Source organism: Moschus berezovskii, chromosome 14 (assembly GCF_049115385.1).
Source record: "Moschus berezovskii isolate FMDL1 chromosome 14, NW_MosBer_1.0, whole genome shotgun sequence".
Classification (NCBI taxonomy): domain Eukaryota; kingdom Metazoa; phylum Chordata; class Mammalia; order Artiodactyla; family Moschidae; genus Moschus; species Moschus berezovskii.
The window spans coordinates 19138853-19210941 of NC_142473.1; the positions used below are offsets into that span (position 1 = coordinate 19138853).

Genomic DNA, 72089 nt, shown 5'->3' on the forward strand with positions numbered 1-72089 from the left:
GTCAAGAAGATCCTCTGCAGAAGGGATAGGCTACCCACTCCAGTATTCTTGCCTGGAGAATAACATGGACAGAGGTGCCTGGTGGGCTACAGTCTGTGGAGTCGCAAAGAATCAGACACAACTGAGTGACTAACACTTACTTACTTGCTTATTAAAATTTGCTAAGATAAAGCATTGTCAAAGGAGGTTGAAATCTATGTTCAGTGTACATTCACCTTAAAGGCAAAACAACATCAGAAACTCTATCACAATCAAAAGTTTCTTTGGTTGGAATGGGATAGAAAAAGAAGTGTTAGGTAGGTTGAAGTTTAACAGCATCGAGCCAAAAATAATGATGAGTTCATTCTACAGGGCAGGTGATGGAGCCTTTGGATTTGGAAATATTCAAAGTTCAAGTTGCAAGGCCTTCCTCTCTCCTGGTGAGTACTCCTCTGGGTATGGTCAGTGTCTGTCTCGGTGATTTTTCTTTTCCTGATATATGATGGCCTCCTTTTTGTGCTGGAAAACACTTTTTCTATATATGTTATAAGGCCCTCGATTAGATTCTGGAATTGTGGTGTGTGTGGCCAGCTTGCGTGAGTGCATGCTGGTCGCTCAGTCATGTCCAGCTTCTTGAAACCCCATGGGCTATAGCCCCACAAGGCTCCTCTGTCCATAGGATTCTCCAGGCCAGAATACTGGAGTGGGTAGCCATCCCCTTCTCCAGGGGGTCTTCCCAACCCAGGGATTGAACCCAGGTCTCCTGCATTGGCAGTCCGATTCTTTACTGTGTGAGCCACCAGGGAAGCCATGTGGCCAGCTAAGGAGAGCAGATTTTATTGTTCCCAACCGTGCTTTTCATGGTGGCGTTACACAGGCAGCTGGAACTCAGGCACTGTGGACGTGCTTATACTGGAGAAATTGGCAAACATTCCACATCAAGGTGGTCTCCGCCCCCAGCAAGCTGGTTGTTCGACAATTAACTAGCACACGGCAGGTGATGAGCCTTGTTGCTTCTTTCAGGTGTATATTTCCACTTTGATCTACTGTGGGCTGATCATCTACATGACAACTAGAGAGCGATTTGTTGTATTATTTCCCAGATCTCAGAGGGGCACCACACTCTGTCCCCAGACCTGGAAACACAGGGCTCGCCTGGGCCAGGCTCCAGCCCCGTGGGAAACCGGTCTAAGCAACCTCCTGATCCTCCAGCAGAGTTCCCACCACGCCTCCCACCTGGCAGAACAAGTCCTGTGTGTGGGACTCCATCCAGCTGGTAGGAAGGATTTCATAGGATCATCTATTCTAGGTTGCTAATAGTAACACAATGGGCTAAATCTCCTTGGGCTGTTTGTATTTTCATAAAAGCAGACAGCCGAAGGGAATGAGAGTCAAGGAGTGAGATTTCTGGCAATACTGCAGGCTGGGGGGAGGGAGGTGTTATTTGGGAACAATGAGTGCTATATTTCTTTTTTTTAATTAATTTATTTCTTTTAATTGGAGGCTAATTACTTAAGTGCTCTCAGGTTGGTTGCCACCTAATGGTTACCCCGCTGGTCAATTTTGCAAGTCTAGGAAGAACTGCTGACAAGATGTCCCAGGAGATTTCTCTGACTTTGGGGGAAGGCTCAAAGAGTAGAGAGAAATGGCTGGAACTTAATCTCTATGAGGCACTGATGTGAAAGTGCTTGTGGAAGAGCAAAGATGTATTACCCACGATTTGACAAGATCCTAAGGATGGACAGGGAGGCCTGGCGTGCTGTGACTCATGGGGTCGCAAAGAGTCGGACACGACTGAGCGACTGAACTGAACTGAACTGAAGGACGATCCTGTGACAGCATCCAGAAAAGGCGCAGTGACTCAGAGGAGGAGGACTCGTGTCTCCTGGGGACCACAAGCATCCTCTCCTTTGACCAGGCTGCTGACTCCTCACTCCTGAAACTTTCACCTCCCTGGAAGTTTCCTTCTGGATGTCGTGAACAGGATACACCTGGATATGCCTCGCCCACAACTAGGTTGGGGAATCAGAGACTGGAGACAACCTCCGGAATCATAAACCCAGGAGTGGCTGGCGGGTGTTCTCCGGGACAGTGACTCAGGGGCAGACCCAGACGGGCCTCCCGTTGGCAGGCTGTCAGGGCAGGTCTGGGTGACTCTGTCATTTCTCAGATGCTCCCCTGGGACTGTTCACTCTCTGGCACTCGTTTCTTGTTCAGCTCTTATTGTTTATGACTCATATGGCATTTTCTTTTAATGCCTAATACTTTAGGGACTTGGCTGATTCATACCAGGAGGAAAGGAAACTGGCTTGAGGTGAGTTCAGAGACCTGTACTGAAGATGGGATTTATTGAGTTTAAGAACACAGGCTATTCTAGAGGAGATCAGTCCTGGATGTTCATTGGAGGGACTGATGCTAAAGCTGAAACTGCAATACTTTGGCCACCTCATGCGACGAGTTGACTCACTGGAAAAGACTCTGATGCTGGGAAAGGTTGGGGGCGGGAGGAGAAGGGGACGACGGAGAATGAGATGGCTGGATGGCATCACCGACTCTGTGGACATGAGTCTGAGTGAACTCCGGGAGTTGGTGATGGACAGGGAGGCCTGGCGTGCTGTGATTCATGGGGTCGCGGAGAGTCGGACACGACTGAGCGACTGAACTGAACTGAACTGAACTGAAGAACACAGGACTTGGGACTTCCCTGGTGGTCCAGTGGCTAAGACTTCGACTTTCAATGCAAGGGGTGTGAGTTCAACCCTTGGTGGGGGTGGTCCACATTAAAAAAAAAAAAGAATATCAGACTTAACTGGAGTTGACATGCATACAACACTATGTATAAAATAGATAACCAGTAAGAACCTACTGTGGAGCACAGAACTCTACTCAGTGCTGTGTGGTGAGCTAAATGGGAAGGAAATCTGAAAAAGAGGGGACATATGTAAACATATAGTTGATTCACTTCGCTGTACAGTAGAGTAACACAACACTGTAAAGCAACTATATTCCAACAAAAAGTAATTTAAAAAATAAAAAGGACATCTGTATCTTGAAAAAAAAAAAAAAGAAGAAGAAAGAACACAGGACTTAAGGACAGACAAGAGGCAGAATTCTGAGGCCCTGGAGATAAGAGCCTTTTCAGGGCATGGTGTTCAATGCTTACTGTCAAACTCAAGCTTTGGCTAAGCCATTTACACTTCCTGGATAACTGCTTTATTTTTCATTAATGTTTATTCACCTTCTTACAAAAAAAGAACTATATACTGATTTTTAAGATAAAAGAATCAACTCTGGAGACTTCTATAATAATACATCTTTATATTTCTATAATATTTAATAGTTTACAAAGCATATTGTCTCATTTGATTTTTATTTGGGGGGGCAGGGGTGGGGCTTGCTATGCACAAGCAAGATAACTTGTGGTTATCTTAGTTCCCAGGGATTTAACCCAGGCCCTTGACAGTGAAATTGCCAAGTCCTAATCACTGGGCCAACAGAGAATTCCCCTCATTTGATTCTTATATAAATTTTTTGAGGTTGATATTTTTATTATCCACCTTTCACAGATAAGGAATTAAAGTTCACAGAGGTTTGGAGACTTTCTCTAAAGTGTCGTAGGTGGACTAAAAATCGAACCCAGGTATACAGAATCCAGAGTGCAGGTTTACAAACAAAGTAAACAAAACCCTCAAGCCCTATACCATAACTCTCGGAAGAAGCACTGTAGTGTAGAATTCAGGAAAATTTGATCTTGAACTCCTTTTTACTCTTTCAAAGATTGAAATCCTGGATGCTCTTGTAAGGACAAGGCCTTCCCTATAACACAGAGTCCTCAGGATGGTTCTAAATACTGATGTTCCAAATCATATTAGCACTGATCCATACAGTCCTGGATGGAGCTTCTCTTTGCACCCTCAAAGTTAAACAAACAAACAAACTCCACTTTTTTAAACTACTAATTGGTCCACCTTAGGAAGTATGACATTCCCTATCTGGAAGATAAAGAAATATTCCCCAAGGGACTCTAGACTCCTGCTGTCAAAGGCTAGATGACTGTGCAAATACCTGTCCATACTCTGGCGTGTACAGTGTTTAGGAAGATCAGATGAATACCTGCAGATGAAAGCACTCTGCAAACTCTAGGGTTCTATGTGAGTGAGTTTCCCACCTTCAGATGAAAAGAAAGCCAATAAACTTGTTCAGATGGGCAAAGAGTGTCCAAGCTTATACTTGTATTTAGGAAGAACTTATAGACATATATGAGAATCTTAATGAGAACTGGTTTGAAATACCTCTAGGTATCACCTTGCCTACAAATTATACCCCCACAACAAATTATTTTCTTTATTCTCAATAACCCTTTTTATTAAGCACCAGGGCTTCCCTGGTGGCTCAGCTGGTAAAGAATCTGCCTGCAGTGTGGAAGACCTGGGTTCAATCCCTGGGTTGGGAAGATCCCCTGGAGAAGGGAAAGGCTACCCATTCCACTATTCTGGCCTGGAAAATTTCATGAACTGTATAGTCTATGGGATCACCAAAGAGTCGGACACAACTGAGCGAATTAAGCACGAATTATATTTTCCATACTTTTTATTTCTCAAAGCTATGCTTTATTCTGTACATGTTTCCACTGTACATCACACATTCTCCTCTTGCTTTCACAGTAAACAAATGTACAGCAGCCCTTTGGCTCAGGTTTTATAGGTCTTCCCTGGAGAAGGGAAGTTAGACACATATAACTCTGGGCCAGCCTGTCCCACTGCCCAGGAGCCTTCAGGTCGTGTGTAAGTGCCCAGGAGGCTGGTGCCCTCCAGCTGGAGCTGCCTGCTTCAGGTCGTGTGTAAGTGCCCCGGAGGCTGGTGCCCTCCAGCTGGAGCTGCCTGAGCAACTTTCCAGAGGAAGGGGCTCTGGCTGGAAAAGTGATCTCTCTGGGGATGTAACTAGATCAAGATTAAAAGAGGCAGAACTTGTCCTGAAGGGTCAAATCTTAGAAACCTGGAAAGTACCTAATCAGTGCTTCAGTTACAGTGGGAGGCAAAGGGATGAACAGATGCTGGACAAAGTGGTCAAGAAGAGTGGGTGGGACTTGCCAATGAAAAGGGTCGTTCAAGAGCTAAGCCCACGAGCTCTGGGTATCCACCAGCATGACTAATTTTAATGTTTGAATCAGAGTGATCCATTAAGAGGGTCAAGTTAGGACACAGAGGATACATAGACCTCTTAACAATTTCTTAGTTATTCATCAAAATTGTCTCTTGGTTCATCTGATTAGTATGGATTCTTCTTTATAAAAATAATCTCTTATTTTTAAAAGGTACGCGATCCTCAGTGATAGCAGGCGGTTTTATATCCTACTCAAGCCTCCAAAGTCCAAATGTGTTGTCAGGATCCACTTTGGATGGGACTCAATCACCCAAGGATGGCACTGCAGCTGACAGGCAGGACCTCTTGGAGGTTGCTCCTGGTTCGTGTAGAGTTGGTGGGGGGAAGGGCTGGTCATTCTAGGGTAAGATCTAAGGATTAACTAAGGGGATCCAGTGATCCTACCTAATCAATGCTCCAGGATCAATTAATCTTTGGGGACAAATTCATAATGCTTTAACTCACAAGAGGCTGACTATAAAGAAGGTTGACTATTTACAGGGAAGGTCATCATCCTTTTCAGCCTTACTGTGTACATATTCTCTGGTTAACTCTCTTCAAAGTACTGGGGTTCCTGAGAAATTGAATCTGTTATAAAACAATGGACTTAGCAAGGAAGGGTCTGGAGGGGAAATCCTTCTCTACTCCAGAGACCAGAGATGCTCGTGCCTCCCTTCCTGAGCGCACACACTGTCGTGTCTGACTCTCTGCGACCCCGGGGACTGCAGCCCGCCAGGCTCCTTTGTCCATGGGATTCTCCAGGCAAGAATGCTGGAGTGGGTTGCCGTGCCCTCCTCCAGGGGATCTTCCCAACTCAGGGATCGAACCCACATCTCTTGTGTCTCCTGCATTGGCAGGCAGATTCTTTACCACTGAGCAACCTGGGGATCACTTTCTGAATAGGTGCTGAAAACAAGTAGGGCTCTTGTTCTCAGACGCCCCCTTTCTAGACTCTAGCTCCAGCCCTCACCTGTCTCTTCGGATACACTGACACCACCTACGAGGCTCTGGATTCCTTCCTTTTCATTCTGGACCTCAACTCCCAGACTGTACTTTAACCCTCGCCTTTCCAGTTCTGATCCAGAAACGTCCTGACTTCTAAGGCAACTTCATCATTTCACTCAAGATGCACGGATGTTATGACCAACAATAGCTCTACAACAACAATTAACATCTACTGGGCACTCACCATTCACCATGTGACAGGCATGGGAATAACAATTCATCTTCATTAACTCATCGAATTCTCATAACAATTCTCTGAGGTGGTTAGTGATAATTAGCCCCATTGTATAGAGGAGGAAGCTGAGGCTTTGGGTGGGAACTTCCCCAATGTCCCACGGCTGTTAAGCAGTGAAACCTGGACTGGAACCTAAGTCATTCTGACTCCAGGGTCTGGGCTCTTACGTTAGGCAACACGCCCTCCAGGAGTGACCTTGATCCTCTGCCGAGAGTGTCTCATTATGAACACCGACTGAATGGCACACAATCAACGAAGACAAGTGGTCTCTGTTTCTTTGTTGAAATTTAAGCTTAAATATAATATTTTATTTAAAATGGATTACCAGTGAGGACCTACTGATTAGCACAGTGAATGCTGGAGTGGGTTGCATGCCCTCCTCCAGGGAACTCTGCTCAACGTTATATGACAGCCTGGATGGGAGGGGAGTTTAGGGGAGAATGGACACGTGTATATGTATGGCTGAGTCCCTTTGCTGTCCACCTGAAACTATCACAATTTTGTTACATATGTATAATTTATTTATTATTTGTTTTTGGCTGTGCTGGGTCCTCGTTGCTGCGTGGGTTTTCTCTTGTTGCAGCCGCAGGGGCTCCTCTCTAGGTGTGGTGCACGGGCTTCTCATCATGGTGGCTTCTCTTGTTGTGGAGCACAGGTTCTAGGGCGAGCGTGCTGAGTTGCAGCACGTGGGCTCAGTAGTTGTGGCTCCCGGGCTCTGGAGCACGGGCTCGGTGGTTGTGGCTCCTGGGTGCTAGAGCGCAGCCTCAGTGGTTGTGGTGTACAGGTTTAGTCGCTCCCTGGCATGAGGGATCTTCCCAGATCAGGGATCAAATTCATGTCTCCTGCATTGGCTCTTTACCACTGAGCCAGCAGACAAGCCCCCTCTCACAACACTGTTAATAAGCTATACTCCAAATTTAAAAAAAAAATAGGTTTGGAATGTAATTATTAGAAATCAAGCCATGATCTGGGAGAAAATACTGAGATAAACAATGAGAATTCTGAGAGCCCATTTATGAAGGCCAAGGAGTCCACAGTAGGTGGCTATAAGTGTAACATTTGAAACATGAATGGGTGACAAGTTTAGGTGAAATGCTGAACAAGACATCAAATCACACATAAGACCCTGCCCACACTGGGAAGGCAAGAGCTACTGCCATCTCCACCCCAGGGTTGAGTGCTCTACTAAAGACCACAGAAGACTACCTCCCTCCAGAGACTGTGTGTCATATCTCACACTGGGGGTAGGGGGGTGTTCCTAATGAATAAAAATTTAGAGTGTTCCTATAACTTCCTATGTGATTCAGAATCAGTGAAGCAGTAGATTCCTGGGTGCTTCAAATATTTCATGTCCCAAATAGCTTTTCAGAGAAATAACATGGAAAAGAAGGTCCAGAGCCTGTTTCACTGATCTAACCTCTCTGTTTTCTCATGTATGATTAAAAAATTTTTTTTAAAAATCCAGATGGGAGTAGAAATGGCTTGAGTTAATGTCAATCAAGAAGAAAATGGAAAAAATAAAAATTAAAGATAACCCCCCAAACCTCATTCCAGGATTCTCCCCCTTTATATATTTTCCAGAACAGCTGATAAGTCGTCAACAATTATTTTATTGAGCATTGCAAGGTGCACAGCATTGTACATAGCTTGAAAATGTCAAACTGACTCATCACACCCTTTATAAAGGCTTCCCCAATGTCCATGTTTTGTGGGTTTTCCTGCTGTGCTCCACGGATGCTAGTACCATTGCAGGCTTACCACGATGTGGCCCATGGATCAGCTGCACCACGTCCTCCCCACTAGATATCTGAACCCCTCAGAGATGGGACGCACGTATTGTTGACCTCTGCAACTTAGATGTTCAAATGCACCTTGGATGGATGAATGACCAGTGTTTCACGCTAGTTCCCTCTCCAGATCCCTTCATCTGCATTTAGGGGCAAGTGCTGATGCTGAGTGAGAAGCGAACACTCAAAAGGCACAATGGGACAGAGGAGTGTCCACAGGCGTGGCTGATCCAGACTAGAAAATCAGCTCTGCAATGATGAAGAGCTGACTGACCTCTCCAAGGGCCTGAGAACATAGCAGAGCCACGGAAAAATCTTCCAGCCAGAGATGGGGCTCATCAACTCAAAATCCCACCCCAAAGGCCAAAGTGGCTCACTGGGATGGGCCAGCAGTCTGGCCACCTGCTGAGGCCAGTGGGCCACGGGAACAAAGACCAGAGTGGGAGCTCTCAGCCACCTACTATCCAGGGGGATCACTTTTCCCCTTATCATCCCTTTCCAGATTTCAACAATGGCCACACCATAATAAATAAATAAGACGTTAAACAACTAGGACTGAAAAGGAAGACATTTTTGAATGGTTCTCAAGAAAAGTTCAGATGCCCTGCTCCTTGCATGGTGCCAAGGGGCTCAAGCTGCCACGGATGGCCCCTGTGGGCCTTTTGGTATGCAGATAGGTACTCTGAGGGGACATCAATTCCACGAGAGGCAGCAAGCCTACTGGTGCGCATGGACGGCTAGTTGCTTCATCACATGGGCCAAACCCATTTAATTCATCAGAGTCCAGTTTGTTCAATGGATGATGGAGAAAACCCGGCCCTAGACCAGCGAGGCACAGATCTGGCATCCAAAGTGTGGGATGTCACCTCGGATGGGACCTGAGCATAAGACCTTGGCTCCTGGTCTACCATCAGTGAGCATCAGGCATCAGCTTCCTCATTAGAGGTGGCTTTGGTCAGAATGAGCTTGTCTCCGGTCAGACCATCTCTCTGGTCCCCTCTGAAATTCCCTTTCTTTCATCTGGCAAGATTCTACCTGACCCATCAGTACCAAGGCAAACTCTTCTCCTCCATGGCTCCTCACACTACTGAAATGAAGGAAAGCCTGACTACAGATTTTTTCAGTCACCAACAGAAGTGTTGGTAAAATACTGCTTAAGAGTCTTAGATAATCTAGTGCATTGCTCCCTATGACAGGTTCAAGGCCTGGTGTCCTACCACCCTACCTCACGTAACAAACTACCCTGCCCCACGTGATCAGGATGGCAGCTCGCTGGCTGCCCTGCTATTTCGGGCCCAATTCCATTATTTTTCTGCAAAAAGTAGCTCTCATCACACTCACATTTCTTGGGCATCAACTTGATGCCGACGGCTCGCCCATCCTTCTCTCCTTGTTGCGTTCCTGGACCCAGATCTCTGCACTGAACTTTCAGATGCACGGTGGCCGGCACCCCCAAATCAGTAGTTTACACTGGGGCCTATTCTACCTCACAGGAACTCTTTAGAACACTCAGAAAAATCCAGGTGATTCCCTCTCAGCTCTGGAAGGCAGAGCAAAGTTTGGGAGTTTCGGCTTCTTCCTGTTATCATTTTTCAGTGCAAGAATTAAAATGACAAGTGCTTAATCAAAAAATTGGATATTAGCTCTCATAAATAACTTGCTTTAATGGGAGAGTTATGTTTTCTAGCATCAAACACACTATAAAAATAATTTCCTGAGATAATGATTCTGAATTAAGATTATATACACATAAACTTATATATGTCTATGGATTTTTTTTTCCAAGATGGCCAGAAGAGTTATAATTTTCTGACAATTTTTTTATACCTTTATACTAAAACCACCATTTAAGGACAGAAGTCAGAGCATTTTACTATATTGGGTACTTGGTGGAAGTTTAAGAAAGACTGATCTAGTATTTTACAGAATATGAATTTTTGTATTAGCTTAACATCTAGGTCCTTGAGCTCCATTTTCTCAGCCAGAGATTTAATATATGTCAAGTTAATCCAAGCTTGGCTAAGGATATCCTCAGACCTACAGCACCTATTCAGAGCAGAGGTCTGACCTTTGCACTCCCTTTTTAATACCTGGGTAGCATTCAAGGGGCAAACAATCTTAGTCCTTGCATTCAGAATTTGTTATGCCATATTTGCATATAATGCTTACCATTAACTCAAAGGAAAAATGCAGCAAAATTCAAGGTTGGAGAAACTAAACAAACTTACAGATCCTCAGGGGTTATGGAAACCTAAGGGATGTAACAGATTCTATATCCTAACAGAGCTATTTCAACAAGGAAGTGGTCTGCACCTCACCAAGTCAGCTGAGTCGGGGAGAAAGAGAAGCAAAATGATAACAAATTGGCCAGGAATACTTATATCAGTTTTGTCTTGAGTCTCAGAGAGTAATAGCAGGAATAAATTCCTTTCTACTTTTCTCAGAGACAGTTTGGTTTAAAGTGGTCCTCTTCCAGATTCTCCTTCTTCTGTAATTTTTACTGATCACAAATGAACACCAGCATCTCTCACAATGTCTCCTGTATCAGAATGACTAACTGAAGGGGACGGCTTGGAAGTTCACCCACATCCCAGCAGGCAACCTACACACAATCCCACCCTGAACATGTCTCTTGGGTTAGGTTGAAACAGGCAGACACCCCCACCAAAGGCCAAAATATAACTGACAGTGAACAGAAACCCATAGTATAGACAAAACCATAGTATAGACAAAATATTCCAGCTTTCTCTATTAAAAAAAAAATCAAATTCACTGGGACCGGACACTCATTATTTTTTTTTCTATAACTCCCCAGGATTGTCAAAAGTAATCTTGTAGCCAACCCGCTTGCAGACAGTAAAAATGACGTGAAATAGACCACCCATGGTGCCAAAAGCCGTGTCAAAGAGCAGAGAGAGGATGCCACCGAGGCCCACGGCAATGTCCCTGCAGACGATCGGAACTGCGCCTATGGTGTACACGGGGAACGTGGCCACGTCCACAATCACCCGGACAGGGACACCCACGATGCGGCAGACCACCTTCAGCAGGCAACAAAGGATTCGGAGCACGGCCCTGGTGATCCTGACCGTGACTTTGAGGACCTTCCAGGGAATGCTGCCCAGCTCCTCCCCGATGGTCAAGAAGTAGGTGATGGTGGCTGACCCCAGGCGATAAAGGCAACTTTCTAGACCATTGATCACCTGCTTGATGATATACCAGAGGAAATACACAGTGTACTTCAGGATCCCGAAGGCAAGGTAATAAATTAACTGGCAGAGCTTGATGAACGGGGTAGCAACAAAGCCCAGGAGTCTTCCCAGAAGGCTACTCCCTTCCCCAGATGTCTCCGGAGGTGGCAGGGCGGACCTGGTGCTCCTCGCGCTGGAGAGGGTCCCAGAGCCCCCCTCGGAGTCCAGCCTCCGCTCCTCGTCCTGGACTTGGTTAACCACCTCCAGGATTTTTTTCATCTTCTCAGTGTCTTGGTCGGTTTCCCCACAGTTGTTCTGGAACAGCTGAAGGTGGAACGGAAGCAGCTTCTCCAGGTCCCTCAGCATCACATCCTCGATGACCTCCCGGTCGCGGGTGTGCTTGACAAAGCCCATGGCCCAGCCTCCCGCAGGCACCGCGCAGCAGGCCGCCAGCCAGACGAACTCCGGGATGCTCACTCTGTCTCTGACCCTGAGGTCCGAGGGCACGGCGCCTGTGATGATGTAGAGCTCGTCCCCGCTGCCACACTGCGGGGTCAGAGCTCGCTCCATCAGGCTGTTGAGATTCATGTACCACCTTTCCTGGAAGGACAGGGTCATCGGAGCCGCATTTGTGAGAGTGAAGGTGGCCGAGTGGGGGTCACTGCTGAGGGAGAAGGGGTAGAGCTGCCCGATCCGGTAATCAGAATCCAGGAAATCTGCATTCAAGGCTTGGTTGCTTCCCAGTTTGTTCACAGATCTGACAGCCTCGACCTCATCCATCACCTCCTCCAGGTTGCTGTTGGGGTCATCAATCTGAAAGGAGAGAGCAAGGTTGAGATGCGTCCCTATTCACGGCAGACAGGGGATCCTCGGATCATTTTGCCCAGACGCTAGTGAAGTCCCTACTATACAGACACTTCCAACACTTTGGTCTGGAAGTACACACACACTTCGTTCTAATACCCCACACTCCTAGTGTCTGAAAGCATCTTTCCAGTTGGCTGTATCCTCTTCCACTCTCCGTGTCTATTTCACTCTTTTTTTTCCCATTGTTAGTTTTGTTTGTTTTTTAATATAAATTTATTTATTTTAATTGGAGGCTAATTACTTTACAATAATGTAAAGTATTGTATTGGTTTTGCCATACACTGACATGAATCTGCCCCGGGTGTACATGTGTTCCCCATCTTGAACTCCCCTCCCACCTCCCTCCCCATCCCATCCCTCTGGTTCATCCCAGCGCACCAGCCCCGAGCATCCTGTATCATGCTTCAAACTTGGACTGGCGATTCGTTTCACATATGATAATACACGTTTCAATGCCATTCTCCCAAATCATCCCACCCTCACCCTCTTCCACAGAGTCCCAAAGACTGTTCTATACATCTGTGTCTCTTTTGCTGTCTCACATACAGGGTTATCATTACTATCTTTCTAAATTCCATATATATGCATTAGTATGCTGTATTGATATTTTTTTCTTTCTGGTTTACTTCACTCTGTATAATAGGCTCCAGTTTCATCCACCTCATTAGAACTGATTCAAATGCATTCTTTTTAATGGCTGAGTAATACTCCATTGTGTATATGTACCACAGCTTTCTTATCCATTCGTCTGCAGATGGACATCTAGGTTGCTTCCATGTCCTGGCTATTATAAACAGTGCTGCGATGAACATTGGGGTACACGTGTCTCTTTCAATTCTGGTTTCCTCGGTGCGTATGCCGAGGAGTGCGATTGCTGGGTCTTATGGCAGTTTTATTTCCAGTTTTTTAAGGAATCTCCACACTATTCTCCATAGTGGCTGAACTAGTTTGCATTCCCACCAACAGTGTAAGAGGGTTCAGGGAAAAGGAATCCAGAATGGCGGTGGCTAAAAGATAAGGAAGGGAAAAGCCCATGAAAATAGAACAAAAGAAGGTCAGAGGACCAGAGTGAGGACCTCGGGTAAAACAAACAGCACTCCTGACTAAGCCCAATTTGCATAGCGCAGGCCCAGGGGGAAGGAAAAAACATATAAAATGAGGAGCCAAAGAGCTCTCTCTCTCTCTCTCTCCCCCCTGTGCGCTGGGGCACTCTTCTCTTCGCGTCTTTGGGTCAACATGCTCTCACGCCTCAAAGATGGATTTTCTAAAATTTCAAAATTTTCTGCTATCTTCTAAATAAAATAGAGCTGTAACACTAATTTGTCTAAGAGCTATAACACAGTCTGTTCGAGACCTGAGAGCTATAACATGGTCCATTCGAGACTTGAGAGCTATAACACGGTCTGTCCAAGACCCAAAAGCTGTGACACGCTGAGGGGGCTTTAATGTCCGTCACTCCAAATCTTTGTTGTGATGAGACAAAAACCGAGGAGCATACACTCGCGTGACATCTATGGTGCTGTGAGTTGGATCCTACAGTTATGACCTATCACACACTCACACAAATACACCATCAGAACACCGGTTTTCAATCTGCTGTGGTTTTATAAATGTCACACCCTTTTCCGGGAATGTTTTTCCATGAGATTCAAACTGACTGTAAAAACAAAACCAAGGGGAAAAGTAAATCTCAGCAGGCCTGTAAAAATCAGAACTGGAATTCAGATAATCAGCCACCAATGTGAGTTGCAATTTAAAGACCATAGTCTTAAGTAAATTTTGCATATTTTGGGATATACAAAGAGCAATCAACTCTAATCAGAGAATTTAAATCAAATAGAGGGACAGGTATAGATTATTGTCAGTTATATTAGCTACTTCCCTGGCCAAGATAAAATTTGACCAGCTGCTCTTCGAACTTCATCTCCTCACAATATTTGCTATTATTAACAATGCATTTTCTGTCTAGGCCTATCAAGCTATGTGCTGCTACTGCTAAGTCACTTCAGTCGTGTCCGACTCTGTGTAACCCCATAGACGGAAGCCCACCAGGCTCCCCTGTCCCTGAGATTCTCCAGGCAAGAACACTGGAGTGGGTTGCCATTTCCTTCTCCAATGTGTGAAAGTGGAAAGTGAAAAGTGAAAGCGAAGTTGCTCAGTCGTGTCTGACCCTTAGTGACCCCATGGACTGCAGCCTACCAGGCTCTTCCATCCATGGGATTTTCTAGGCAAGAGTACTGGAGTGGCTTGCCATTGCCTTCTCCGCAAGCTATGTGCTAAATATCAGTAATTATATATATATATACAATATATATATATGTATACCCCTCTTAGTTCTGCTCTTATTCATTTTAAATTCAGCTGTATAATATGTACATCACTTTACCAATCTGAAAAGATGAAAGGAAAGAGCTCAGGACTGACCCAAAACTCTGTTTTTAGCTCCCAAATTAGACTATAAATTTCTTGACACCATGGACCCTGTACATAGGACCCAGTCAAGGACTGACACATACTAGAATCTCAACTTGCTGTTGTTTTTTTAGTCACTAAGTCATGTCCAACTCTTTGTGACCCATGGACTGTGGCCTGCCCAGATTCTCTGTCCATGGGATTTTCCAGGCAAGAATACTGGAACAAGTTTCCATTTCCTTTTTCAGGGAATCTTCTCAACCCAGGAATCGAACCCATGTGTCCTGCATTGGCAGATGGATTCGTTACTACTTGAGAATCTCAAGGCACTCTTGTTAATCTGAGATCGGTATTAACTGATCACTGAAGTATTTATAATAACAGGAAGCTGAACCAACCTACATTTTCAAAAACTGGGAACAGTTAAATAAATGGTGTTATATCCATCAAGGAAATATCTCAAAGCCATTAGAAAGCACTTGCAATGATAGGGAAATATGTGCTATAATTTTGAAAGGAAAAGGTAGATTATAAAAGTAAATGATAACATTTTTTTAAGCCTAAAAATGAGCAAGAAAAAAGTTTGAAACGCATGAAAATGTCCATTATGCCTGACCGACTCCCGAGGATACAAGTGATACATTTTTTCCCTTGTTTTCTTGTTTCTCTTGGTGTACCTCTTACCTACATCAACCTGCAAATGATTTATACATTACTTTCAAAAGGAAAAAAAAGAAATGAATTAAAAGAAGTAAATTCTGACTAATTGATTCCCTAGAGTTGGTGCCACTTGATAACCCAAGAGGGCCAAGGCCACGTGGATTGCTGTACCTCACATGGGGAGGGCAACCCACTCTGCATTTCTTCAGCTCCCCAGCAGCAAATGTAGGCATGCTCATGCACGCACGCGCAGCATGAGGGCAATGGATGAGCAAGGTGGTGTGAAAGCAGGAACAGTCAGGAAAGCTAATGGAGTATTCCAAAGCCTCACCCTTCAAGGTCATTCCATCCCTGCCCCCAGACTTCGAATTAGAAACGATCCTGGATGGTCCCCACTCCCACCACACCCCTAGAGGACAGAGATAAGAAGCTCATCCATTTTGTAAAGCTGCCCTTGCTCTCCTATAGCCGGAAGATACAACCCATGGACATATCTGCCTCATTCCTGAATCATGAGATCAAGGTACAGCAGAGCCAAGATTGTAGAGTCTTGGGTGGAAGGCCAGGAATTTTAGGGTGCCTGTTTATTCTCCCTGCTTACTAGGGTACTGTGTCTGCATTTAGCCTGGTGTAGCTTCTTTATCCCAGCCTGGAGCTGTTTTTTTTTTAACTGGTAGCCAGCGACAGGGCATAGGGCAACACACTGGTTCATCTTCTGTCCAAGAGCCACCCAGGGATGAAATAAAGCCTGTAAGGACAGAAGGCAGGCTGGAACACAGAGAAGAGAGATTCTTAGATAAAGAAGGGGAAGGAACCAAAAAGGGCCAGGCAGGAAAGAAAAGGGGAGGGATTAAAGAGGGGGAAGAAAAGAAGAGAGTGTGTGTGTGTATGTGTGTGCGAGTGTGTAAGAGACAACCGGCAACATCCTGCTCTTAGACAGAAATCACGATTGTGGGTCGATTTACTCCCAAACTTCAGAGCGCAGTCTCCCATGGCTAAGGTCAGAGGAGACTAAGCTGGGTGCTTCTGTGTCCTCTCAGCCCACTTGAGTTCAATGGGCTCCAGATATCTACCATAACGGAGTCTCTTCTGCCCACAGCTCGCAGTACATGGGAATGGGCCAGGATGAACTGAGGTGACTGCAGAGGTCGGGACCTAATTCCGCAGTGGGCGCGGTGCACCTCCCTGCCCGGAGCCTCTGTAGGCAAAGCAGAAACTAAACGATGGGTCCAGATGCACAGCAGGAGACAGCACACCTTCCTTTCCCTTTTCCTGGTCTTCTTTAGAACCCCACAACCATGGTCACTGTATTGTTATGAACCCCGAATTGGCCCTACAGTTTGATGACAGGGTAGAATATAGTGTTGGAAATGAAGATAGAATGTCTGCACCCTGTACCTATACAGCAATACAGCAGGAAGTCAAGGACTAATTTTTCTTAACTACCAATTAAATGATTTCAATATAATGTTACAGAAGGTCTTTTTTTTCTACCTGATTTTACAGGTGGGGAAACTAAAACACAGAAAGGTGAATTTTTCCAAAGTCATCCAATAATTAGCAGGACAGAATTTGAACTGAGGTCAGTCATTGTATTCCTAAGGCACACATTCTTTACGACTAAGCCATGCTTTCCCCATATTAACGGACACTGCTGTACCAGTTTTCTATACCAGATAGTAGAAAACCAAACAAAAAAAAGAAATCACAGTCTCCTTTTATCTGTATGACATGCAATAAATGAAATTCCTTAAATCTACAGGGAGAGAAGCTGATGTCTGAGCGCCCTGGGGTTGCAGTCCCCAGAAAGAAGGGAGAATGGAAAGGAGAAGGTGGATGGGCACACGTGCAGACCAGCCCTCACGCTTCCTTTCTGTCTCTGCCCAGAGCACATGGAAGCAGAGCCGCCAGCTTCACAAGCCAAAGGAGGTGGCAGCTCAGGCAGCAGCAACTGACCAGAGTAGTTTCCAGCTTGCACTTAGTCGCTCAGTCGTGTCCGACTCTTGCGACTCCATACACTGTAGCCCTCCAGGCTCCTCTGTCCATGGGATTCTCCAGGCAAGAGTACTGGAGTGGGTTGCCATTTCCTTCTCCAGGGGATCTTCCCGACCCAGGGATGGAACCCACATCTCTTGCATTGCAGTCAGACTACCGACTGAGCTATGAGGAAAGCATACTACTACTCTTAGAAAGTGAGCAGCGGGCTGGTCTCCCAGAGATGCTGGTTCTATTAGCACCTTACTTGGCTACTTGCTTTTTTTCTCTACACCAGCAGCTGTAACAGAGAACAGTAAGCACGGTAAAACTTCACGGAGAAAAACTGTCAGGCATGCCAGGATTGTCTTGCCTGGTCACAGTTTAATACAGTGATGCATATAATGTACATAAATCAGTGTGGATGCTACCAGTCAAAATTAAAACAGAAAATAAACAATAGATTTCTCCAGGCTTATCTAACACAGTCTTATGAGGGAAGTTGCTCAGTCCTGTTGGACTCTTTGTGACCCCATGGACTGTAGCCCACCAGGCTCCTCCATCCATGGAATTTTCCAGGCAAGAGTACTGGAGTGGGTTGCCATTTCCTTCTCCAGGCGATCTTCCCGACCCAGGGATCGAACCCAGGTCTCCCTCATTGCAGGGTGACGCTTTACCGTCTGAGCCACCAGGGAACACAGTCTTAAATCTCTGACCAAAATACCAAAGAACGTTTTATGAGACCATATACTGATCCTCAATGAACTCTCTATACTCTCCTCTGAGGATCCAATCAAATCAAAGCCTCTCTTTCTATCCTTTCGTGTGACTCGCGTTTTTTTTCATAGTGTTGTGCATTAGTCGTTCTGTCAGGTCTGACTCTGAGACCCCGTGTACTGTAGCCCTCCAGGCTCCTCTATCTATGGACGCCTCCAGGCAAAAATATTGGAGTGGGTAGCCATTCCCTTCTCCAGAGGATCTTTCCAACCCAGGGACTGAAGCTGGGTCTCTTGCATTGCAGGCAGATTCTTTACCATCTGAGCCATTTATATCTTATTAACTCCCTATATTGCATTCCAGGTGAGTCCCTAGATCTATCTTCCAAGTCACTAAGTCTCTCCTTAGCTATGTTTAGTTTAATACCTACTTTGTTGAGGTGTTTTTCTTTTTCCTTTTTGTTTCTCATTTCAATGACTCTTCTTTCTTTCCTAGCATTTCTATTTGGTTCTATTGAAAATTCTGTTGTGTCTTTTTTTTCTCTTGAGAAATTCTTCTTTTTTTATCTTTCTTAGATATTCTTAAATTCCCTTTAAGATCTGTCTGTTTTATTTGGCTTTTCAGTTTATTTTGTTGCTCCTATTGCTTGACTTTAGGGTGGTGTGTATACTTAAGTGCTCTGCAATTTTTGCCCATACAAAAACAAATCTAATAGGACTGCATTTGCAGCTGCCTCTGCTGGAGCTCGAAAGAGTTCAATGATTCTAGACTAGCTTCTGAGTTTTTTCACAGGTTAGGGTTTCCACATGGAGAGAGCAGTGCACATTTGGACCCATACAAAGGAAAACTGACAGTTTCAAGCTTACTTCTGGAGGTTGACTGTTTCCACTAATGACATGGTGTAGGCAGCTACTTCCTATAACAACTTGCAAGTAGCTTTCCTGCCTGGTTCACCAAAGCTGCAACAGTTTGCCAGCCCCTAGCTTTACCTGGAGAGCTTAGTTCCAGACCCACATCATGAATAGGTTATGTAACCTTGACTTCTGTCCACAGGCAGTTTATAGCCCTAGCCCCAGCTTCTATGTGTCCTCCCACACACAGCTTTGGCTATTGATTTCTTATATATTTCTGGCACATGAAAATTTCTTCTTACTTTTTTGCTGAAATATGAATTTAATTTAAATATATAGATAATATTTTTAAAATTCAATATTTCTATGTGACTGCAGTGGAAGGAGAGGAACTGCACACCTACCCAGGAACTTTGTCTAAGGTTATAAAGTTTCTGCTAAAGCATGCCTTGTTTACTTTTATAACTCACTATAGATTTATCATCCCCAAATTTACTCACTTTGCTTAAATCTCCTTTTTTTCTATTTAGGCCACCTCCTGTTTGGTATAAGTAGAATAGTACCTTCTAAGACCTTTCTCTGATGTGTCAAGAACTTTACAGGCTGAACTCTCTCACTAAGAATAAGACACAAGGACTCCCAGCCCTTTGCCAAAACACACCAGCCAGCTTACAAACAACCTGTTTGGTTTTTGTTTACTTTTTTACTAATTCATTGCTTTATCTATTAGCTATAATTCTCTCATCTCTTCATGTAGTATTTCTGTCTTATTCAAATTCATCTTCATTGATTTTGTATGTGCAATTTGGAGTCATTAAAAATGGATATTCCATTATGAAATCACTCTACCATCTCATCATAAAACATTAAATCCCAGAGCCTTATAACAGTCTGCTAACTGATCTCCACTGAGAGAAACGTCCATCACGATTTCTACTTCCTGTCTTAAAACTAATTTTTTAACTTATGACAAAACTTTGTTTTGATCTCAAGATGACTACGGTTCTAATGTCATTTGTTAAAGAATCATCTGAAAGTCTAAAAATCAGTTATAACAGCTTCCCCCATCATCACGCTTACTAAACTCTATGAAACAACCACTGTGTCTTAGCAGGCTCTCACTTTTTGAAGTGTGTGTGTAACTAAACTATCTGACTCGTGTATAGAAAACTGTACTTAAAATAAGAATATTTGATTTAAAAGTCGAATGCATTCTTTGAGACACTGTCACATAAAGGGCAGGTGTTTTTTGTTTTTTTCCATGCTCTCTGCAGACATAGTTTAATGAGCTGGTTACTGCAATTACACTAATTACCAACAACACTGCTCCCTAAAGACAAAAATACACCTATGATGTAAGAGGTAATTTCAGATTACAGTTTTTGGGTTGCCCTTGCCCTTTTGCAAGCACCACTAATCTTTCTCTTTGGTTTCTCAGCAGACTCTCTGGATGAAGGGACAGGTACAAAGCTCTCTGTGTAATCTACCTCCCTGCTGACCTGGTCCTCCTGGGCTGCCAGTGTAATGTGATACAGCTCCTGGGTTTAATGGAAACTTTTTTTTTCCCCTAATTGCAACATGTTAGGTAAGTTTTAGAAGAATGAGCACTCCCCATCCACCAGCATCCTGCGCCATAAATAACTTTATAATAAATTCCTTTTCAAATTTAATGCCAAGAAAAAAACCTGTTTCTCTCAATGAGTCGGTCTGTTTACTTTAGCAGACAGCCCAAACTACTTAAACCCATGGGATTTTTTTCCCCCTCCTTTGGAATTAAATAAAAGGAGACTTTCAATTTTCCTGCTAATACGCATGGAAGAAAAATAGATGAGGAGAAAATCGAGAAGGAGAACTGGAGGGGAAATAGGCGCCCATTCAACAATATGTATTGAGGCTATTTATGTGTGAGTGCTACTGTGGGAGAAGGCAGGAGGAATGGAAATAATATAACAACAAGCAGCAACACCCAGTGAGCACTCCTCGGCAGGCACTATTCTAAGAATTTCACATGCGCGAAATCAGTAAGGAGCTGCACTAAGTACTCACTCATCCAAACCCACAAAAACTAGGTACTATTATTATAATTTTTTGACAGGTGGAGAAACTGAGGCACATCAAGATTTAAGTAGCATAATCAAGGTCACACAGTTGGTGAGTGGTGATGTCACAGCGTGAACTCAAGAAGACCAGTCCCACAGCTGCTGCTTTGAATCCCTGCTCCACACGCCTCCAAATGGCATCAAGAAACTCACCATCTACTTAGGGAAGCAAGACACAGACACATGCAAAACTAAACAGGAAACCAAGGAAAAACTGTGGTGTACTGCAGATCCAGTTAAGTGCCAAATAAATGTTATGAAGAAAAAGGGCAATCAGATTCCAGAGGAAGGAAGGACACCATAAACAGTCAGAGAAGATAAGATATCTTTAGCTATTGGAGAAAATAAAAGCTGAAGCAGGGTTAGAAGGATATGCAAGGTTTTGATAAACTCAGAGAAACAGAAAGGTCAGTAGGGCTTAAGGAGACATCTGCACAAAGGCTTGAGAGGTGGGGAGTCTGTGAAAATGGGACTCTGAGAAAGGAAAAGCTTTAACTGGGAGGGACAGCAGGGGACCAGATTATAAATGATCTGATAGATAACTCGTCATAGAGTAATTACAACTAAAGCTCACCAAGTGCTCTCCAGGTAATGGGCACCATGTAAGTGTGTTACAGGACATACCTTCTTTAATCCTAACAGGATCCCTACTACCTCCTTTGTAGAAAGCATAGCATAGGCTCAGTCACTAAGTAGCGTGTGGATGTCACACAGCCGGTGAGGGAGGCCGAGTTTGCAAACCCACGTGGTCTGCCTTCAGCGACCACAAAGCACTCCAGCTCCACTCTGCTCTCTGGGTCCTTCCAATGCTGCGTTTCTGAGTCTGGACTTAATCTGTACATTCCCTAAGGCCAGAGCATCATTAGGAACGTGTAATTCCAGGGAAAATACACCTACCCACACTGGGCAGGAAAGCCTGGACCGTGAGGTAGCTGAGGGAATGGAAAGCAAAGGACACGTGCGTAACTCTGGAAGGAAGGTGTCCCAGGACGTGGAGGTGGACTCGGCAGGGTCCCTGGAAGTTGAAAGATGATGTCCAACTCTGGAGCCCAGGTCACCCAAAAATGAGGGGCAATGGACGGAAGGTGAACAGGCTGACCTCTAAAAGGGACAAGCTGACAGGCAGAAACATTTTATAGCAGCTGGAGATGCAGGACTGGAGCTTGGGCATGAAAGCAAGGTTGGCCACAGAGAGATAAAGACTCATCCTGCTGCACACGCATCCTGGGGTTGGGGCACTGGGGCCTGACTCACATAAGATTCGCAGGACAGTGCATGTAACTCTGTGGTTTCTTGTGGACAGCAAGAAGTGAACCAATGGATGCTTCTATTTTAATAGCTATGCATTCATGTTTAATTTCTCCTGGAAAGATATAACCAGTAATTCCTACACACAATTTCATGGATATGATTATTTAGGATAAGACTAAATTTGTTTTCCAATGACTTAAAGTCAATGTAAAGACCAAATCTCAAGTAAATAGCAGTACAAGTGGGACTCTGGCGAAGCAGGGGTGCAAAAGACATCATTTAGAAAACACTGCGGCGCAGCAACCCATTCAGTTCAGTTCAGTCACTCAGTCATGTCCGACTCTTTGTGACCCCATGAACTGCAGCTCGCCAGGCCTCCCTGTCCATCACCAACTCCCAGAGTCCACCCAAACCCATGTCCATTGAGTCGGTGAAGCCATCCAACCATCTCATCCTCTGTCGTCCCCTTCTCCTCCTGCCCTCGATCTTTCCCGGCATCAGGGTCTTTTCAAATGAGTCATCAACCCATTGACTCTCCACAAAACCCCACCAGGTAACTAACTAGTATCATCATGTCCACTTTACACACAGAAAAGCTAAAACTGGGGTAAGGGGCAGGTACAAGGCCACTCAATATGTCGACGGCACAGCCAGGGCCATGCCCGGCATTCTCAGATTCAAAAGGTCCTAGCCCGAGCACAGCAGCAGCCCGGCCTCTGGGCGAGCAAGGGCAGTGAGGAAGGAGTCACGGGAGGATGGGGTGGCTAGAGGAGGATCAGCAGCGCACGACACCTGCACAGAGAGGAAAAGGAAGGATGGAGACAAGCGCCGCGGGCTGTGATGATGAGAGAGTCATTCATGAGGCTTCAGAGGGCAACTTCCCCAGCGGACTCAGGAAGGAAGACAGGTGGTGGACGTGACTGGGTTTGGGCAAGAAGAGGCTGCAGACAGACCTGCATTTGAGCAGTCTTCCCTGGTGGCTCAGAGGGTAAAGCATCTGCCTGCAGTGCAGGAGACCTGGGTTTGATCCCTGGGTCAGGAAGATCCCCTGGAGAAGGAAATGGCAACCCATCCCAGTATTCTTGCCTGGAGAATCCCATGGACGGAGGAGCCTGGTGGGCCACAGTCCACAGGCTCGCAAAGAGTCGGACATGACTGAATGACTTTACATAAACTCAGGGGAGGAACATGGCCTCAGCAGGAGAAGCAGGGCCCACAGGGGTGAGCAAAGATGCTCCACCAGCCCCCCACAAACCCCCAAGGAAGAAGGGGCACTGGGAGGGTGGGACAGCCTAGGTCTCCAGACATGCAGCATTGGGAAGCATCTCAGGGGGGCGATGACAAAGCAGTGGGCCAGAGGGGCCCTGTCCTGGAGGGCTCCTGGGCTGCGAAGTCCAGGCAAGCCTCAGGGCACCGCCACTGGGAGGGCACAAAGCAGGGGCAGAGAGGAGTGGGGTGGGCTCAGGGACTGGCGGAGGGGGCAGGTGGGCCTACGGCTGACGGGGGCTGGCCAGAGTACAGACAGGGCTGAGGGGTGCAGGACACGAGGGAACCCAGTACTGGGCAGGCTGACCCCAAGGACAATGTGGGGAAGGACACCAGGACACCAGGGAGACAATTTCAGCATGATGAAAGAATGGTCTCCCGTGTGAGCCACAGACGCACATACGATGTCCTCGCAGACAAGAAACGAGGGGCTCCAGGGAGAACGGGCAGGCCTCTGTCTCTGCTCCAGGATTTCTCCCTGGGAAAGCTGGTCGTGGAGAAGGATGATCAAACGGGTGCTGGAGCTCCGCACTGATTCGCTCTAGGAAGGGTGGGTCTCCTTCCCCCGCTCAACCCCCGTCTGCATAAGCACACGCTGATAATGATTCACACCAGACCCTGTGGTCGCAAGCAACCTCGCCAACTCCTATCTAACTGTGGCCACGGGGACAGGACGTTTCCTCTGGGGCTGTTTTGTTTTTCAACCAGAGTTAGGTCCATGGACGAGTTGAACAGCGGGAACTATGATACAGGAACACGGACATTAAAGAAACGCGGTCACTCCACGGCCCATCAGCAGGTGGGTGGGAGGGCCTCCCGAGGGCACCCCCGAGGGCCCCCCTCGCAAGGAACCGAGACTGCAGCTGACCATCGGAACATCAGATAACCTTATCAGAGCTGGAGGCTGTGGACCGGGCCTCCGCACGCTCTCAGCATAGAATGAATTAGATCTGAGGACTCACCATGGAAAACACCCAGCTGGGGTTTCAGAAAAGCCGTGTTTCAAAAAAAAAGCAGAGGCCAGTGGGGACACAAGAGGCAAGGAAGAACTTTTGAGGAGGAATAAACCGCCATGTCTTTCCACTCTCAGGAAAGGTATAAACTGAGCTCTGACCCACCCACTGCAGGAAAAAAAGAAAGAAATCCTCCCTGGTTGGCATCAAAAATCTTCTTTATCCTTTTGGGAGTAGAAACAGCTTTAGAAGAATCAGAAGGATGCTTTTTCCTTTTTTAGGGGATGAGAAATGCAGGGTTTTTCATTTCCTGAACAGCCTTCCTGCCCTGAGTCACCCTTCCTCCAGGCTGCCCACACTTTCCCCTGACTTCGGGAGGAGCTGCCCCAGCACTGGGCACACCATAGGCGCCTGGCACGCATCTGCGTCGGGGGAGCCATGCAGACACAAAGATATGCGACCTAGGAGTTCTCCCTTCCTAGGTCAGAATACGGTGGGACAGGAGAGGGGAGGAAAGGATGGCGCCCTTGCATGTGAGACCTTCCTTTGTCTTCAAAATCTGAACCAATGCATATGAAAGGGGCGGGGTGAAAAAATGATCCAATCCCGAATTTGCTGTATGACCCAGGGAACTCAAATGGGGGGCTCTGTAGTAATCTAGAGGGGTGGGAAAGGGTGGAAGTTGGAAAAGAGATTCAAGAGGGAGGAGACCTAGGTACACTTGTGGTGAATTCATGTTGATGTGTGACAGAGATCAAACCAATATTGTAATCATCAATCAATTAAAAATAAATATATATTTTTTTTAAAGTAAAGAGAAAGTGGAAGAAAAAGAAAAAAGACCCAATCCTAAATTGGCATTGGGTGCAGGCAAGGGAGGCCTTGAGGGCAGACAAACTCCCGTGGGACGTCTCCCGCTGCTTCCCCAGGAGCCTGAGACAGCCCCCCCCCCCCGCCCCCACCCCCCCACCCCCGGTGCCTTTAAGGCCTCTCTAGACCTGTGGTACCTTCTCGGATTACAACACTCCTGGTCCTATTCCTCCTTGCTCGCTGAAGCCAGTTTTCCACTCCACTGTTGCTTTCTTTTCCAGAGCGATTATTTTTAGCATTTGACTATGTGCTACAGAATTCAGAAAAGTCAGTTAAATTGAGACATCCCCATTTCTAATTTTTTCCATCTTCTGCATGTAGATAAGATCAGAGGTTCTCAGAATCACCTGTGTGTATACTCAGTTGTGTTCGACTCCTTTCATTCCCATGGACTGTAGCCCACCAGGCTCCTCTGCCCATGGGACTTCCCAGGCAAGAAGACTGGAGTGGGTTGCCATTTCCACCTCTGTCTCCAGAGGATCTTCCTGACCCCGAGATCGAACGCGCATCTCTGGTATTGGCAAGCAGATTCTTTACCACTAGCGCCACCTAGAAGCTTCAAAAAGCTTGAGTCGGGGTGGTGCTTGGAGATCGGTTCAGGATTTTTTTTTAAGTTCTCCAGGTGATTCTAAATGGAGAACCCCTGTGCTAGATCACTATCAGATTCATGTTTGGTCTTTAGTGGAAATAAGCTCCTCTCTATGCAGCTTCTATAGGAAATTAGTGATGTTCAATACTTCTCAAAATTCAGCCTGTATTAGAAGCAACTTAATCTTGTTAAAAATGCAGATTCCTGTGCTCTGCACCAGAGATGCTTTCAGAAGGCCTCTGGTAGTTTCAAGACTGCATTTTTAACCACCACCCCCAAAGGCTGATGCTGGGACGGGGGTCCATGGACAACTCTGAGGCACAAACGCTGATGAGGTCAGCTCCGGTGGTGGCAAAGCTGGGCTTGATTTTTTCACACCCTATTAATACTCTGTGAGAGGTGTCATCCTCAAATTGCAAGAGCTGGGATGATAAAGCCGAGAAAGAGAATAAAGTACTACAGGGCCATTCGGATCCTCCACTCATCAGAGCAGCTAATGTTCTGATCACAAAACCCAGTACACGTGGATTTCCCGCCCTACTCACGTGTGAAGTGAGAAGCCTCTTTTTGCTATTTGTACTTTTAAGATCATGTCTCACCACTCTTTCTAACATCTTCAAGAGCATCCTGTACTTGCAGGTTAAATGACAAACTGGCACAGTCACGACCACCACCCCCTCCAATGCCTCCTGCCAAATCTTCTCAAACATCAACCAGAAAAGTACAATCTCGTCCCCTGAGTCAGTTACCTGGTTACGTGTAACTGAGTCAGTTACGTGGTTAGGATGGAAACACTGCCCTGCTTACCTCTGTGCTGCGGCCCATGTCAGCACTGGCTGGGGTGCCTTCACCATTCCTCTCTGCTACCTATGTCCTATCTGGGGGCCCAGGCATGGCTCTAACCTCACAGCTCCCATGTGGGGTGTTCTTCTTTAGCCTCCCAGATCCCCTCTCCACTCTCTTCCGTGCCCTGCTCTATGTCCCAGGGACCTGATTTCTAGGGACCACTTCATCTGAGCTCTCCTGCCCTCTGACTTCTGACTGGAGCAGCCAATGGGAGGAGAGAAGACACGCGATTTATTCCCTTGCTCCCTCCCAACTCCGGGAGACAGTGAAGGACAGGGAAGCCTGGCTTGCTGCAGTCCATGGGGATGCAAGGAGCTGGACACGACTGAGCGACTGAACAACAACCTCCCCACCTGGTTGTTGCACTTCTGACTCTAGCTGAGTTTCTCTGCAGTCACAGCTCTTACCAGGCTCCCTGCAGGCCCCATAGGCCTGGGATGGTGAAAGCTTCCTGCAATAACCAGGCCCTGGGTACTTGATCACATCTTAACGACTTCCTCATGTGCATGCGTGCATCCTTAGTTGCTCAGTCCTGTCTTACTCTGTGATCCACAGACTGTAGCCCTCCAGGCTCGTCTGTCCAGGGGATTTCCCAGGCAAGAATACTGGAGTGTGTAGCCATTGCCTTCTCCAGGGGATCTTCCTGACCCAGGGATTGATCCCGGGTCTCCTGAATTGCAGGCAGATTCTTTACCATCTATCTGAGCCACCAGGGAGCCACCAGCCACCCTGCTGACTCCCTTAATTCTCTACAGTTTCTTCATTCAATTCTTACAGTTAAACTACTTTGTGAGTTCATCTGTTTGCTTCCCAGACCCTGGCTGATACAGCCTCAGTAAGATCTTTCCCAAGACCCCAACTCACCCAGCCCTGGGGGATCACACCCACCTCAAGGCCTTCTGGAGCATGAATCACACACATGGTTGGTACACAGGCCAGGCTGTGTTGAGTAATGAGGGTCCCTCGAGTAGTCTAATCTGGCTGCCCACCGTACACTCTCCCAGGCAACCACTAGCTCTGCCAACCATGTCAGCCAATGCGCCACACTCAACTCTTATGTCTAACTTAACCTAGTACTTATTTCTCATCACATGACCTCTCCCACACACCTCTTTACCAGGCATAACTAAACGATAGCCAATCTGGCCAGCAGCCTACCAGATGGCTCTATTGGATTCTCCATCCAACAAGCTCAGAGCCCGACATCGTCAGGGTGGGGAGGTTGCTAGATGGCCTTCAGGAAGGCCAGGCTGACCCACGGGAAAATGGAAGAGCTGGTTAAAGTACAGAGGAGGGTGGGAGAGAGATCCTGAAGGCTCTGTGGGACCGCTGGCTTTCTAGAAGTTTCCTGGTTCTTGATCCTTTGAGGCCTGTGTGTACCTCTGTTCCTGCGCCTATGAATTTACCAGCAATTTCTTACAACAGTCCTGCCCTTCCCCCGAATAAGCTTGGGTAAGTTTATGATTCATGCACCAACAAGCCTGAAACCTAGGGAGTCCTACTCTAACGAGAACCCAAGAGAATCGAGGCAGGGACCGTGCAGACCAGGAACTTTCTAGATACCTGGATTAAGTCTTGGGCACAAAGGAAAAGACATGCTTGCAGAAGTCTGGGAATGGATAAGAGGGGCAGCTGGGGGACTGAGAGAAGGCACTCTTACTACGTTCTTCAACAGAGGAGAGCATCAGTGGGCAGGGGAAACGCAGAGGACAAAGCGGGAGCAGCTGAACCCAGAGGAAAAGCTGAGACCAGTCACGGGCAAGGCAGCAATGAAGCAGGGCAGAGGGAGGAAGGACATTTCAGCAGAAACACTGAGACATGTTACTGAAATGTCTGATCTCAGGATCAGACCTAAGGACATGGGAACCCCCGTCCTGGCTGTCTCCAAGGAAGGCATGATCTGGGAAGCACAGGCTCCTTATTCATCCCACATGCTTGACATACATGTACTGAGTATGCAGACACAACGCAGTCATCCTGAACCTCCCTAACTCATCCACAGGGTGAGAGTCTTAGGCGCTCAGTCGTGTCTGACTCTGTGACCTCATAACTGGCCAGGCTCCTCTGTCCATGGGATTCCCTAGGCAAGAATACTGGAGTGGGTAGCCATTTCCTTCTCCAGGAGATCTTCTCCAACCAGGGATCGAACCCGGGTCGCCTGCACTGCAGGAAGATCTTGACTGACTGAGCTACCTGGGAGGCCCTCATCCATAGGGTAGAGGTGATTTATGAGCTCTGGGCCACATATGGGGACCCAGGCTCTGTGAGATTCAGTCACCCTGTCAGGAACTAACAGAGTGAGTTGTTGTTGTTAAGCTGTGTTGCTAAGTCATGTCTGACTCTTTGCCACCCCTGGACGGCAGCACACCAGGCCTCCCTATCCCCCTTGCATCTCCTGGACTTTGCCCAAGTTCATGTCCATTGAGTTGGTGACACTGGGACAGAGCTGGGACTCAGCCCAAATCATCTCACTACAAAGCCCACCTTCTGAATGACTCCATATGCCCAGTCCTTGCCCCTTCCAGTGGGCATTTCTTGTGTCTGATCCACCTTCTTCACTAGGTAAAAAGACACCTGAGGGAAGGGACTAAGTCTCATCCCAGGCCCACGTCATGGACTCCTATTTCTGGGCTTAGACCCCAGAACTCAATAAATGGTTGATGCTAATGATAATAAAGACACCCACTGCAGATGCCGATTGCAGCCATGAAATTAAAAGATGCTTACTCCTTGGAAGGAAAGTTGTGACCAACCTAGATAGCCTATTAAAAAGCAGAGACAAGGGAGGTGGGAGGGGGGTTCGGAGGGGGAACTCATGTACACCCAGGGCGGATTCATGTCAATGTATGGCAAAACCAACCAATATAATATTGTAAAATAATTAGCCTCCAATAAAAAAAAAAGAAAAAAATAAAAAGCAGAGACATTACTTTGCCAACAAATGTCCATCTAGTCAAGGCTATGGTTTTTCCAGTGGTCATGTATGGATGTGAGAGTTGGACCGTGAAGAAAACTGATCGCCGAAGAATTGATGTTTTTGAACTGTGGTGTTGGAGAAGACTCTTGAGAGTCCCTTGGACTGCAAGGAGATCCAACCAGTCCATTCTAAAGGAGATCAGTCCTGGGTGTTCACTGGAAGGACTGATGCTGAAACTGAAGCTCCAATACTTTGACCACCTCATGCGAAGAGTTGACTCACTGGAAAAGACTCTGATGTTGGGAGGGATTGGGGGCAGGAGGAGAAGGGGACGACAGAGAATGAGATGGCTGGATGGCATCACCGACTCGGTGGACATGAGTTTGAGTGAACTTCGGGAGTTGGTGATGGACAGGGAGGCCTGGCGTGCTGTGATTCATGGGGTCGCAAAAAGTCGGACACGACTGAGTGACTGAACTGAATTGAACTGAGAGGAGCCAATCAGCAGCCTGATGTCTGGGAACTCTTCCGTCGAGACGCTAACGTTCTCCCCCTGCTGCCCAGGAATGAAGAGATGAAGGTTCAGATAATAAACAGGGTGAACTTGTTTCTGACACTGAAAGGAAGTGAAAGTGAAATCACTCAGTCGTGTCTGAGTCTTTGTGACCTCATGGACTGTAGTCTACCAGGTTCCTCCAACCTTGGGATTTTCTAGGCAAGAGTACTGGAGTGGGTTGTCATTTCCTTCTCCAGGGGATCTTCCCAACCCGGGTCTCCCCCATTGTCCATATACATCCCAGTTCATTCACAGAAAACAAACTGAAGATAATCTTTCATCCGTGATTGGCTATGAACACATGTATTATGTAAATGAGTGAGAGGAAACTCCCAGGCTCTGACTGGCCTGGGATAGGAATGGAGGAGCAGAAGGCCATCCAATACTGAGAGCAGAAAATCAAGAGCAGCAATAAACCAGGTCAATGAGCTCCCCAGGTGCAGAATTGCAGCCTGCAAGGTCCCACTGTCAACTCAATAATGTGTTACCTTTATCTGAAAACTGGGGAAGGCTCACAGCCAATCTCCACACAAGACTGTAACTATGACATGGCCCTGCTCCAAAGCTAACAGGCAAAGTGCTATCTTTATTTTCAAGTTCATGAGGGAGGGGGACCTGACAGCCCTTGGGCCCTTTGCTCTCACATAAGTTCAGTTCAGCCACTCAGTCGTGTCCAACTCTTTGCCACCCCATGGACTGCAACACACCAGGCCTCCCTGTCCATCAGCAACTCCCGGAGTTCACTCAAACTCATGTCCATTGAGTCGGTGATGCCATCCAACCATCTCATCCTCTGTTGCCCCTTCTCCTCCTGCCCTCAATCTGTCCCAGCATCAGAGTCTTTACAAATGAGTTGGTTTTTCACATCAGGTGGCCAAAGTATTGGAGTTTCAGCTTCAGCATCAGTCCTTCTGATGAATATTCAGGATTGATTTCCTTTAGGATGGACTGGTTGGATCCCCTTGCAGTCCAAGGGACTCTCAAGAGTCTTCTCCAACCCCACACTTCAAAAGCATCAATTCTTCAGCACTCAGCTTTCTTCACAATCCAACTCTCACATCCATACATGACCACTAGAAAAACCATAGCCTTGACTAGATGGACCTTTGTTGGCAAAAAAATGTCTCTGCTTTTGAATATGCTATCTAGGTTGGTCATAACTTTCCTTCCAAGAAGCAAGTGTCTTTTAATTTCATGGCTGCAGTCACCATCCGCAGTGATTTGGGAGCCCCCCCAAAAATAGTCTCTCACTGTTTCCACTGTTTCTCCACCTATTTGCCATGAAGTGATGGGACCGGATGCCATGATCTTAGTTTTCTGAATGTTGAGCTTTAAGCCAACTTTTTCACTCTCTTCTTTCACTTTCATCAAGAGGCTCTTTAGTTCTTCTTCACTTTCTGCCATAAGGATGGTGTCATCTTCATATCTGAGGTTACTGATATTTCTCCCGGCAATCTTGATTCCAGTCCAGTGTTTCTCATGATGTACTCTACATATAAGTTAAATAAGCAGGGTGACAATATACAGCCTTGACGTACTCCTTTTCCTATTTGGAACCAGTCTGTTGTTCCATGTCCAGTTCTCACTGTTGCTTCTTGACCTGCATACAGGTTTCTCAAGAGGCAGGTCAGGTGGTCTGGTATTCCCATCTCTTTCAGAATTTTCCACAGTTTGTTCTGATCCACACAGTCAAAGGCTTTGGCATAGTCAATAAAGCAGAAATAGATGTTTTTCTGGAACTCTCTTGCTTTTTTGATGATCCAACGGATGTTGGCAATTTGATCTCTGGTTCCTCTGCCTTTTCTAAAATCAGCTTGAACATCTGGAAGTTCACGTACCGCTGAAGCTTGGCTTGGACAATTTAGAGCATTACTTTGCAAGCATGTGAGATGAGTGCAATTGTGCAGTAGTTTGAAAATTCTTTGGCATTGCCTTTCTTTGGGATTGGAATGAAAACTGACCTTTTCCAGTCCTGTGGCCACTGCTGTGTTTTCCAAATTTGCTGGCATATTGAGTGCAGCACCTTCACAGCATCATCTTTTAGGATTTGAAATCGCTTAGCTGGAATTCCATCACCTCCACTAGCTTTGTTCATAGAGATGCTTCCTAAGGCCCAATTCGCTTCACATTCCAGGATGTCTGGCTCTGGCTCTCATATCAGGAAATGATTTATTTGCATCCAACCTCAATCCTCCTCAAGCTGTTGAAGCTTAAAACCTCTCGTCTTTAGCACAAAAGACAGCATCTGCTTCTCCATGTTGTGTCACCAACAGCCTCTGAGGCTAGTAAGTCTGCCCTCAGGCAAAATCACTTCCCTTTCTTTGACCTCTCCTTCAGGCTTTTCTGGAATTCCCTGGTGGCTCAGACAGTAAAGCGTCTGCCCACAATGCAGGAGACCCGGGTTTGATCCCTGGTTGGGAAGGTCCCCTGGAGAAGGAAATGGCAACCCAGTCCAGTACTCTTGCATAGAAAATTCCATGGATGGAGGAGCCTGGTGGGCTATAGTCCATGGGGTTGCAAAGAGTCGGACATGTCTGAGCGACTTCACTTTCTTTTCTTTCCAGGCTTTTGTGAATGTGCTTTTCTTCAAGCTCCTCTAAAGGTGAGACTGTTTGGCAGCAGTGACGGAACACCAGGTTGGAAACGAGATCCCTTCAGCTCTGTCACTTACTGGCCTCGTGACTTCGGGCAGCCCAGGGTATCCCCAGGCCCACTCTCTTAATGTAGAGGATAACACTTCCTCTACTCAGCAGGACGAAGAAGGCATTATTTCAGGCCATCTGTCAGTTATACATGACCAAAGTTGTGAAAGAAGAAGGAGATGAAATAGACTTTGCATTTTGAGTCCCCAGGCCTCCTAAATATTTATTACTGAAAGTGCTTCATGAGACAAACTGTTTATGCTTCTGTGTAAATCTGCTCATCAAAAGTCCTTCCCTCTCCCACTCCACGTGGGTGTTGATTGTTTGCGAGGCTAGTTAGGCATGGCTTCACAGAATCCAAAAGGATGCTAATGTTTGACCAGAAGAAAGGATGTGAGAGTGCACAGGTCTCTCTGGAGGTGATGGAAATTTCTGGAATGTTACACACACACACTCATACACACACCCATAAACACAAACTGTGAAGACTGGCTATCTGTTAGAAGCGGCATCTTTTTCTTTATATACTTCCAAAATGCTCAGAAATTTCTTTTACCCATAAGCACATGATTACTTTTATCATCCTGCTGCTGCTACTGTTGCTAAGTCGCTTCAGTCGTGTCTGACTCTGTGCGACCCCATAGACGGCAGCCCACCAGGCTCCCCCGTCCCCGGCATTCTCCAGGCAATAACACTGGAGTGGGTTTCCATTTCCTTCTCCTTTATCATCCTAAAAAGGCCTAAATGCAAAGAACCACCACCAACACCACATCAAAAAAGTTTCTGGAAATTGACTGTAGGTCTCAATCTAGGGCTGCCATGCCCTAAAAGGAATAAAACTGCACAATTTTCAGGTTTCACTGCCAACGCTCAACCTGTACCTGCTGAGTGCTTATTATTCAACAACACTGACTAATAAGCACATACTCATGGCTGGCATCGTGCTAGACCAGGAATTGGCCAGCCGCAGCCTGCACACCAAATCCAGCCCACCACCTGTTTCATAAATAAAGTTTTCTTGGCACATAGCCACGCTTACTCATTTATGCATTGTCTGTGGCTGCTTTGTGCTAGAAAAGCCGAGTTGAATAGTTGCAATAGAGACCAAATGGCCCCAAAGTCTAAACTATTTACTCTGTGGCCCTTTACAGAAAAGGTTGCCAGCCTCTGTGTTAGGATGGTGAACACAACAGGCCCATATCCTGCACGCATGGAACTTGGAGTCTAGTCAGGGGCACTCAGTCATACAGATAAATGTACATTTGTACCACGCTAGCAAAGAAAGGTGTGTTTGGTGCCTTTAGAGAGTATTATTGGTAGCTGACAGCTTCCCTGGTGGCTCAGATGGTAACGAATCTGCCTGCAATGCAGGAGATCTGGGTTCAATCCCTGGGTTGGGAATACTTCCTTGGAGAAGGAAATGGCAACCCACTCCAGTAGTCTTGCCTGGAGAATCCCATGGACAGAGGAGCCTGGCAGGCTACAGTCCATGGGGTCGCAAAGAGTTGGACACAACTGAGTGACGAGCATCTCATTGGCAGCTGATGTAGTTGGGAACGTCATGGAAGACAAAAAAGTACAGTAGGTAAAAAGACCCTATGATGCAAGAGAACAGAAATTAAAAACAACAAAAACAAAACAGGAAGAAGCCAAAGTGGACAGAGGTTAAGGCCTAGCAATGTGTGACAGCAGATAAGGCTGGGAGGCCAACCACACAGGACTCTGGAGACCCCGATAAGGACTGTATCTAAAGAGAAATGGGGAGCCCTTGAAGGGTTTTCAGTGAGGTCGCTGGAGACAGGATGAATGTTTTGAAAGACTTTGACTTCTAGGTGGAGGAAGGCTAAAGGAGACCCAGGCGGGATGGGTCAGCCAGTTGGGAAGCTGTTTGGCAGAGGCCTAGATGAAGATGGTGGCAGCTTGAACCTCAGGGTACAGATGGTAGGGCTTAGAGGGGTGAAGTCTGTCAGGTGAGGTGCAGAAGCAAGGCCATCAACCATCCCAAACGGTCCCACCTGGCCATGAAGGAGGCATCCGAGGTCATCATGGGTTCCATGGTTTCAGATACAATAGAAATATTCAAGAATAAGAAAAGATCTTTCTATGGTTCATAAGCCGAGTTTTCCTTTCTCTGTGCTTCCTGTGTGTTCTGAGACTGTGGTGGATGCCGAGTCTTTCAGATGCATAAATAGGGGCCATTTTCTCACATGGTCCCTGTTCCATCATGCCTCCTGGTCAATTCAATCACCCCTAAAATGAAGGTGCGAGTCAACTGGAATATGTAATTTAATTTATGTCTTCAAGCCCTAGTTCAGTCATCTATTTACTCTGAAAAAGGAGAAATACTCATTTCCCAATTTTGATTAAAAATATAAAATGCCCTCTTTTGACCTCCTTTGAATGAGCCACACGTCTGTCAGGCACTGGGTCAATAAAAGCATGACTAGAATACTAAATGGTGCTTCTATTTGGGGTTCACTCAAAGAGTTGATTTCTTTCTTATGTCTCCTTCCTTTCAATGGCCAAATAGCTAAGTCAGTTGGCAATGAATTACTGCTGCATGTATGTCAGGTTCTGTGGAACCAACAGGCTACAGGACCACTCAGAAGATATGATATGCAACTTGAAGGAAAAGACACTGTTGACCAAACAGGAATTCTGGAAGCAAGAGCAGATCCCTGGCAATGAATACTACTGGCAAGTGGGAGTATTTATCTTCTCATATTTCCACTTGTAGAGTTGTCAGTTTCAAAGGAAGAGGAATTTGAAACCCAACAAACAAAATCTTTATTCCTTAAGGCACGCTCCATTCAATCACCATGAATTGTAACTAAGATTTCCAGAACAGTGTGTTAGAAGCCCAGCCAGACAACATCTGAAGAACTGGATTAATTCAGTAAAATGAAAATAACACATCAGTCCATTGAAAATCTGGAGAGAAAATACTGACATTGTCATTGGAAAGCAGCATGACAGAGCAAAAAGAGAGCTGAGAGCTTTGCAGTGAGGCAGCATGAGCAGCTGGCAAGCTTAACTTTGGATAAGCTAGTTAATGCTTCTGAACGTCAGTTTCCTAAACCACAAACCATGGATCATAAGACCTAGAGTTGTTCTATGAATGAGCTAATTTGTGAAGATCCTAAGGGATTAATAAATGATAGTTCCTTTCCCGAAACTGCCCAAATTTAAGTCTGGACTGAAAGAATGGTGTACAGATCATCACACTGGACAATTCCAGGACAAAGAGTCACTCAAGCGTTCTGCCAGTTCAGGACAAGTACCCTAACTTGCTCCTGAGAGCGACCACGAATCCGCTGGAGACACTACATTCAAAGAAGAAGAAAAAGCCAGAAAAGGAGAAAAAGGCAGCAAAGGGGAGAATGTGTGACTCCTGTTTTTACTACCTGCTAAGAAGAAATTGTGAGCAGCTGACTGTGGAGCCAGCCCTGTGAGTCAGGCGCTGCCCGGCACTCCTCGGGCTCGGCACAGGAGCCTGGAATGCAATTGCTCACTGTTTGCTTTATGACAATACAGCTTCTGGTTGCTCAGGACAGGGAGGGTGGAGGTATCTCTGGCTTCAGTTTTGTTTTGGTTTTTCCAATCACCTGTATCCACCCACCCATCCATCTATCTTCCATTCACTGTCTCTCACCATATACCTTCTGAGCACCTGTTATGTGACTGTGGGACACATACCAAGCATCTGAGAAGATACACAGATGGACGTTTTAGGACAGACGTGCAGGGTTGCAGGAGTGACCTATCTAATCCAGCATTCCATTCGTGTGCGTGTGGTCTAACACCTATTAGAGGAAGACCTTAATAGTGTACACGTTACTATTAAGACCTCACCAGATTACAGGCTCTATGCTACACGCTTATATGTGTTATCTTGTTTGTCACACCTACTTTATGAAGTCAACATTCTTATTATCTTTAATGGACAGATCAGAAAAATAGGACTGGAAGAATTTGATTACACAGCTTGTAAATGGCAGAGCAAGGATCCGAAGTCAGGTTTTGTAATGAGGAAGAAAGAATCAGCAATGTCCCATTCGCTGAGCCCCTTACCCAGAGATGTCAGTGTATGATATCTTCTTTACGTCTGTTTTCTGACACAATAAAAAGAGGGCTGGTGTTAGAATGAATGAAACAGTGCGTCTAACAGCTTCAGAAGATATAAGCAAAAGGTACCAATGGAAATGAAACATGACTTCACTGGGCCCTTTAGGAAAATACTTTTGCCATTGACCAGAATATCTGCTTTACTCTGGAGTCACTAACACCTAAACAACATTCACATGGCCAGATACGTGCTCCCACTTGTCCTGTGACAGTGGGGAAAGAGAAACGGGGTAGAAATTAACATTCCCATGTGAAAGATGCACTGACAGCTCAAGACAATAAAGAATCTGCCTGCAATGCAGGAGCCCCAGGTTCGATCCCTGAGCCAGGAAGATCCCCTGGGGAAGGGTAGGCCTACCCACTCCAGTATTCTTGCCTGGACAATCCCACAGACAGAGGGGCCTGGCGGGCTACAGTCCATGGGGTCGCAAGAATCGGATGTAACTAAGCAACCACACTTCCACTTTTCATGAAAGATGAGAATTAAATTCCCATGACCACTAACGCAGTGGAACCACAGGAGGTCAAATATCTCCACAGTAAAACAAAAGAGCTCCAGACTAGGAGCAACTAGTCATGAGTTCGAATCCAAGCTATGTGATCTCGGGCACAACAATTAATTAACCCCACTGAGCCAGTTGCCTCATATCTTCAACGAAGAGAATAAGATATACCTCACAGTATTTTTGTAAGACTATAAAGCAGACTATAAAGCCAATTCATTCGAACAGTCACATTTGTAAAATGATAAGGGCTTGGGGACTTCCCTGGTGGTCCAGTGGTTACTCTGGGCTCCCACTGCAGGGGCATGGGTTCGATCCCTGATCAGGGAACTAAGATCCCACATGCCACGTGTCCAAAAACAAATGTTTTAAAAAGAAAATGACAGAATCTTATACATTGTCTTCTAGTGTAAATTGATAAGATCCTTTGCAAAGACATTACTAGTACATTATCCAAAAATTCTTCCATTAAATGGAAATAAGTTGAGCAGCTAAAAGGTCGAGGCCCCCTGTACTAAACCAGAACCCAGTCCTCAGTTCTGATTGCAAACCCTTCAGATCATTTCCATCCTGCTAATAGGGACACACGCTATCCCATCTCTTTCTTGCCTTCTCCCCATTCTCAATTTAAAGGTGACCATATTCCACATAAAACCTGCAACACCCCTCTGTCTTCTCTGCTTCCTTCTGAAGTTCTCATTATGTCCCTCAGAAGGCCCCTCAAATGTGGGGCCCTGTTATATGACATTGGTGGTCGTGGTGGTTTAGTCGCTAAGTCGTGTCCCAATCACTGGGACCCCACGGACTGTAGTCCGCCAGGTTCCTCTCTGTACACGGGATATCCCAGGCAAGAATACTGGAGTGGGTTGCCATTTCCTTCCCCAGTTACATGACGCTAAAGAGGGCTAAATCATTTGAGGTAGTTCCAAACACCAGAGCTAGAACTAGTGGGGTGGATTTAGAGGAAGGTTCCAGCTCTGCGTATGGAATATGCTTGGAACAGTGGCGGCTGGCCAGCTGGGAGGCAAGCTTCTAAAGCAGGCAGCTCTCCACCAAGAAAGCTCAGCAGAATATCTCACCTGCTGCTTGACTGAACCTCTGAACATCACATTATTTTATCCAGAACTTACTGAGTGCTTTCTAATGTCCTAGGCATTACAAATGCAAGTATGAGTAAAATGCGGCCCTCAGCTCTCAAAAGCTCACACTGGAGAGACAAACTCATGAGCAGGTAGTTATAAAGCAGTGTGTGTGTGTGTGTGTGTGTGTGTGTGTGTACGCACAAGCGTGCACACGCTCACCATGTCCAACTCTTTGAGACCCTAAAGACTGCAGCCCCTCAGGCTCCTCTGTCCATGGGATTCTCCAGGCAAGAATAATGAGTGGGTTGCCATTTTCTTCTCCAGGGGATCTTCCCAACCCAGGGATCGAATCTGTGTCTCCTACATTAGCAGGTGAATTCTTTCCCACCAAGCCACAAGTGAAAGTGAAAGCCCCTCAGTCGTGTCCTCCTCTTTGAGACTCCATGGACTATACAGTCCATGGAATTCTGCAGGCCAGAATACTGGAGTGGGTAGCCTTTCCCTTCTCCAGGGGATCTTCCCAGCCCAGGGATCGAACCCAGGTCTCCTGCATTGCAGGTGATTCTTTACCAGCTGAGCCACAAGGGAAGCCCAAGTCACCTGGAAAGCCCTTTATAAACCAATGTGGTAAGTACAAAAAAAGAGAAATTATAGGGAATGCTGCGGGGTGGTCTAACTCAGGAGGTGGCTCTCACTCAGGTGGGCTGTTCTTTCTGGAGGAGGTGATGCTGGACAGTCTTAAAGGATGGAGAAGGGGAAGCAGTGAAGGGCGAGATGGGGGCAGTGTAGGACGGGTGTTCAGGGCGAAAGGCCTGAGCGTGAGCAAAGGAACAGTCGTGACCAACAGAATGGTGTATAAGAGGTCCTCCAGCCAGTTGGATAATGCTGGAACAGTCCACGGGGGTGGGGAGGGGTGGGAGACAGGCTGGAGCTGCAGACAGGAGCCTGAGGAATGGGTGCCTTGTAACCTGCATTCTGCAGCATGAACTTTGTCCTGGAGGCACTGGACAGCCAATACCCTAAAGGTTCTAAGTACACAGGTGACTAAGTTTCCATCACCTTGGATTTAGGAGGTTTTCTTTTCTTTTCCCAAAGGGAGACTGCAGGACAGTTTTGAGAACTGCTGCTTTGAACTCTGGGAGCCCCAGGGTCAGAACAGCCCTGCTTGACTCACCACCAAAGGCGAACACCCAGCTCCTTCGGTCCCTGCCTCTTCCTCTTCTATCTCCTGGGCCTTTTGGTAATGCTGACCTCACAAAAAAGTGACGTGGGCACTAGGTGACTCAGCGTTACAGAGGACTTGGAAGCGGCCGAAGTCCACGCTGAACCCTGAGCATCTTTCTGCAGCAGACACGCTGGCAAGGAGGCAGGTTTGCTGCAGTGAGCTCCAGGACCGCCGGCCTCGTGATCTGGCAGCTCCTCCCCCTTCTCGCCTTCCTTGTCTTCCACTTAACACCCACTGGCTCCTGGCTGACTTGACCAGACACCGGGGTGGGAAGGGACGGGCAGCACAAGCCCACCTTGCAGACAAAAGCATCCTTCTGGCTGGACTCAGCCACCCGACCACTCCCACCTCCCCAGGAGGGGACCCTGGCCTCCTGGGCTTTTCTGAACTGCCACACCTCCTACCTCTCAAGCTGCCCCCTCCCCAACCCTGGGCTTCCCCGATGGCTCGGCAAGTAAAGAATCTGCCTGCCAATGCAGGAGATGCAGGTTCAATCCCTGGGCTGGGCAGATTCCCCCGGAGAAGAGAATGGCAACCCATTCCAATATTCTTGCCTGGGAAATCCCAAGGACAGAGGAGCCTAATGGGCTCCAGTTCATGAAGCTGCTAAGAGTCGGACAAGACTTCATGACTAAACAACAACAACCTCCGACCCACCGGCTCCTTCCTCCTTCCCCATCCTATTTTATCCCCCAGACCTATTCCTCACTTCCCAGGGCCCAGAGTCTCCACTGCCTCCCTGAAAATCCTGTCCATTTCTTCTCTCTTGAATGAGTCATGCTCCTTCGGGCTCCTTCAGTAAGTGCCTAAATGCCCCCACCCCTCAGATTTCCTTGATCACTCCATTCCCAACCCCTCCCTTCCACCACGCCCCTTCAGTCTGAGCACAGGTTGACCATCACCTGCCCCCTGGTACTGGTTCGGCTGCTCCAACCACTCCCTCCACAAGCATCCCTGAATCAGCCACTAAGCATATTCCCTCTGCTGGGAATGTCCTCATCCCCGTCTCCCCTCTGAACATCCTTCTGGGCACAGCGCAAATGTCACCCTGACCCAAAGGCTGTCTCCTCTCACCTCCAAGACAGATTCAATCTAATAGGACTTTGTTTCCCTTTGTAAACAGAGGGTGTTTGGCTTAGGTTATAATAACAGCTAGGGCTTGGACTGCAAGGAGATCCAACCAGTCCATTCTGAAGGAGATCGATCCTGGGTGTTCATTGGAAGTGAAGTGAAGTCGCTCAGTCGTGTCCGACTCTTTGCGACCCCATGGACTGTAGCCCACCAGGCTCCTCCATCCATGGGATTCTCCAGGCAAGAATACTGGAGTGGGTTGCCATTTCCTTCTCCAGGGAAGTCCTTCATTGAAAGGACTGATGCTAAAGCTGAAACTCCGATACTTTGGCCACCTCATGCGACGAGTTGACTCACTGGAAAAGACTCTGATGCTGGGAGGGATTGGGGGCAGGAGGAGAAGGGGACGACAGAGAATGAGATGGCTGGATGGCATCACCGACTCGATGGACATGAGTTTAAGTGAACTCCAGGAGTTGGTGATGGACAGGGAGGCCTGGTGTGCTGTGATTCATGGGGTCTCAAAGAGTCGGTCACGACTGAGCGACTGAACTGAACTGAGGGCTAATGTATCAGGCACTCCTCAGAGAACCTTGTAGAGAGTAACTCATTTAATTTTCAGAATCACCCTGTTATTACCTCCAAGTCAACCTGCCCAAGTTTACAGTGAGCTAGTGGGAGAAACGAGGCTTAAACTGAGGCTCTAATGAGAAGCAAAGCCACCTCTCCCAGCCAGGAAGCCTTTGGATCTTGGAGTCTCATTCTGTTCCCCTGGCACACAGTGGGTGGCTACTAAATGTGAGAGTTCTGGGTTTAACTGAAATTTGTTCAGCACGCATCCTGGTACCTTCCTCGCATGTATGTTCTGGCTCCCCAAGCCATCCAAGAGATTCTTAGGGAGACAGGACCAGGTCATCTATTTTCTTCACAGGCCTGCCATCACAGGCATAATGAGGAGCTGGGGGATCCTCAGAGAGCCCGAGAGGTGAAGATGGGGACAAACTAACTTTGGATTAAGGTATGACTTGAAGGGTGAAAGCGTTAGTCCCTCAGTCGTGTCTGACTCTTTGTGACCCATGGACTGGAGCCTGCCACACTCCTCTGTGCATGGAATTCTCCAGGCAAGAATACTGCAATGGGTTGCCATTCCCTTCTCGAGGGGATCTTCCCAACCCAGGGTTCGAACCCGGGTCTCCTGCCTTGTAGGCAGATTCTTTACCGTCTGAGCCATCCGGGAAGCCCCAGTGTATGCCTTAGAGTATCTTAGAGTATCTAATTTACCAAGGCTTTTTCACAAGCCTGAGCTCAGCTGGATGTGGAGAAGGTAAAGAGGACAGAGGTGCAGATGTCCTGAGATCTGGTCAAGTTCTTAGAGCTAGAAATAGCCGAGTGAGATGATAGAAATTACAAACCAGGGCTCTGAATAAAACAACAGAAAGACAGTCCCCTGCTCATGGTGTGGTCCTGGGCAGCTGTGGCCATCAAGAAGGGGTAGGCTGATGTAAATCAACTATACTTCAGTGAAAACATTGGAAAAAAGAAAAAGATCAAGGTCAGCCAGTTCTTTAAAAGAAAAAAATAAAAAGGTGGGCGGTGTGTTCAGCTACCCCCTCTCCCCATGGATGAAGTGCCCTTGGTTGTTGGGCAGGGGAGCCTGACCCGGACTTCTAGACAGAGGCTGGCTGAGCTGACTAGGGCACACTGTGTTAAGGTAGATTCAGCAGAACCTTTGGGGACCTCTCAGAGTGTTTGGTCACTCTCACCAGACAGAACCCAAACCTCCTGAGAGAACACCTGATTTTCCAAGCGGTCTGATTATATATCAATAGATATAAATAGTCAGGAAAAACTGGTTTGTCCCTCCCATTAGCTGGAGGCAGTCAATGGTTGCCTACTACTTGTAACTATCCCATCCCATTTCTAAAACAGCTGTATCTTTATTTCACTGTCCTAAGCTCAGCGGGTGAAGAATCCGCCTGCATTGCAGGCGGCACAGGTGACACGGGTTCCATCCCTGGGTCGGGAAGATGCCCTGGCGAAGGAAATGACAACCTATTCTTGACTGGGAAAATTCCATGGACAGAGTAGCCTGGTGGGGTCGCAAAGTCGGACACGACCGAGCGCATGGCACAACCCAGCACAACCTCAGATGGGATTTACTCAATGTCTTGTGCAGAAGGGAAGGCTTTTCCGGCTCAGGTGGCTTCTGCTGAAGAAAAGCTTTTCCCTAGAAGGAAGACCGACCCCATCTTTCCGCCAGTTCGGCGGCCTCTCTGAGCCTTCATCTACCCACCCATCCCGCAGAATCGGGGCAACAATTTGTGAGCTCCCAGCCCCCGCGTCCTGCAGATGCGACTGGTCTCCTGGGTCACCGTCTCACGCTCCTCACAGTTCAGGAAATGTATGAGACACTGCAGATGTCTACGCTGTAGAACCACCGCCTAATGGGAACCTCGGACCCTGCAGCTTCATCTCAGGCTCGCAGATGGCCGAGCTCCGGCCCGCGGGGTTGACAGGGGACTGGGAAGGCTGTAATTCCGAGGGCGCGGCGGGGAAGGTCGGAAACCCGGGTCTCCGGAGCCCGGGATCGAAGCCCGGGGCCGCCGTTCCCCTCCCGACCGCTCGCGGGGGCTGCCAAGCGCCCTGCGCCGCCAGTCCGGTGACGGGGCTCGGGAAGCGCCTGGCTTACCTGCGGCTCCACCAGCCCGCGCGGCTCCGCGCCCAGGGCCGCCGGGCGCGCGGCGCGAAACGCCGAGTACACGGGGATGCGGTGCTGGGTGCTGTACAGGGTGGCGAAGCGCGCGGCGCCCTCGGAACGCTGACAGATCCTCACGTGGGCGGCGGCCGCCGGCCCCGCGGGCGGGGTCCCGGCGTAGAAGAAGCGGTCGCACTCGCCGAAGCCGGCCTCCTCCCGGCGCACCAGCCGGCCCTCCAGCAGCCCGGCCAGGGCGAGGAGGCCGCCCAGCGCCAGGCAGCGCTCGGGGCCCATGGCGCGTCTGCGGGCCCGACCGGCGGAGCGCGAGGCCGCACAGCCTGGCAGCCGGGAAGTCGGAAGCCGGGCGCGGCGCGGGTGGGGCGCGCTCGGCAGGCCCGGCTGGGCGGCCCCGGCGGCGGGGGCGGGCCCGCGTCCCGAGGCCGCGCCCCCCTCGCGCCCGCCGCTCCGGAGGCGCCCGCCCGCCCGGGGCTGGGCGCGCGGGTGCGGGGACGCCAGCCGTGTCCCCCCGGGCGGCCCCGCACCTGGCACCGTCTGGACTCCGCCGTCCGAGTTCACAGGCTCCGGACGCGCGCTGCCCCGGCGGAAAGGGCTGAACCAGGTCGGCTTCATCCGGGGGAGGGGGACCGTCCCCGGGGCGCGAGCCTAGAAGCCTCCGGAGACAGCGCGCCCCAGGGATCCTCAAGGATGCCAAGAGGCGGCGTGAGATGCCCACAGCAACAGTGGTTCTTTGGGGCGGATGGGCAGAGACACCCCCCACTAGTGAAATCCGATGCAAATCAGTCTCCCAATGGAAGTCTTCCCATCCGCCCGCACATGGACATAATTCAGAGACGAAGTTTTTGTCAGGTCAGAAGCGGGGACACCCAAGTTTAGAAATCCTGTTGTAGGAAACTCCTAACCTAGATAGACAGTTCAGCTCTGTGGTTTACTTGGAATCAAAACCAAAACCAAGAAAGGAACAAGACCGGCCGATCTCACTGGTTGGTAGGTCGGTTGGTTCATTATTCTCTTTTGAGTGTCTATGTGCCAGGCTGGGTTCGGTGACCGCGTACAATGGTAAACAAGAATAGGATCCCTGCGGTCCGGATGACGAAACCTAGTGGGAAAGCTTGTCGTTAATCAAAGAAGCAGTCTATTAAAGGAATAATGAAACACGGAGCGTGGAGCTGTGAGAAACTCCCCTCCGGGAGTCAGGGTGTGTTTGCCTGAAGAGTGTTGTCTGAAGTGAGATCAAGAGGATGTTAGGAGCTAGGCAAAGATGAAAGTACCCTGTGCTAAGGGGGTCTCCCAGCAGAAGGGATTTAAGGAGGGATTTAAGGAGGGTGGGTGTGGGTAGAGAATAGTGAACTAGATTATATGAGAAATAGGATTAAAGGAGGCAGGGGCCATAGCATTCAAAGTGTCATAGGCTGCAAGCTGTCAACCGTTTCCTGACAGGACTCATATTGAGAAAAAAAAAAAAAAGCTGGGACTTCCCTGGTTTCTTAGAATGTGCTTCCAATGCAGGAGACCTGGGTTCGATCCCTGGGTCAGGAAGAGTCCCTGGAGGAGGGCATGGTAGCCCGCTCCAGTGTTCTTAGCTGGAGAATCCCCATGGACTGCAGAACGCCAGACTCTGCTGTCGCAAAGAGTTGGACAGGACTGAGTGACTAAGCACGCAGATGAGAGATGGTAGCTGGCACTGGGGTGGTTCTAGAGACAGTCAGAATGCCTACTAGGGCGCCTTTAGTCAGTGTTTAATCTTAGCTCCTAAGTGTGACACACGGGGACCTGGACCGGTGTTCTGATGCCTGCCTATGATGACTCAGTTATGAGTGTGGAGACAGGTTTGATCCAGGCCTGTTTGCTTCCCAAGCCTGGCCTTTCGTCTAAGTCACCGCACATTGGTAAAGTGAGCCTGTAAAATAGGAGACAGATTGTCGGGAGGACACATTTTGAAGCTTCTTAAGCTGTTGTTCTTAACAAATTCCTTATGGGCTTCAATATCTCAAAATGTTAACTAGGTTTGGTCCCTGAAATGAAACCTAAACTTGTTTCTTACTTTATTAAAAAAAGACAAACACCTATAATGTGATATCACAGAAATGGCTAGACTCGAAATCCCCTTTGATATGGAGTTGATGAGGCTGGTCAAATGGGGCTTGTCCTTCAGCCAGGTCATCTCGCCCTTATATACCTCAACCATGTCCTCCATGGGAAGCTGTGAGGATAATAGGCTTCGTGGGATTTTTTAACATTTATCTTAGTATATGGGATTATACATGTTCCCCAATGGCGATTCGTGTAGTCAACTCTAAACACAATTAAACAACTAGAAATCAGCCTCTCTTCTCTCTGTGTTCTCTGTACCTGCTCACTATGCTACTTATCACATTAGACCAGCTGTCCCCAACATTTTGGCACCAGGGACCGGTTTTGTGGAAGACAATTTTTCCATGGGGTTGGGGCGTTACTTTCAGGATGATTCAGGTGTATTACTTGTATTGTGCATGCATGCTTGCCTACAAAGTCACTTCAGTCATGTGTGACTCTTTGTGACCCTATGGACCGTAGTCCATTAGGCCGCTCTGTTCATGGGATTCTCCAGGCAAGAATACTGGAGTGAGTTGCCATGCCCTCTCCATGGGATCTTCCCAACCCTGGGATCAAACCCACATCTATTACATCTCCTGCATTGGCAGGCGGGTTCTGTTATCATTACATCAACTCCACCTCTGATCATCAGGGATTAGATCCCAGAGGTTGGGGACCCTGGATGTTAGGGTATTAATCATTCCTGTGTCTCTCTTCTCTACTAGTCAGGTATTCCTGGGGACAGGCTTGTCCCTTCTTAGTCTCTGGGTCTCACTGGCTACCAGAGAGTCTGGAATAATAGATGTAATATGTGATTTTGTTGTATTTGAATAAATGCAGAATATAATTAATTCTCAGTTTTATGACTAAGGCATTTATATGACCTTAATTCACTGTTTCTGAAACTCTCTTGATCCTCCCCGCCTCCCCCCGCTCACCCCCACCAAGCATAACTATCTCTGCCACTACTCCTCCACACCCTACAGCAGATTCTAGTTTTCCTCCAGGCCCCGGTCAGGAACCAACACACCTATACACAGAATATTTGCATATCCCACAGCTGGGGTAATTCTGTCTGCTTTAGTATCTTTTAGTTTTATAGTATAAACAAGAGAGCTTCTTTTTGTTTGCCTGCTTTCCAAAGATAAAGTATACTATGATATTGAGTTTACTTTTGCAAATTACAAATGTCCACGTGCCAAGATTCCGGAACATACTACATCGTGGGAGGAACTTGGTCTAATCAAAGTTTTTGCTGACAGCTCATTCCAAGGGAAGACTGTCTTTCACAGCATCTTTATGAGTGATAATTCATTCTCTCCACTGGAGGTCCCTTTTCTTTGCCACTGACTCTTCTCACCCGGGTGAGGTTTCACAGTAGATCATCTGAGACCTCAGCACTCACACCCGTGCCAATCCAGCATCTGTCAATGAGTGTTAGTTGCTCAGTCGTGTCCAACTTTTTACAACTCCATGGATTGTAGCCCTCCAGGTTCTTTTGTCCATGGGATTCTCCAGGCAAGAATACTGGAGTGGGTTGCCATGCCCTCTCCAGGGGATCTTCCGAACCCAGGGATCAAACCTGGGTCTCCTGCATTGCAGGCAGGTTCTTTTCCAGTATTCTTGCCTGGAGAATCCCATGGACAGAGGAGCCTGGTAGGCTACAGTCCACGGGGTCGCAAAGAGTCGGACATGACTGAGCGACTTCACTTTCACTTTCACTTTCTTTACCATGTGCGTCACGAAGGAAGCCCTGTCAATATCCTCCAGAAAGGCCCAAAGAGGAAGAGTAATGGTTGATGTGGAATAAAACGACATGCTACTTGGACTTCAGTGGTTCGGTTGATTCTGTTCCAGGTTGTCTGAAAACAAGCTACACTAGACCCCTGTCCAACTTTGCAGCCCCTACCACCTCACCTCTCCTACCCAGTTATTAATCTCTTCACCTCCTCCAATTCATTCTGCAGCTGGAGTGGCTTCCTAAAAATAAACCTGATGATGTTATCTCACTCTCACAGCCCATCAATCACTCTTCATCTGCCTTGGAGTAAAGCCTGACAACTGAGACTAATTGAGACCCCCACCTTGGGTCTCACCTCTGACAGGTGCCACCTGGCCCTCTGTGCTCTGAGCAGTACTATTCAGCTTCTTGCAGTTCCTACAGCAGAGTTCCTCTCTCTTATCCCTGAGACTTTGCATCATAAAATACTTCCCTTGGCCTGGAATTCTCACCTTGTATTCCCATCCCTTGTTCTCATTCATTTAGCCTTTTTTTTTTTTAACACAATCCAGCTAAACATTAGTTCCTCAAGTCATCCATCTTTCTAACAAGCATGTCCTCACCCCTTGCCCTCCTCCTGCACTATGCCCAGTTACAGGCCCTTTCTGATTGTGCCTTTTCTTTTTTTGGCCACGCCACACAGCTTGCAGAATCTTAGTTCCCAACCAGGGACTGAACCCTGCAGTGGAAGTTCAGAATCCTAACCACTGGACCACCAGGAAATTCCCTGATTGTACCTCTTAAACCTAGTTTCCCCCGCCCCGTATCTAACTGCTACCTCCCCACTCAGACATAAATACAGTGTCTGCTCTACAGTAGGTATTCAATACAATAAGTGAGTAAATGAAAGAGGAAAAACCCCTCCATGAAATTCCATTTGGAGTCTCGTGGCTCTAATTCATTCCTTCAAACTGTTTTTAAAGTATCTGCCTTGAAGATGAATGGATAAGGAAGTCGTGGTACATACACACAATGGAATAATATTACTCAGCTGTAAAAAGGAACACATTCGAGTCAGTTCTAATGAAGTGGATGAACCTATTAGAGCCTATTATACGGAATGAAGTAAGTCAGAAAGAGAAAGACAGATACCGTATATTAACACATACAAATGGAATCCAGAAAGATGGTACTGACTATCCTAAGTGCAAGGCAGCAAAGAAAATACAGGTGTAAAGAAGACACAGGTTTCTGGACTCAGTGGGTGGAGGAGAGGGTGGGATGATCTGAGAGAATAGCACTGAAACGCATATACTGCCATATGTAAAATAGATGAGCAGTGTGAGTATGATCTATGATGCAGGGCGTGCAAAGCTGGTGCTCTGTGACAACCCGGAGGGGTAGGGCAGGGAGGGAGCTGGGAGGAGGGCTCAGGAGGAGGGGACACATGCCTCCCTATGTCCAGTTCATACTGATGTATGGCAAAAGCCATCGCAATATTGTAAAGTAATTATCCTCCAAGTAAAGTAATTAATTTTTTAAAAATCTTCCTTGAAAACTGGCTAGATGGTGAGAATTCATGGAGGAACAAAGTTAACCTTGGTCCCTGCTCTCACACCAGCACCACACAGGGCTCCATGGGTAACCAGAGCAGAAGGCAGAAGGTAACTGATGCTCTGCTTTAGACAGGGAAGGCAGTGCTGGGGATCTTTCATGCCACTAATGAGTTCTGTAATGTAGACTTCACGCTGGGTCAGCTCTAGTCCAGGGCAAGACTGACAGAGATCTTTGTACCACAGAACTTGAAATAGGTAGGAAAGACAGACAGACAGACAGACAAGCAATTACAATAGTGTGAGAGGTGCTCTTTAAGGGAGCTGTGTGCTCTGAGGGCAGAGAAGGGTCACTGAAGCCAATCTGGGAGAAGCACCTCCGTAAAGACAGTAGCAACGGTGTAAATCTTACTTGAGGAGATGTGTTGAAGCCATGGCTCATAAATTAGAATAATAACTAAATTTCTGGGTCCCTGAAGCTACTTCTTCAACTCTCATTTCTGCTGATTGCCCAACACATGTATGAAATTGACAAGTAATAAGAAAATTAATCCCACTTGGATTGCAAAGAGAGGTGAGGGGGCTGAGGAGTAGCTCCTATTTGGGTGAGAATGCACGAGTTATTTTCCTAATCATCATTAAACCTAAGAAAGCATCCCGCACTCAACCCTCAAGTTGAGTCAGAAGGACTCAGAGTCAAAAGTGGTTAACACCCAAGCCAGTCAGAGGCTGAGTCATGCTCTCCTGAAACTGTGGGCAGAACAGTCTTCTTTCTAGCAAAGTTAAACCTTGGATGATGTCTAGAAATAACACTTGAAAACCTTATGGAAGAAGCCATGAGTCTACATGCATGCTCTCACCCCATGAGCCTGCAGTAAAAAAAGACACATGGTCCATAGAACTCTGAGCACTTCCAGATTGCTTAGCCATCTTTTGGATACTAGAATAGAAAATCAGAGATACCAAGGGAACATTTCATGCAAAGATGAGCACTATAAAGGACAGAAATGGCATGGACCATTTATGGACCTATAGCAGAGACGGTATGGAAGATATTAAGAAGAGGTGGAAAAAATACACAGAAGAACTATACAAAACAGATCTCCATGACCCAGATAATCACAATAGTGTGATCACTGACCTAGAGCCAGATATCTTGGAGTGTGAAGTCAAGTGGGCCTTAGGAAGCTTCACTATGAGCAAAGCTAGTGGAGGTGATGGAATTCCAGTTGAGCTACTTCAAATCCTAAAAGATGGTGCTGTGAAAGTGCTGCACTCAATATGACAGCAAATTTGGAAAACTCAGCAGTGGCCACAGGACTGAAAAAGGCCAGTTTTCATTGCCCAATCCCAAAGAAAGGCAATGCCAAAGAATGCTCAACCTACCACATAATTGCACTCATTTCACGTGCCAGCAAAGTAATGCTCAAAATTCTCCAAGCCAGACTTCAACAGTACATGAACCATGAACTTCCAGATGTTCAAGCTGGATTTAGAAAAGGCAGAGAAACCATAGATCAAACTGCCAACATCTGCTGGATCATTGAAAAAGCAAGAGAGTTCCAGAAAAACATCTGCTTTATTGACTATGCCAAAGCCTTTGACTGTGCGGATCAGAACAAACTGTGGAAAATTCTTAAAGAGACGGGAATACCAGACCACCTAACCTGCCTCTTGAGACATTTGTAGGCAGGTCAAGAAGCAACAGTTAGAACTGGACGTGGAACAAAAGACTGGTTCCAAATCAGTAAAGGAGTACTTCAAGGCTGTATACTGTCACCCTGCTTATTTAACTTATTGCAAAGTACATCATGCAAAATGCTGGGCTGTATGAAGCACAAACTGGAATCAAGATTGCTGGGAGAAATATCAATAAGCTCAGATATGCAGATGATACCACCCTTATGGCAGAAAGTGAAGAACTAAAGAACCTCTTGATGAAAGTGAAAGAGGAGAGTGAAAAAGTTGGCTTAAACTCATCATTCAGAAAACTAAGATCATGGCATCTGGTCCCATCAGTTCATGGCAAATAGGTGGAGAAACAGTGGAAACAGTGAGAGACTTTATTTTTGGGGGCTCCCAAACCACTGCAGATGGTGACTGCAGCCATGAAATTAAAAGATGCATAATACTTGAAAGAAAAAGTATGACCAAACTAGACAGCATATTCAAAAGCAGACATTACTTTACCAAAAAAAGGTCCATCTAGTCAAAGCTATGATTTTTCCAGTAGTCATGTATGGCTGTGAGAGTTGAACTATAAAGAAAGCTGAGTGCTAAAGGATTGATGCTTTTGAAGTGTGGGGTTGGAGAAGACTCTTAAGAGTCCCTTGGACTGCAAGGAGACCCAACCAGTCCATCCTAAAAGAAATTAGTCCTGAGTGTTCATTGGAAGGACTGATGCTGAAGCTGAAACTCCAATACTTTGGCCACTTGATGTGAAGAACTGATTCAATTGAAAAGACACTGATGCTGGGAAAGATTGAAACCAGGAGGAGAAAGGGATGACAGAAGATAAGATGGTTGGATGGCATCACCGACTCTATGGAGGTGAGTTAGAGTAAGCTCCAGGAGTTGGTGATGGACAAGGAGGCCTGGCATGCTGCAGTCCGTGAGGTTGCAAAGAGTCAGACACAACTGAGAGACTGAACTGAACAAATAGATTGTTAGGGGACAACTCCAGACAGAAATAACTTTGAGCGTCTCATGCAGAGAAATATTTAAAATAACATTTCTGAAACCTCCTCTTCTTTTTTGACTTTCTATATGGGCAGGGAGAAAAGTGTAATGGTTATGAACTTCGACCCTGGAGTTGGAATATCTGCAAGCCAAGGCAAAGTGATCTTGGACAAATTGTGGAAACTCGCCATGCTTCAGTTTCCTTATCTACAAAATGAGGATAATGATAGAACCTACCTCCTAGAGTTATTTAAATTATGAAATGTGTTTATATACTATGTTTCATTGATCCTTAGACATGCATTTTTCACATTTTAACATCTCTGAAATTGAGGTGCAATTTACTGTTGATAGTGTGGCATAGTATCATTACCGCAGTGGTATGAAAAATAGTGGTGCATCTTATAGTCAGTGACATGTTAAATGTGATGAATATGAAGGATACAAACAACCTAGAATATACATATCACATCAGTTCAGTTCAGTTCAGTTGCTCAGTCATGTCCGACTCTTTGCGACCCCATGAATCACAGCACGCCAGGCCTCCCTGTCCATCACCAACTCCCGGAGTTCACTCAAACTCATGTCCACAGAGTCGGTGATGCCATCCAGCCATCTCATCCTCTGTCGTCTCCTTCTCCTGACCCCAATCCCTCCCAGCATCAGAGTCTTTTCCAGTGAGTCAACTCTTCACATGAGGTGGCCAAAGTATTGGCGTTTCGACTTTAGCATCAGTCCTTCCAATGAACACCCAGGGCTGATCTCCTTTAGGATGGACTGGTTGGATCTCCTTGCAGTCCAGATAGTACTAAATTAATATTTACTAGATGATATAGAGATAAAATACATATATAGCCCTTCTGACCTCATCAATGCCAACATTAAGCTCATTTTTAAACAAATGTCCAAATAGCAATGGCAAATAGTAACATGACTGATCCATTTCCCAGAAAAAGGGAGAAGCTGCTCTTAATACCAGGCTTGGAGTGGAAGAGGCATCTGCTACCCTTCCCTTTATCTTAGCCAAGATCTCAGAAAGGTGATATAACTGAGACCCACTGAGATGTGGGTACCTTGGTCAGTCTAAAAATCTGATGCCTCTTTAGATGGATATTCTTCTCCTACTCATTTATTAGAGAGAGTGCTGCCCTGGACATAGCAGAGAAATAGGATCTCTAATAATGAAGCTCAGAAATCCAGTTCTCACCCCGAACCTGCATACACCAGGGAGCAAATCCAACGCCCTAGGTTAACCAATCACTCTTCTTAGGAGGATAGTGACTATTGGGCTACACTTCCCCAAGAGGCTAATGAAAGTCTTGCTTTCCAATCACAGACTACACCATATCAAAGAGAAGATTCACTATACTTTTTTTTTTAATATCATCAAATTTCCAGTGATGCTCTAATGAACCTTGGAGACTGGTTCTCTAAGTAACCAGTCTCCTAAGTTGCTTTTGTTGTTTAGTCACTAAGACATGTCTGACTTTTTTGTGACCCCATGGACTATAACCTGACAGGTTTCTCTGTCCCTGAAATTTCCCAGGTAAGAATGGCCACTGAAATAAGTTTCCAGGGGATCTTCCCAACCCAGGGATTGAACCCACATCTCCTGCATTGGCAGGCAGAGCCTTCATCACTGAGCCACCAGGGAAGCCCCCTAAATTGCTTCAGTTCAGTTCAGTCGCTCAGTCGTGTCCGACTCTTTGCGACCCCATGAATCACAGCACGCCAGGCCTCCCTGTCCATCACCAACTCCCAGAGTTCACTCAAACTCATGTCCATCGAGTTGGTGATGCCATCCAGCCATCTCATTCTCTGTCGTCCCCTTCCCCTCCCACCCCCAATCCTTCCCAGCATCAGAGTCTTTTCCAGTGAGTCAACTCGTCACATGAGGTGGCCAAAGTATTGGAGTTTCAGCTTTAGCATCAGTCCTTCCAAAGAACACCAGGATTTATCTCCTTTAGAATGGACGGGTTGGATCTCCTTGCAGTCCAAGGGACTCTCAAGAGTCTTCTCCAGCATCACAGTTCAAAAGCATCAATTCTTCGGCGATCAGCCTTCTTCACAGTCCAACTCTCACATCCATACATGACCACGGGAAAAACCATAGCCTTGACTAGATGGACCTTTGTTGGCAAAGTAATGTCTCTGCTTTTTAATATACTATCTAGGTTGGTCATAACTTTTAGAACCTTAATTCAGTTCAACTTATGGGCTACAAAAGGAGTTTATTCAGATGACAGACACACAGACATGAGTGAATTTTATATTTAGACAGGGGATGAGAAGGAGCTTCCCTGGATTTTCATTTCTTGCTAAGTGCACGTTCCCTTTTAAAATGTATTCAGCTGTAAATGGGAGAAAGCATAACATTCTGGTTTAAACTTCCACATTTTAAACTTTTGTCATTCTGAATAATCCGTGTATTTTTCACCTGTACTGTTTTATTTAACTAGAACAAATATGTATATTGGCTTTGTGTTATGTAAAGCTTTTTTAATTTCCATGAAAAAATGGAAAATTAAATTATATTAATATATTTATAATATAAAGAATAATTAGAAAAGTAGAATAAAAAATCTTTTTTTTTTCGATCTCCTTTATTTTTTTTTATTTATTTTTTTTATACTCCAGAGTCCTTTAAAAACTTAATAGCATTTATACATTGAAGGTATTTGATTTTCTTGTAACTAGCACTTCAAATGCAACAAGCATTTGAAGCAACAAGCATTTGACCCAACAAGTAAAACTTTCTACAGTTCATAACTTTTATAAATAAAATAAATTAAATGTACAGTGAATAAGTTCTCTGAAATATTTCAATATTTCTGCAGGTTTAGTAACATCATAAAATACATTTCAACTAAAATTCACAAATCTAAAAACCTGTTAGGCATTTTTAGGCATTTTAAGTTGGAAATGAAGACCAATGTTACATCGTAATATGCCAATTACAAATAGTACTTCAAATAGCAAATACTACAGTTTGTCCCAAACTTTAAAAACTATTCATGAACTCAACACTGAACTATTGATGGCTATGAGAATTGTTTCCTAGCCTTTTTGAAAATTTCAACCCATTTACGTTTAAGGTAATTATTGATAAGTACGATCCCGTAGCCATTTTCTTCATTGCTTTGGGTTCAAGTTTATACACTCTTTCTGTGTATCCTGTCTATAGAAGATCCTTTAGCATTTGTTGGAGAGCTGGTTTGGTGATGCTGAATTCCCTCAGCTTTTGCTTGTCTGTAAAGCTTTTGATTTCTCCTTCATATTTGAATGAGATCCTTGCTGGGTATAGTAATCTGGGCTGTAGGGTATTTTCTTTCATCACTTTAAGTATGTCTTGCCACTCCCTTCTGGCCTGAAGAGTTTCTGTTGAAAGATCAGCTGTTATCCTTATGGGAATCCCCTTATGTGTTATTTGCTGCTTTTCCCTTGCTGCTTTTAATATTTGTTCTTTGTGTTTGATCTTTGTTAATTTGATTAATATGTGTCTTGGAGTATTTCGCCTTGGGTTTATCCTGTTGGGGACTCTCTGAGTTTCTTGGACTTGGGTGATTATTTCTTTCCCCATTTTAGGGAAGTTTTCAACTATTATCTCCTCAAATATTCTCTCATGGTCTTTCTTTTTGTCTTCTTCTTCCGGGACTCCTATGATTCGAATGTTGGAGCGTTTAACATTGTCCCAGAGGTCTCTAATATTGTCCTCATTTCTTTTAATTCGTTTTTCTTTTTTCCTCTCTGTTTCATTTATTTCTACAATTCTATCTTCTAGTTCGCTTATCCTGTCTTCTGCCTCTGTTATTCTACTGTTTGTTCCCTCCAGAGTGTTTCTGATCTCATCTATTGCATTATTCATTGTATATTGACTCTTTTTTATTTCTTCTAAGTCCTTATTAAATCTTTCTTCCATCTTCTCAATCCTTTTCTCCAGGTTATTTATCTGTAACTCCATTTTGCTTTCAAGATTTTGAATCATTTTCACCATCAAAATTTGAAATTCTTTATCAGGTAGATTCCCTATATCTTCTTCTTTTGTTTGTGTTGGTGGGCAATTATCTTGTTCCTTTACTTGCTGGGTATTTCTCTGCCTCTTCATCTTGCTTATATTGCTTTGCTTGGGGTGTCCTTTCCCTCTTCTTGCAGTTTGTGGAGTTCTCTTTATTATGTAGTTTCTTCGCTGTGTGTGGGGTTGGACGGTGATTGTCCGGGTTCCCTGGTTAGGGAAGCATGTGTCGGTGTTCTGGTGGGTGGAGCTGGATTTCTTCTCTCTCCTTTAGAAGACAATGGGCTGCTTTTCTGGGAGCCTGATGTCCTCTGCCAGTATTCAGAAGTTGTTTTGTGGACTTTACTCTGCGTTCAAATGTTCTTTTGATGAATTTGTGGGGGAGAAAGTGGTCTTGCCATCTTATCCCTCCGCCATCTTGTTCCTTCCTCCCCAGAACACTGGATTCTTATATTCCACTTGGTCGTGGAGTATCTCTTCCCAGCTGCTCCAGCAAGGCGCAGCCGCTGTACCTTACCTTGGACGAGGGGTATCTCTTCAAGGCCGCCCCTCCTGCTTTGAATGTGGATCAGCTCCTCTCGGCCCTCCGGTGCCCAAGCAGCCACCGCCTCCCGAACGTGGTACAGCTCCTCTCGGCCACCGCCCTAACCCTGGGCACGGGGTAGCTCATCTCATCCACGATTCTGCACGTGGTCGGTTGCGCCAGAGCCAGGCGTCTCTCAGAATAAAAAATCTTATGCCTGGTATTACCATAGTGTGTGAACATATGTAAAGGTTCATAAAAGACTGAGAGAAGCTCAATAATGGCCCCTGTGTGAGAGGTAAATAAAATTATTTTATTTTTGTGTATTTAAAATTTTAAACAGAGAAATTATCTTACAAGAGAAAAAATGAAATTCTTCTTTAAAGCAAATGGTATTAAATTCAGTTGAAATTTGGAAACCACTGTAGATTTATTCCGTGTACATTTTAGAAAAACTCACAAGGGTATTTCACTTTCACTAGTTGTTCATCGATCACCAAGGCACAGAGTCATTCTCCCTCATAATCAGTCAGTCAGTTTAGTAGCTCAGTCTCGTTCGACTCTTTGCGACCCTGTGGACTGAAGCACGTGAGGCCTTCTTGTCCATCACCAGCTCCCGGAGTTTACTCAAACTCATGTCCATTGAGTCAGTGATGCCATCCAGCCATCTCATCCTCTGCCATCCCCTTCTCCTCCCACCTTCAATCTTTTCCAATTGAGCTATTTCAAATCCTAAAAGATGATGCTGTGAAAGTCCTGCACTCAATGTCAGCAAGTTTGGAAAACTCAGCAGTGGCCACAGGACTGGAAAAGGTCTGCTTTCTTTCCAGTCCCAAAGAAAGGCAATGCCAAAAAATGCTCAAACTACCGCACAATTGCACTTTCCTCACATGCTAGCGAAGTAATGTTCAAAATTGTCCAAGCCAGGCTTCAACAGTACGTGAACCATGAACTTCTTCATAATACAAACAGGAAAAGGAGGTTCTGATGAAGTAATATGACCAAAATCCACCTTTTTCAGATATGGATAAACTGCTTGGCTTGGCTTTCTTGCCTACCCTGTAATATCATTTAGCATTTGTCATAGTCCTTTCAGGATGATATACAAAATATAATTGTGGTTTAGAAACAAACATTTATTTTTCACTATTCTAGAGACTAGGAAGTCTGAGATCAAGCGTTCACCAGAGTCTGGTGAGAACCAACTTCCTGGTTCATATGGTTGTATTTTTGCCGTGTACCCACATAGCAGGAGGAACAAGAAAGCTTATGTGGTCTTTTGATAAGGGCACTAATCCATTTCATGAGGACTCCACTCTCATGACCTAATCACCTCCCAAAGGCTCCACCTTATCCAGATACCATCACTTAAGTTTCAATGCATGAACTTTGGAGGGACACAGACATTCAGTCTATGGCCATATCGCTGAAGGCAACAGTCTGCTCAGTGTGTGAAGGAGGTCTATTTAAATTAAGTAGACGGTCTCTTTTTTTCCAAATACTGATGTGGATAGAGGAAACACTTACTTATTCATTCAACAAACACCGAGTGCCTTTCTCCCCACTATAGGCAAGGCTCAGTGCTAAATGCTGGGGACACAACATATAAGGGGCTTCCCAGGTGACATTAGTTGTAAAGAATCTGACTGCCAGTGCAGGAGATGAGGGCTCAATCCCTGGGTCGGGAAGATCCCCCGAAGTAGGAAATAACAACCCACTCCAGTATTGTTGCCTGGAAAAGTCCATGGCTGGGAGCCTGGTGGGCCACAGTACATGAGGTCACAAAGAGTCGGACACAACTGAATGACTGAGCACAGAGTGTATAAAACACGGCCTCAGCTGTCCTGGAGCTCACAGTCTCAGCTTTCTACCAGGTCACCTCGATTTTTAACATGGAACTTTAAGGATTTATTTCAGAAATCTATGTGCCTAAATAGCTATTCCATTGTAACTACTTATATATCTAAAATAATTGCTGTTTATTTTTTTCACTGCAGAAAATATTAAGAAAAACAGTCCTATTTCTGTCTCTCTGTGTCTGTCTTAGTCTGAATGCAACAGCATCTGGCAATTGCAAAAGAACTCCAGAAGTGCAGATGAAGGGAGAAAGCAGAGGTTTGGGTATGAGGAGATTTTGATTTAAATCTAAGCTCTGCCATTTATAAGCTGCTTGAGCTCTTTGAGCCTTAAATCCCTCATCTGTTAAATGGGAATAATAATACCTACCTCATTTTTTGACTTGAGATTGAAAGGAACTAAACAATGTGAAGCACTTAACCTGGAGCAAAACTCAACAAACACTAGTTCATTTCTTCCATATTGTTTCACTGTAGGTAAGTAGCCAGTCCTTCCTTTAGGGGGAGAAAAAATGCAATTACAAAAATTTGAAATGTACAAGACAAGTTATTTTTAGGGTTCTGGTTTTCTTTACAGAAAGACTAAACTCAGATTATAGACAGTTTAACTTCAAGATTCAACTTGATAATCCAATTTTCCAAATCAAGGTAGCACCCTTAGAGTACAGAGCTTTCTAGCAGCACAACTCTCCTGAGATCAAAAAACACTCGATCAACTGGCTTTGACCATGTTTTAGGAAGCCTTCCCTGGCACTAGCGCTGGGATCACTGTGGGCAGAAAAGGCTTATTAGGACAATACCTGCAAGTGTGTGAGTCCATGTGGCAGGCAAGAGAGTCACACGCAATCTCCAAATCACTGTGCTAGTGATTCCCTAAGGGTTCGGGCCACTAACTAAAAATCTTGGGGGGAAAAAGCACATTCAGTAAATATTAAAAAAATACAACACAAGATAAGGGAGAGATGGATTGGGAGTTAGGGATTAGCGGATGCTAACTTTATATATAGAATGGATCAATAACAAGGTCCTCCTGTATAGCACAGGAAACTATATTCCACATCCTGGGATAAACCGTGATAGAAAGAACACGGAAAGGTATGCTATATAACTGGATCGCTTTTCTGTACAACAGAAACTAGCACAACATTGTAAGCCAACTATACTTCAATAAAATAAAAAGAAAAACCCACAACACAAATTATCTTTCAATAAAAAGTTGAGGGAGGAGGAAAGAAAGTCCCAGTGATCCACGCTAAGCCCAGGAGGTACGTGGTAGGTAACCACCCTCATCTGATTTGTCCTGAAAGGTGTTATTGAGACCAATGGAAAGAAGCAAGAAGAAAAACACTGGCCATGTTCAAATGAACTATCTAAACTGTCTCCCTGGAGTTGCTATTAATGTTTGCTTCCCCTGGCTCTACATTCTGTTCATCAATGGTGACTAGATGACATGTCATTTTGACCACCTTCCTCTCTGTTTCCACATGAAGATACCACCTCTGGATGCTTTATGCCCCCTACCCGTATCCCCCCAGAGCTCTGCCTGCAGTTCTCGTGGTATCTGGACTGTGGTCCTAATTCCTGGGACTTTCACAGACCTGTCCACTCACACGGTATGAGCCCCTTGTCCCTTGCAGCAAATCCTGCCCTTAAAGTCACTGAGCATTTGAGGCTTTGTCTTTGCCTTATGAATGTGCTCCACACGGACCCAGGGCCCAACAATGAGGGCGTCTGTTGCAGATCTAATATTAGCAGCCAACACAAGTCACATCATCTTGTATAAAGAGAATATTGAGGGAGAAACGGTCACTGGCAGAGAAATGGCAGCATCAAACAAGGGGCCCTGTCACACGCTGGGGCTGCCGCTCACTCGGGGAGGGCAGGGCAGTGAGAGGAAAGATTGGAGGGAGTAAACCCGCGCTTCTTTCCTTCTGTTCTGCTGTCCGAGGGGAATACAACGACCGTGCACAACTCCTCCCATATCGGGCCCCAGGTCAGGCAGAGAGGTCCCTTGTGCCCTTCAAGGCCCAGAGGTCTCAGAGGGTGAGTGTCAGACCGCCACGCTCGGGCCTATGGAAGGTGTGACTTAAGCAGCGTGTGTGCCCAGTTGCTCAGTCATGTCTGACACTTTGCGATCCCATGGACTGTAGCCCACCAAGGTGCCTCTGTCCATGGGATTCTCCAGGCAAGAATACTGGAGTAGGTTGCCATGCCCTCCTCCAGAGGAACTTTCCCACCCAGGGATCGAACCGGCATCTCCTGCAATGCAGGTTGATTCTTTACCCACAGAGCCACTTGGGAAGCCAGGCTTCAGCAGAAGGGCCACCAAACTAATAAATCATGAGATTAAAAACCTTTGGCCACGTGGCCTTAGCGGATGCAAGTACCTCCCCTTTTCTACAAGCTTCAAAGGTACAGCAAGATCATTTGGATTAGTCACCAGGGCTTGTGGAATCTTCATAATCCAAATGAATTGCTTGGAGCAGGAGGCAACTCTGAGCTCTGGAAATGTTTTATGTGGCCATCAGCACTTTCAAGTCAACATGTAAATTTTTTTCGTAAAATTGCTAGTTTTCAGGTCCTCTGGAAAATTCCAAAAATGACAACCCCATGCTACTCATTTCCACAAAACAATAGTAGACTGGCCCCCAGGAGTCCTTGGCCTTACGATGGGGCATGAGCCATCCTCCTGACAGCAAGAGTCACTTAGGTAACCAGCCTGAGCCTGGTGGGAATGCGACTTTTCCACCAGGTATCAAGGGGCTCAGAGGAGAGGTCAGCATCCTCTGGGCACTAGGCAGGAGTGGCTGAAGGAAGGAGATGAGCCCTGTTTCAAGGAAATGCAAATTCCCACCATCAAAAAGCCAAGCCCCAGGCACACAGGGTTGAGAGAGGGAGAGACTGCCAACCAGCCCAGCCTGGACAAATTGTGACCTACAACGAGAGAAACAGAAACACGGGCCAAGAAGCCTGCTCAGAGCCTTGTCACGTGGCCTGAGCTGGAATGAAGACTGGGATTGGTGGAGGCGGGAGAGAAGAATGTGTCCCTCCGTGTTCCTCCGTCCTTCCACTGGGCTTGACAAGAAAGAAAGGAAAGCTGAACTCTCACAGGCACTTGCTGAAGAAACTAAACTCCCATCCACCCTTGCAGCCTAACCGCCCATGGACCAAAAGCTAGATGGGTGGGTGTCGATCATGACTGCACATCAGTTTTAACATCTGTACTTCAGCCAAGGGAACTGGAATTTTGGGGGTGGTGGGAGATGGGAGGAGAATCTAGGAATCCATATCTTCCAGATGTGATTCCGAGGGTGGAGGACCAGTGGATCAGTGCTCCTCTACACCGTGTGGGCCTCACCTGGCATCTAGATAAAAATGAAGATTCTGAGTTGTAGGTCTGTACTGAAGTCTGAGTTCTTGCATTTCCCCAAGGTCTAAAGAGACATCTATGCCGAGGCTCCTGGTCACTCTTTGAGCCCCAAGAAGCACTTGAAAAGAAGTTCAACAGCATTAATTACTAGAGAAAGGCAAATCAAAACTATAACAAAATATCACCTACACCAGTCAGAACAGCTATCATCAAAAAGTGCACAAACAGTAAATGCTGGAGAGGGTGTGGGGAAAAGGGGACCCTCCTACACTGTTGGTAGGAATGTAAATTGGTACCACCACTGTGGAGAAGAGTATGGAGGTTCCTGAAAAAACTAAAAATAGAGCTACCATATGATCCTGCAGTCCCACTCCTGGGCATATATCCAGGGAAAAAACATGGTCCGAAAGGACACACGCACTCCAATGTCTATTGCAGTGCCATTTACAATAGCGAAGACATGGAAGCAACCTAAATATCCATCAGCAGAGGAATGGATAAAGATGTGGTACATATACACAATGGAATATTACTCAGCAGTCAAAAAGAATGAAATAATGCCATTAGCAGCAACATGGATGAACCTAGAGATTATCATACTGAGTAAAGTAAGTCAGACAGAGAAACAGAAACATCTTATGACAGCCTTTTATGTGGAATCAAAAAAGACACGATATAAATGAACTTATTTACAAAACAGAAATAGACTCACAGATTTAGAGAATGAACTTATAGTTACCAAGGGGGAAGGAGGAGGAGAGGGTTTGGGATTGACACATACACACTGCTGTATTTAAAATGAACAACTAACATAAATTTTTAAAAAGCAAAAAGAAAAATCTAAAATACATAGCCATCAAAGACCTACTTTATATCACAGTGAACTCTGCTCAATATCATGTAACAACCTAAATGGGAAAAGAATTTGAAAAAGAATAGATACCCATATATAGATACATAACTGAATCGCTTTGCTGTGCACCTGAAACTAACACAATGCTGTAAATCACCTGTACTCTAATGTAAATAAAACTTTTTTTTAAAAAAAAAGGGACCTCCCTGGTGGTCCAATGGCTAAGACTGCACTCCCAGCGCACAGGATCCGGGTTCAATCCCTGGTTAAGAAACTAGATCTCACACGTTGCAGCTAAGATCAAAGATCCTGCATGCTGCAACTAGGATCTGGTGCAGCCAAATAAATAAACCAATACTTTAAAAGAAGAAGAAGCAGCAGATACAGGCTTTTCCTTCATCATTCTCCTTTCAAGTACTTCAGCAGGGACAACCTCAGGTCTGTTACCTCTAAGTCCAAAAGTAGTAACTGTAATGAATAATTAATGTAATGCAAAGTAAGTAATAATAATAGTATCAATAATAGCTAATTTTGTTATGTGCTTCTCACCACTGTGCTAAAATCACACTTTTAAAAAAATGTTCAACCAGATGTGAAATAAGAGCTTATTTTCACTTCAAACTGGTTACTACTCCGAGTTTCTTATTTATTTTGAGTCAGTTGAGCTTCCACAACCACGCTGTTGTTGTGAGTACTGTTGTTATCACGCCCAGAAGCAGCTCACGGAGGTCACGTGGTTTTATGAGCGCAAGGCTGGTGTGTGACAGCGTGTGTGCTGGCCTCTGCTGGCTCTCCCTGGAGCTGGGGCCTCTGAGTGCTGGGTCACTTGCCAGTCACCCTAGCAAAGGGCATTGCTGGGCTTCCAGTCTCCATCTGGCGGACTCCGCAGACTGAGCCGTTGGAAGGAAAGTGAACGATGTATGGAAGCTGGGAGTCAGGACTGTCGGCACGTTGCAGAGCCTCACGGCATGGGAATCATGTCTCCTGTCTCCGGTCTCCTTGTTCCCTCCTTGCTCCTAGTATAGCCAGTGCGAGCTGTATAAGAGCTGTTAGGGCAGTGTCTTTGCGCATGTGGGCTGCTATCACAACATACTAACAGCTGGGGGGCTTAAACAGTCCTTTTTCTCGTGGCTCTGGAGGCAGGGAGTCCGCGGCCGGGGTGTCGGCACTCTCGAGCCTTGGTTAGGGCTCTGCCTGGTTCACAGACAGCCGCCTTCTTGCCACATTCTCATGTGGTGAGGAGAGTAACCATCTCTTTCTCTGAAGGCCATTCATCTCTCTCATGAAGGCTCCACCCTCGTGATTTAATTACTTCCCAAAGGCCCCAACTGCAAATCCATAATCTGAGATTATGGTGTCAACATATGAATTTTAGGAGGACATATTCGGTCCACTGGAGAAGAAAATGGCAACCCACTCCAGTATTCTTGCCTGGAGAATCCCATGGACATAGGAGCCTGGCGGGCTGCAGTCCACAGGGTCACAACTGAGGGACTAAGCACAGCACAGCACAGCAAGGGGGAGAGAGAGTGGGAAGACAGAATAGAACACGGGAAATGGAATTTAAATGACCCAGCTCCCTAAAGGAGCCAACGAGTGTCGATGTCATGGGTGGAAGAAGGGAGGAATTTGACAAACGCCACACGCATTTCCTAGAGTGAAGCAGCCAGTGAGGACATTCAAAGCCAGCCCCAGCCTCCTGCAGACTTGGCAGGAAAGGAATGCCTGAGCAGCCATCATACTCCCAAAAAGGTGACCGGTGTCCATTTGTCAGATGTGATTGAGAAAAGTGATCAGATGACCTGCCATGAGCCCGAGAACAGACTGAAACAGCTCTGAGAGCCTCCTTGGGCTTTGGCCCTGAACTTGAGGCTGACTGTTTACCCTAACCCATTTCTTCAGGGATTCTCAAACGTGCAGTTTGGGGAAGAACCTGGCTGTGATTATGTTTGCTGGGAAGAAACTGTGGCATGGTGAAGCTGCCTAATTGCTTGTCTGTCTCCAAGTGGATCACAAACTTCGGATTATGTTTCTTTAGCATGTAGCACTAGCCTGGCAGACTGAGGGAGCGTAACAACACTTGTTGACTCAATGAATGAAGGCAGAGGTTATTCTTTGGCTCTGTAAGTTATGTCAACCCACAGCTTAGAACTGGATGTCTTATTTTAAAAGACAATTAACATATAGGCAATAATGCTATAACAGGAATTATTCATTTATTTTAGCTGTTTCTTATGATGAAAATTCTTTTATTTGTTTCTATTAGTGGTTCCAAGTCATTCACTCAATTGACAATATTCATTGAGTCCTCACTATACAGAGAAAGTCAAGAGAGATAATTACCAAGTGTACTAATCTAGTTCAATCCATGAGCTAACCACAAGTCAACAAAGTACTCAGGGTCCCGGAAGGTCATGGTGATAAGTGTAGTCAAGGTGATAAACCACAAGAGAGGTGAAATTAGGACACCTGGTTACTAAGGAGTTTCTCAGGAAAAAGACACTTAAGGAGTAAGCCCTTGACATCCACAGGGAGTGGACTCTGAGCTCTTTCTTTGCACATTCTCAATCCTGCTGCTGCTGCTAAGTCGCTTCAGTCATTATGTCCAACTCTGTGCCACCCCATAGATGGCAGCCCACCAGGCTCCCCCATCCCTGGGATTCTCCAGGCAAGAACACTGGAGTGGGTTGCCATTTCCTTCTCCAATGCAGGAAAGTGAAAAGTGAAAGTGAAGTTGCTCAGTCGTGTCAACTCTTAGGGACCCCATGGACTGCAGCCTACCAGGCTCCTCTGTCCATTGGATTTTCCAGGCAAGAGTACTGGAGTGGGGTGCCATTGCCTTCTCCATTCTCAATCCTAGCGCTTTCCTAAAAATGATCCTTTCCTGAAGCCAGGATTTCCCATACATATCCACAAACTCTGAATCTACTACTGCCTGTTCAACTCTCACCCCGGATCTCTCACCTGACAGCTGTTTTTCCAGAGAATTGATCCTGAGTTCTCCTGAGGAGCTTCTTTCATATCCCTAACCTTCATATTATCCATGTATGGGCCTCAGCACAGTTCTAAAATACTGACTACATGCCATTGCTTTGGGGTCTCTCATAAACAGCCCAAATGGCTGCTGCCAACTTAGTGACTGTCAGAGGCCTGCTGGGTCTGTTCGAGCCCCATCAGCTCTATGTGAGTCAACGCGTGCCACGCCAGCTGATAGATCAGGAAACCAGGACATCCAGACCTCCTGCTTCCGGGATTCACATCTGGGAGGAAAAACAGAGCGGTGTTCAGAGATGGTGTAAATGGTGAGTGCTTTCAAAGGCTCTGGGGCCCCAAGCTCCTCCCACCCCAGCTCACCTCAAACACCAACAGCCCCGGTCACTCAGCGGCAAGAGTTTTCATGAACTGAGTTAAGATGTTTGGTTTCCCCACCAACAGACCCCCGTCTCAGCTCCCACTGCCTCTCCCACAGCCACTCTGCTAACCTGGGAGTGCTGAGGGTGCCCCCGCAGAGGGTATTTGCACGTGTCGCCCCTCAGACTGGAACGATGCCCCCATTCCCTCGTCCACAGGCCGCACTCGAAAACCACACCTTCAAGAGCCCACTGTCCCCAGTACAACCGCCCTGTCACTCTCTAACTCTTGTTTTTTTTTTTTCTCATAGTTTTTATGACTACTTGACTTGCTATGTCTCTCTCTATAATGAGAACAGAAGCTCCGGGAGAACGGGAATGTTGCCTTTTTCACAGTGTGTCTCCAACTCCAAGAACAGTGCCTGGTACACAGTTAGTGCTCAGTAAAGCACATGCTGAACGAATGAATGAGTGAATGGGCCCTGAAATACAAACACTCCACCTGAATCCTTTGAGAAGAGTCACTGAGATACTGGACAGAGAAAAGATGCTCCCTGATGTCTACAAGCCTGGATGTAGCCCTTTTTAGCTCTCCTTAATAGGCAGAAAGTGAAAGTGAAAGCCATCAGTCATGTCCAACTCTTTGCAAACCCATGACTATACAGTCCACGGAATTCTCCAGGCCAGAATATTGGAGTGGGTAGCCTTTCCCTTCTCCAGGGGATCTTCCCACCCCAGGGATCAAACCCAGGTCTCCCGCATTGCAGGCAGATTCTTTATCAGCTGAACCAACAAGGAAGCCCCAGAATACTGGAGTGGGTAGCCTATCCCTTCTCCAGAAGATCTTCCCAACCCAGGAATTGAACCGGGGTCTCCTGCATTGCAGGTGGATTCTTTACCAACTGAGCTATCAGGGAAGCCCTCTAACAGGCAAAGGGGCCTGACAATTAGGGCTCAAGGATGCTGAATGCCAGGGACCAAATCCAGAAACCCAGCCACACGATCCCTTTTAGTAGGATGGCATCTCCAACATGCTCCCCATGCCTAGCAGGGCTCAGCTCTGCCATCCTCTGTCCTCCCTGGAACTGCTAATCCCCGTAACACCCACCACTCACTGCAGACCAGTGAGAAGGGTCTCACTATCACCCTGTAGTCCCTGCAGGTCAGTGACAAAGAGCTTGTGAGACATTTCACTTTGCAAGGCTGGTGAGCAGAGAGCGATGGGAAAGGGCTGTCCTCACCATAGTCTGTTCAGTTCAGATCAGTGTCCTTTCCATTTGTCTCTGAAGCCAATTCCTAGCAACTGTTTGCAGTTTCCTATTTAACGTGGTGAAAGGTAACACAAACCCTAGGGGGAATAGCAAATTCAAAACCCACATGTGGCCACAGTCTCATGACATAAATATCAAGGTGAAGTTATTTCTAAATATCTGGAAAGGTTTCCTTACACACACAGAAACTGAATTGGTATAACAGTCAATCTCTATGAACAATTCGGCATAGCCAGATAGTCAGACAAATCCGTGACTGAAGCTTTTTATAAATCTTAGAGTCCCAAGAACGGACACCAACCTCTGTAAGTTACATTTAAGTACAGGTTCTAATGTCCGTCTTACAAGTTTCGCCTTCTAAGTAACAGTGACACTAGCTAATATTTATTTAGCATAAATTATGTTTGCCCTGGTCTGAACCTGTTACATGCAAACTTTAGCACAGGTGCAGTGTGGTTAAGGGCTCTTTTTGCCTAAACTGAGAAGTGGAGAGCCAGCAAAAAGACCTGATTTGTTGAAAGACTACCCAACAAATCAGTGTAGGAGTCTGAAAAAAGGCTGGCTCCTCTGGCTGCTGACTGACTGTGAAACCTTGACCTTGCCTTGGGACCACAACAAATACAAGCATGACGAGGAGTGGAGATTGCAAATACGAAAGTGTGACCTTCTGTCCAAATACGTGGTTGATCACGAAAGAAAAAGAAACAGTTTCTACTGGTAACAATCACTTGTAATTGTGGTTCAGCTGGTTAAGAATCCACCTGCAATGTGGGAGACCTGGGTTCGATCCCTGGGTTGGGAAGATCCCCTGGAGAAGGGAAAGGCCACCCACTCCAGTATTCTGGCCTGGAGAATTCCATGGACTGTACAGTCCATGGGGTTGCAAAGAGTCAGACACAGCTGGGTGACTTTCACTTTCACAAAACTAAATATAGTCTTACCATACAATCCAGCAGTTGTCCTCTTTGGTATTTACTCAGATGAGTTGAAATTATATTCACAGCAAAACCTGCACACAAATGTTTGTAGCAGGTTTATTCATAACTGCAAAAAAAGCTTGGAAGCAACTAGGAGAGTAAACTGTGGTACATCATGCAATGGAATATTATTCAGCAATAAAAAGAAAACCATAAAGACATGGAGGGAAGTTAAAGATATATGACTAACTGAAAGAAGCCATTCAGAAAAGGCCACACACTGTAGGATTCCAGCTAATGACATTCTGGAAAAAAACAAACTATGATGATGTAAAAAAAATCAGTGACTGTCAAGGGCTTGAGAGGAGGGAGAGATGAATAGGCAGAGAACAGAGGATTTTTAGGTAATGAAACTATTCTGTATGGTACTCTAAGTGTAGATACCATACATGTCATTGTACTATTGTCAGATCCACAGAATAGACAACACGAAGAGTTGAACCATAAATTAACCTATGACTCCAGGTGATAATGAGGTGTCAGCACAGCTTTCTCGGTTGTAACAAATGTGGATGCTGCTGGAGGAGCCTGGGAAGGAGCCTGGGGAGGAGCCTGGGAAGGAGCACACGGAAATTCTCTGCAGTTTCCACTAGTTTTGCTGTGAACGACTCTGCAAAATGAAGTCTATTAATTAAAAGAAAAGCAATAGGTAAGCCTGTGTGGATGGTGAGGAAAACTACAGTAGAACTGAGCATCAGAGAAGACTATGAGCATATGCCCTTGGCCTCAGGCTTGCTTGAGGTCGGGAGAGTGCGTGAGGATACACAAGCCTCCACGCCCGTCACATTCACATGCCCCAGTAGCTTCACAAACTCTTACACTGTAATTTGGCCTCAGGGAAAATCAATGATTTCTTGCTGAAGGTCCCATAACTACAAAGTGGCAAAGTGCCAGTCTGAATGCCCTTCTGCTGGCTCTCATCCAGCTCACCCCTCTAAGTAGCTGCTGGAAAGGTGAAAGCAGTGACTACAGGAAGGTTTGCTTTACTAAATACATTGTGTTTCAGACTCAACTTTGCACATATGCATACAGAGCAAGTCGTCGATGGACTGAGTCTGAAGATACAGGGAACACACAAAACAACACCAACAACATCGCGTTTATTTACTTCACCATTAAAAGAAAAGAAGAGGCTGCAGGGGAGATGAAAGGGAAAGAATCATGAATAGAGAACCATTATTACTCTCCCGAGTAATTTCCCACACCAAGGACGAAAATTCCTAAAGGACAGAGTCAGGCTCTCCTGGGAGTCACCCTCTCTGCCTTGGTGAGGAAGGAAGAAAAGCTTCAGCAGCTCTGGAAAGCAGCTAGGGGAGGTGGCCACGCAGCCTGGTGACAAAGCAGGCCTCCCCAAGTCCCCTTGCTTCTCTACAGTGAGTCCCTGACACCCCACCCAGCTCTCTCACCTCTTCATGGACACGCTCATCTTATTCTTGTACCGCCAGGTCTGGCTGGAAAGGAAGACAAAATCTCCCATCTCCCTACTTCCTTGCTGCTCCAAGAAAACAAAGTCTTTATCCCTTATTGCTGCTGGAAAACAGAAGGCACTCTTCCCCCCACCACACCCCCTACCCCACCTCCATCCCGACCAGGAGCTTTCAGTTCAGTTCAGTCCTTCATTCGTGTCCAACTCTTTGCTACATCATGGACTGCAGCACACCAGTCCTCCCTGTCCATCACCAACTCCCAGAGTTTACCCAAGCTCATGTCCATGGAGTCAGTGATGCCATCCAGCCATCTCATCCTCTGTCGTCCCCTTCTCCTCCTGCCCTCAATCTTTCCCAGCATCAGGGTCTTTTCACATGAGTCAGCTCTTCACATGAGGTGGCCAAAGTATTCGAGTTTCAGCTTCAGCATCAGTCCTTCCAATGAACACTCAGGATTGATCCCCTTTAGGATGGACTGGTTGGATTTCCTTGCAGTCCAAGGGATTCTCAAGAGTCTTCTCCAACACCACAGTTCAAACGCAGCAGTTCTTCAGTGCTCAGCTTTCTTTATAGTCCAACTCTCACATCCATGCATGACCACTGGAAAAACCATAGCCTTGACTAGACAGACCTTTGTTGGCAAAGTAATGTCTCTGCTTTTTAATATGCTGTCTAGGTTGGTCATAACTTTCCTTCCAAAGAGTAAGCGTCTTTTAATTTCATGGGCACAGTCACCATCTGCAGTGATTTTGGAGCCCCCAAAATAAAGGCTGCCACTGTTTCCCCATCAGGCGCTTTCAGTACCTTACAAAGTTCTGCTGTTAAAGTTACTAGCATAACGTCGGACACCCTTCTCAGCTGGTAATTACAGGTCTCCATTTTACTTTCCCCTCGATTTTTAACCTCTTAAAGGTGCTCACCTGAAATCGCCCTTATTCTGACCCAGATTTCCCCCAAAAGTCATGCAGAGTCCCATTCCCAGGCCGCTTTGCCGTAATCGATCCAGCGCGGGGTGGCGAAGTTGATGGCCTCGGCGCAGTTGAAGCCGTGGTTGAAGCCCGAGTGGTAGCCGTAGGGGAAGGTCACCATGAACTCGCCCGCCTCCTGCGTCACCCGCCCGCAGGGGATGCCGTTGTCCCGGAGCACCGTGGGCGAGATGAGCGCCGCCTTGTGGCGCAGGAAGGCCTCGCAGCCCCGCGAGCTGCCCGGGAAGAGCGCGCCGGCCAGGCGTTCCAGGCGCCGGCCGTGCTCGGGCGGCACCGCGTACCACGTCTTGGGCTCCCCGAAGTGCAGGAAGTTGATGCTGTAAAGGTCCATGTCCTCCGTGTGCCAGGCGAAGGCGGTCTTCCACATGCCGAAGTACAGGTAGGGGGTGTTGACGCCCTCGATGACCACCCCGCACTCCTGCTCCAGCAGGTCCCCAGCGCTTGTTCTCATAGAAGGACTCATCGGTTTTAACATCATGACGGAGTCATACGTGTTTTTCTTCGAATGTTTTCCCTCCAAATTTTCAAAATCCACCTCTGCCCGAGTCGGACACTTTCACTTCTTTCCTAAACCTGGCGATGCTCGCTCACTGCCAGGACTCTGCTTTTCCCCCATTTAGTAGACACACCTCCCTCCCTCTCACCCTCTGCTGGACGGACGGGCAATTACAATTCGTTTCAGACACCCTGATTTTTCCCTTTCTTCCCCGGGCCTGTTCTGTGCCTGTCTTAGGATTCCTTGTAAACAATATATTTGTGAAATACTTTTTTTTTTCTCCCCACTACTGGACTATATGTCGTTATTTGAAAATTTACATTCTAGATGTCATGTTCCTAACATGCTATGGTTTTAAATTAATAAGCCTCAAACTCCCAAATCCTAAATTCTATTCTGCATATATTCTGACTCATTTGAAAAGACCCTTATGCTGGGAAAGATTGAAGGTGGGAGGAGAAGGGGACAACAGAGGATGAGATGGTTGGATGGCATCACTGACTCGATGGACATGAATTTGAGTAAACTCTTGGAGATGGTGATGGACAGGGAGGCCTGGTGTGCTGCAGTCCATGGGGTTGCAAAGAGTCGGACACAACTGAGCGGCTGAACTGAACTGAACTGATTCTGCATGTAGCTGAAGTTTCTAGAGATCCATGTGAATCATCATAGAAAACAAAAGCATTAAGTACTACAACCGTTGTTTTGCTTAGTTGCTAAGTCATGTCGATCTCTTTGGGGACTCCAAGGACTATAGCCCAGTAGGCTCCTGTGTCCATGTGATTTCCCAGGCAGGAATACTGGAGTGGGTTGCCGTTTCCTTGTCTAGCACATCTTCCCAACCCAAAGATGGAACCCTTGTCTCCTGTATTGGCAGGCAGACTTTTTATCTCTGAGTCACCAGGGAAACTCTACAATAACAGCAAAACCTCCCAATATGTCACTCACCACCAACAGTTCTTATCTGAACTCCAAGGAACTGAAATTATAAAAATATCTCCCAACTTTCCAGTTCCTTCAGGAACTGAATCCTAGAGTCAGCAGTTCCTCTCACAAAGGAAACAGAATTTTAATTTTTAAAAGATTAGCGAAAATTTATATTATGGATATGATTGAGGGAATAATTTCATTCAGTCAGCTCTGATATAATTCCATTGTCAGCAGAGCAATCACAGACTCAAAACTGTTCTTTGCAGTTTAGTCAGTTCACTCAGTCATGTCCGACTGTTTGCGACCCCATGGACTGCAGTACACCAGGCCTCCCTAACCATCACCAACTCCCGGAGTTTACTCAAACTCATGTCCACTGAGTAAGTGATGCCATCCAACCATCTCATCCTATGTTGCCCCTTCTCCTCCTGCCCTCAATCTTTCCCAGCATCAGGGTCTTTTCAGATGAGTCAGCTCTTCGC

At 46.3% G+C, this 72089-nt stretch overlaps 1 protein-coding gene across 1 annotated transcript; it reads right to left on the reverse strand.

The window, feature by feature from the left end:
- Positions 1–7951: 7951 nt before the first annotated feature.
- On the reverse strand, positions 7952–44050 carry ENDOD1 (endonuclease domain containing 1). Its single transcript, XM_055422915.2, has 2 exons — positions 43505–44050; positions 7952–12152 (listed from the first exon to the last, which is right to left on the reverse strand). Exons 1-2 carry the CDS (start codon positions 43802–43804, stop codon positions 10950–10952), a joined length of 1503 nt encoding a protein of 500 aa, XP_055278890.2. The 5' UTR covers positions 43805–44050; the 3' UTR covers positions 7952–10949.
- Positions 44051–72089: the final 28039 nt, after the last annotated feature.

Bases quoted from the DNA above. Each gene is read 5' to 3' on its own strand.
- ENDOD1 (XM_055422915.2), bottom strand. From the start codon at position 43,804: ATGGGCCCCGAGCGCTGCCTGGCGCTGGGCGGCCTCCTCGCCCTGGCC. The intron at 12,153-43,504 runs GTAAGCCAGGCG...CTCTCCTTTCAG, and splicing joins GCGGGCTGGTGGAGCCGCAG to ATTGATGACCCCAACAGCAA.